This window comes from Lynx canadensis, chromosome B1, assembly GCF_007474595.2.
Source record: "Lynx canadensis isolate LIC74 chromosome B1, mLynCan4.pri.v2, whole genome shotgun sequence".
In the NCBI taxonomy this organism is placed as follows: domain Eukaryota; kingdom Metazoa; phylum Chordata; class Mammalia; order Carnivora; family Felidae; genus Lynx; species Lynx canadensis.
The window spans coordinates 82,817,268-82,889,356 of NC_044306.2; positions in this window are offsets into that span (position 1 = coordinate 82,817,268).

The window sequence follows — 72,089 nt, forward strand, 5'->3', positions numbered from 1 at the left end:
CTGGTTCTATCTACGCACATTCTAAGTCAGTAAGTTGGGGGGAAGCCAGACTTTGAGAATTTATGTTTTTAATGGCTGCCAAGGAAAATTTAATAGTATTTTGGTTTGGGAACCCTGAGTTAGTTGATCTCTGATGTTCTTTACTTTAAAAACCGTATGCTTCTGTAATAAACTCTACAAGAGCGATATTAACCTCCCCTTCTGAAAGCAAATATCACAGCTTCTATTGAGATTCACAGAAAAGTATTTCCAGGAAACATTAATTTGTGCTTGGATAACAAAGGATAGTACAGAGAAATGTTGAATACCAAATCCTCTTCTTAGATATTAACAACATTTTAGAAGGTTTGATGCTGAGAAGGCCTGTGGTAAAAAGAAACCCACTTCATAACCATTGAACTAACTTTTTAGCAAAAGTGACAACTTTATCTCAAGAAGCCTATTAGTTCTCCTTCAAGGCGGTTTCCCTTAGCAGGGTTAGGAGGCTCCAAGTCTGCAAAATATTCTGCATATAGTGAATTCTCAATAAATGCTACTGATTGACAAATGACCAGTAGAAGAAAGGCAGAAGCTGAAACTTAGATTCATCAATTTTGTTAATTGTTAGCAGCCTGAGTAAAAGTTTTGATAAAGAGGTCAGAACTAATGGTTCCAATGAGGCTTTGGTATTAACTAAGGTCTCATTCATCTCAGCTGCCAACACATTTGATTAATGTACACTAGGACCTCCTCCCAACCAAAGAGAATTATAATTTTGTTTCTATACCATATGGTGGTGGAACACGAACAAGGCTTAAAAATGTGGATTACAAGCTATTCATCATCATCTTAAACCTCATTTACATTTCAGAGTTTCAATTACAGTTAAATTTATATCTATTAATTAAATATACTGCCTACCCAGTGCCTGAACGTATATGTTATCCAATATGTGTTTATAAATGAATCAGATAATTTTTGCATTTTTGCTCCCTGGATTTTCTTTTTCAGCCACACCTAGAGCAGATACTGCAAACGACTAGGTAAGTTTGCATTATTGATGTAAGGGAGAGGGAACCAATGTTTGCCAGAAGTTGATCTTTGTCTCGGGTGGATTAATCACAGCTGAGGTCAAGATGAATAAATCTATGTTCCAGAATGTCCCGGTTACAGTTCAAGACTAAAAGAAAACAAAGGAAGTTAGGGGCTAGAAAGAGGAAGGAAGTGAAAGACTCTCCAAAAGAAAATACAGATGTTCTAAGAGGCTCATTATTGTTATAATTTGACTTTGTAAAAAGTCCAACTGGACTTAGTGATATTTAGTCTTAATCAACAACATGCTCTACTGTGTCAATTCCATCACAGGACAAGGAAAAAGAAATATTTTGGGACCAATCTTACTAAAATTTTATTTGAATACAAAAGAGGAATCTGTACTTTTAATTCTTTTTAACTAAAAGCAATATATATGTGTGTGTGTGTGTGTGTGTCTGTGTGTCTGTGTGTTGTGTGTATATATACACACAACACACAGACACACACACAGAATCACTGCAACACTTGCTTTCTCTTACAAGAAAAATAGCTAAATATTTTGCTTTGAAATTTCCATGCTATTACTCTTCAAAATAAACTAGGACTGTGAATAGCCATATTTTTACAAAAGTCACTGATTTAGATAAAAGCAGTTTAAATAGCTAGATGCCTGCAAATGCACTCAGAATATGTTTATAATATAGAAGATTCATTTCCAGTGGTATTTCACTGAAGCAGTTGCTTACATTATTGGAAATGGGGAAATTGTTGCCACTTGGGTCAGTCCATTTTCATCTCTGACTACCCAGAAGCATGTGTGCATATTAACCCTTCGAAAGCCTGCCCAGACTCCCTGTCCATTGATTTCAATTGAATGGAGGTGGAAAATGTTCTTGTTGTAAAGCTGCTAGTCTGGGTGTCTAGATAGCATGGTGATAAGCATCATATAAACACTGAAAGGGATGGAATTCAGGTTACCTTTATCTATGCCTCCTTTCATATACAGTATGTGTCATAGACAGACACCAGTGTCACATTACATGACCACCCACAGAACATTACCAAATGTGACATTCTTCAGGGGAAATTAACATAACTGTTTTACCACATCAGTCTCTTCCAAGAACACTGATTCAATAATAGTACTTAAAAAGTGACCAGATGCCCATGGAAGCTTCCTTCTACTGCTTTGGCTGGGCGGCATAATAAATACCTCAAATTCTAAAACTATTCAAGGCAGAATGATACAGAAGGAAACACATTTACACACATATATATGGATTCCAACTTGTCATCTAGTTGGTATTTCTACTTCTCAGTATTTTATCACTACAGGCATGTAGCCATCCTTGCTATTAGTCTCCAAATTTTCCTACTAGTTGTACAAAATTATAGTAAACATATAGAGAACAGTTATATTTTCCTTTAAAGTCATTTTTAAAAAGTCAAAAGGTTTACTGCACTTCAAGGAATAAATGATAATTACAAATGAAGTTCCATCATAGCAATATTCGAGGATATATTCAGTATTAGAAATCTTAGAAACCTAAATATTTATTAACTAATAGTTCTATAAGAGTCATATATGAAAAATATTTTATGTGCACTTCATAATAGTTTTTGAAATGAAGAGAACCTGACATAGATTTTTATGCATATTGCTTTTCCAGGTAAGCAGAACTTGATTTGAGGGTTGACATAATAATTGGAATGTCCATGGCAGAAGTGAAAGACCACCATCAATCTCATTTTGTTTTTCTATAGATAGTATCTTTTTTTATATGTGAGCTGAGAAGAAAACTATATGACTTTTTTTTAATATCAGACATAGAATTTGGTCATTAGGGTGGATTAAAGAAGAATAAAGGATAGGTAATGACAAAGTCCTGTTAGGGCCCTGGTGTAAAGGAGGAATTTAGAGGAAGAAGATATACAGAACCATCACTATTGAACATGTACATGAATTAGGTAGAGACTAGGAGTAGTGTGTGTGACTGTGATGGATGGTAAAAATTACAACACTTCATGTTTTCCAGTTTCATGAAATATTCAGCTATTGCAATTTGTAAGACTTGATAAAGCAAGCAAAACTACTTAATACCATACTGAATTCAATTAAGAACTTCAAAAGCCCTGTTGGATAAAGAGTTAAAGGGCAATCTCTTCTCCAAATAAGCCTATAATTATAGTTTCAACTTTGGGGCTATCACTTGTGTGCTGTCCATTAGTTTTTCACTTAAAATGAAATGGAAGAGAAAATAGGAGCTATAAAGGCAATTTTTATTTTCTTTTTAGTTTGGTGTTATCAGTTGGCCTAAAAATAATCCATAATCCCAAGGAATCTAGTATGTAATTATTTCTAATTCTTCAAAATTTAAAATTCCTCAAGGTTTTTGATTTTGGGAGGTTTTGAGGGAGCTTAAAACTAACCACTTTGGGGGTAAGAGTATGCTATAAAGAAACTATTTTGGCTGTTTGTTCAGAGGAGTTTTCTACATGTAAGTTAAGTAATCTTTAGAAGAACAGGAGGTGCTGATAGAATAATTGTGTTTACTCTTCCCACTTCATGATTTGTCTCTTATAAACATTGTTTTGCATTATTGGGCTCCACGTTCCTTTTTCTCATCTGTTGTTTTACAAATATTTTTCTAATTGCCTGAGACAGTGTGGTCCAATAAAGTTAAATTGACTTTGGGTTGAACTTGTTTGTCTGATCCCTTGCCAGAGGTTATAGTCACACACTTGAACTGATTTTCACTCTGTTTCTTGGTATCTCTCTCTCTCTTTCTCTCTCTCTCCCTCTCTCATTTTTTTTTCTGTCTCACTTTTATGTCCTTTTGTACTCATTATCCACAACCTCCCTTCCCCTTCCTAATGTACAACTGCAGAATTACTTCTTAAGACTTCTGTAGACCAATTATTTAAAAAATGAGTTCATCCATATCTATCTTCTATCATCTGTCCTGTCTGTCCATCCATCCACCCATCTCCATCTATCTATGTTAGCCACCTAAATCAACAGATAAGAGTTTCAATCCAAGTCACTGGATGAGGTGCACTAAATGCTTAGAAAACAAGAGTGCTTGGAATAACCCATTCTTTTGACGTCTGGAAACACTTTACAAACAAGCTCCAGGAAAATAACAAAGCAAATAGTGCTGGTCTACCGCAATGGAACTGATACGGTGTGTGATCAGTTAGCTGCAACCCACAAATAAACACAGACAGGCAATACAGCAAGCAAAAACAGAAACCACATTATTGTCCATCACAGACTGAAGAGTTTAGAATAAACTTAAAGCCTCATATGTGTGACTTCTAGACTCTGAAAAGAAGGTTAAAAGCTTCAAGGACTCTCCCTGGTTTTGTATAGTAAGCTCCCGAGTTTCCCTTTAACACCAAAGATCAACATTTATTTTAACCTCTACCCACTTTGACCAAAGCCTAAGTCTTGGGAGTCCTCATTCCTGTTGCTCTGATTGCTTTAAGAGAATAGAACCACGTGGCATTGCAGACCTTGACCCCCCATGACACAGTGATAGTTCCTTTGTCATGGATCAAGCTAAACACAGGACTGACTGGTCCACCAAAATGACACCATGAGAGGTGAGCCTTGTCCATGCATTTGGGCTACAGTTCTACATTTGCCAAAATTAATAGACATTCTTTGCTTATTTGGAAATCTCAAATTTTTTCTTTCTTTAAGTTATGCTTATTAGATCTGTCTTAACTTTCTTTCACTTAGTCTTCAAGGACAGATGACCATCTTCATCTCCATATTATATTCCAAGTAGAAAGGGGAATTGTTCACTTTTTTGCTATCCTTAATTACAGACTTTCATCTGAACTTATTTGCAAAGTGGAATTGATCATAATTTAGGAACAAAGATGAAATTATCTTGTTTCTTCTGAGTCTAAGGCAATAATATGCTTGCTCTTCCAATGTTTCATTTTCCCTGTTTGAAACTTTAGTCTTTTTGATTTTTCCTCAACAGTCTACTTGGTTACTATTCTTCTGTTCCCTTTTTTAAGACCTAGGTTAGTACCACCTTATAGATCAGATTTACAGAAATTAAATTAAGAGGCTAGATCTTCATTATTCAAACCACTACAAAGAAATGATAGTTATGTGACATGATAGACGTGCTATTATTGCGACCATGGCAATTATAATATACAAATATGTCAAATCAACATACTGTATACCTTTAATTTATGCAATGTTATGTTTCAAATATATTTCAACAAAAATATTGCATTAGGCACTAAACAGTGATTCAAGGAAATGAGAAGATATTTTGTCTAATATATTGAGGTGAAATGAGGCCTGTGATTAGAGATTGGGAAGAGAAAAAATAACGAACTCATTTGTCCAGTTGACAGTAGATGCAGAAATTAGGTGGGGCATGAGCTTTTACTTCTCTTAATATTTCTCTTGCAGAAAGATGCAAAATAAACAAGATTCCACAGGCTTAAAGACCAATGGGCAATGGTTGTCTGGGCAGGAAAGGCTCTAGGCAAATTACCCTCTGACCTTCTTTATTGGTGTTCTGATAAGAAAACAACAGCACCCCATTACTTCTATACCTACAAATTTACCAGAATGTATCCGAAGAATTCAGTCAGAACCATCATCATGCCCTGATAAACAAAGAAAGAAGATGTTAAAAGTCATGGTAGTTCTTGGTTAATGCCAGTGGTCTCCAGAAAGAGAAGCAAATAATCTGATATTCTTTAGTCCAATTATGAGAAATTATGAAGTCTATTGGGAAGGGCCAGAGTTCTGCAAAAATGAGGAATATTGTTTCTTCAAAATGTTTCTGGCTAAGGTGATAAATAATGTTTATATTTAAAAGATATGATTATAAATAGGCTTCAAGAAGAATCCATGACATTTTACATGGGTGGGCAGATTGAAGAAGAAATGGGAGTACCATATTTATTTTTCCTCATGAACTGGAGCCAATCTTTCTCCACCATTATTCTTCTCTCATATACAACTTTAAAGTGGAAAACAGGTCAACATTAGTCCTTATCCAGGTAAGGACTACTTGCTTGCTACTATGCTTTAAAAGGCTTTCAGCAAGGAGTGAGAGAACCTTTTTGAAAGGGGAAGTGTTCAAGATGTTGATGCAGTTGTAAAGTAAGAGACTAGAAGGAAATGCTTGTGAGCTGGAGCTCAACCTGAGGGCAGGAAAGGAGAAGTGACATCCAAAGGGACATCCTCCCTCAGAAAGTCTGTATCATAAAATGACTATTAATTTTTAAAATGACATTTATTTATTTCTTTATTTTATTAATCATTTCTTCATTCTAAACACTAGAGAAATACTATGTGCCAACCACTATTCAAAGTGCTTCCAGGGGCACCAGGGTGGCTCAGTCAGTTAAGTGTCCAACTCTTGATTTTTCTCAAGTCATGATCTCACAGTTCGTGGGATCAAGCCCTGCATCAGGCTCCACACTGACAGCATGGAGCCTGCCTGAGACTCTCTCTCTCTCTCTCTCTCTCTCTCTCTCTCAATGTCCCTCCCCTACTTTCTTTCACTGTGTGTGTCTTTCTCAAAATAAATAAATAAATTTAAAATGAAACAAAAACAGAAAACCCCAAAGTGCTTCTATGAACAATGTTCCTGTACTCATCAGCAAGTTTCTTTCACAATACAGGGAAGAGAAAATGAAAAATTTACACATACACATGCATGTGTGATTTTAAATTGTGACACATTTCATGGAGTAATTATCAGAGAGCATTAGGAGGTAGCAGGAGTGTGGTGAGGGAGAATGGCAGATTTGGTAGATTGGCTCACTTGACATCAATTCCAACCTCTTTTCAGTGTGCCTTCTAGCTGCAGGGATCAAAAATTAAAAATTTTATTTTTAGACCCCCTTGAAGTTAGAGTTTTGGATGTGATACAGTTTCTACGAATCATATGTATTTATGAAAGACTTGAACTCAGACATAAGCTAAGTCAGAGACAATGGTCATGAGGCACCTATTTTTCTAGCAAGGATCTAGCAGGTGCAGAGTGGGTCCTGAGCCAACAGTTATGCCAGGTATTTTCCTACAGGTGATGATTGCAGCCCTCATTTTCTAGTACCTAGATGTTGCAGTAAGATGATAGCATTTTGCAGCTATCAGTTATGATAGTGCTTCCTGATCTCCCAGTTCACAAAATGTGCAAAAACAATGGTTCTGTTGGTATATGTTGTGTTTATAATCAGATGGGGACATAACATAGAACTTCTTACTCTGGCCATCCCAATAATTTAGTAAGTATTAAATGGCTTTCATTCTAATACAGCAAAAGTACATTTTGATGCTCACAATTGAATGCTAACTGTGATGAGGGACCCCTTGAGCTGTGTGTCAAGGATGCTCTTTGAGGATAGTTTCGGCTGAGACCTTGAGAATTAGAAAGAACCAGCCTGAGAAGAGCCAAGAGCATTCTGGGTCAGAGGGCTAATAAGTGCAAACACCCTATGGCTAAAATTGCTTGCATGTTGTATGATGGGGAACCAAAAGGAGACTTTTAGTACAAGATGAGATTAGAGAGATTGGTAGGGGCCAACTTATGACAAAGGATTTGGATACTAGAATATGTGTGACAGAAAGCCATCAGATGATATGAAGCAGGGAAGTGCCATGATCTGATTAATGTTTTCAAAAGATAATACTGGTTAATGTATGGAGAACAAATTGGACAGGGAGAAACAGGGACATGTTCAGAGAGGTTACTTTAGGAATTCACATAAGGGTTGATGATGTTTTAGGCTAGGATCATAGTAGTCAAAAAAAAATCATGGTGGTAAAAAGCACACATTAAAGACATATGTTGGAGGGAAAACTGATAAAAATTGCTGATGGATTGTATGGGAGTATAAAAAAAGGGAAGGCAATAAGGATTACACCAAGGGCTTTAGCTTGATCACCTAGGTAGCATTAAGAAGAGAATACACAATGAAGATCAGATATTAGAGTTCAATTTTGTACATGTTAGGTTTAATGTGCCTATAGACTCTGTATAAGTTATTTTTTATTGTATAAGAAGTCTCTCCAAAACATACTGGCCTAAAACAACAGCAATTTATCATTTCTCACAATTCTGAGGGCTGGTGACTGGCTGGCTCTCTGGCTGGTCTCATTTGAGCTAACTCATGTGGTTGCACTCAGGTGGATAATTTTATGGTCTAGAGGTTTGGGGGGTGACTAAAGATTTCATTCACATAGCTCAAAGTTGGTACTTGCTGCTGCCTGGGAAACCTGTTTTCCTCTTGGTCTCTCATCCTCCAGTAGGATAGAGAGGCTTCCTTACATGGCAATCTCTCAGGCTAGGTGTCTAAGAAAATGAAAGTGGAGGCTGGAAGGCCTCTTGGCACTCATGCCTGGGCCTTGCACTTTTACCACATTCTGTGGGTCAAAGCAAGTCAAAGACCAGCCCAGATTCAAAAGAAGAAGAAATAGACTCCAGCTGTTGTTGAGAAGAGCACTGCAGTCACAAGGCAAAGAATCAGGGGAGAAATTGTTGCTGCCATCTTTGAAAGCAGTCTACAGCCTATTGGAGATATGCAGAAAATTAGCTATGAGTCTGAAACTAAAAAGAGAGTCTCAGTTTGCCTACATGTCTTTATTACTGAGTAGTTATCCAAGAACTGAATACAAATTCAGTTCTTGATCTCTCAGACTATTTGAGGACTATTTTTTTTCTTCCAGTAACACTGCTGATTTTTCAGCATTTCATGGGAAAGTGAGATAATATAAATATTATATTAACTATTATTTTATTACAAATTATAAATTACAACTTACAAGTTATAAGATAAACATTTATTATCTCACAGTTTTAAAGAGTCAGTAATTTGTGTGGTTCCTTCTCACAGACCCTCATGAGACTGCAGTAAAGTTGTTACCCAGGCCCTCAGTCACTTGAAGGCTTGACAGAAGCTGAAGGACACATTTTAAAATGGCTTATTCACATCGCTGATGGTAGAAATTCTTACTTCATTTCAACATGGACCTCTCCAGAGGGCTGGTTGAATATTTTTACACGTCAGCTACTTTCCTGGAGCAAGTGATTCAAGAGACAAGGTAAAAAGGGGGCTATAATGCTTGTTATGACCAAGTCCAAAGTAACACACTGTAACTTCCACCATATTGTTTATTAGAAGCAATTTCCAGCACACATTGAAGGAGTCAAGAATTAAGGTTTTCCTTTTAAAGAGAAGAAACACAAAGTTTTTGGAGAAATTTCATAACCACTGAAAGTATAGTCGAAGGTGAACAGATTTGGTTGGGAGAAAGTAAAGAAGTTTCTTTCTGATTGCTGATTTGCCAGACTTCCTGGTACAATGCAAGAGAAAATCCAAATTAGCTAGATATTTTCTCTTATATTTCAACCTCTTTCTGAGACTTTACCTGCCATCGGGTGCAAATGTTTGTGTTTGTCAGCTCAGAATGTTATGCTGGTAAAAGTAGAAAGGACTGAGAGGCAAGAGCAGTGGGTGGTATAAAAAATTAGCAGGAGGTGTTTTAACCCCATCTCCTTATTATCTCCAAAAGCTCCTATAAGCCTCTCCAAATAAACACACGATAAAAATGTTGTTCCTACCCTGCAAATGTTACTTCCGGACACATTCGCTACATCCCGTCCTTGTTCCCATTCCCTTTATCAGATTTCTACTTCTAACCTCCCTCAGTACAACATTCTGGAGCTGCCTGTGGGTTAGGGGGGAAGGGGATCTGCTCCACGCTCTTCTGGGCTCCAGCAGAGAAAGGGGCTTTGGCTCCTCAAGAGGGCCTGACGAGTCACAGGCAGTGATTAGTCTCAGCGGAGACACCTTCTTGTAGACATCCAAATATAAGAGAGAGCCAATAAGACCAACTTTCTGATTGTCTTCTAAGTTATCAAAAACACCCTACATTTACATCCCAGCTTTAGGCTGGGTGCTGAAGATATAAAACTTCTGCCCTCAAAGAGCTTATAGTATAACCTGAGGAGCCAAAATACATAAACAAGTAAATGCATGAAATGGTATAAGCACTAACATATGGTAGATACCACTGCAGTGAAAAAAAGTAAGGTGGGTGCCCAAAATATTTCTTAAAGGAGATTTATATTTGAGTTACTCTTGAACAAGAGAGAAGGGCCTTCAGGCAGGAGGAGCAGCATAATGAAACATAAAAGGAATTGACACAACTTCAAATGGTATAGTGGGCATCAGAAACCTTGGAATCAGATAGCACTGGCCTCCAAAAACTGCAACTTTCAGGATTCAGCTGAGGGGAAGGAGGGGAAGGAGGGACACTCATTACATGGTTATTTATTTAGGGAAGGATTACTCTCACTTATTCTAATGGTTCCTTTTAAGGCAAATCCATTTAGATCAAAGGAGTACTTATCCAAGTGATTGCCTTTGAGATGAATATTCAGGACTTTTTTTTTTTTTTAAAGAGAAGAAAGGGAATGGATAATATGTGAAACCCCTTTCTTGAACCCTTAGACACTTTTACATTTTAGGACATATGTGCCTGATTTAGGTAAACTAAATATACTCACCAAATTTCCTCTTATTACTAATAATTAGAAACAGTGACACTTAAGTACAATGGATTTAGGAATAAATTTACTACTATTTACAACAATAATGCTATTTACTAATTACAGTAGATATACCATGAATCAAACATGTGAGAACATGATGCATTAAGGAAATATGGGGGGTAGAGTTTAAAGTATGTAAAGAATGTTCCCAATTTAATCTCTCTGGTTATTTTCCAAGCCATCATCATTCCCATAAAAAAAATTAAATATTGTCAGAGAACTTAAACCTTCTTAAACATTTTTTTATTTTAATGAAAGAGTAGGATAGCAGATTTACTGTAATATCTTTATTTAAAAAATAAAATTATGTTTAATATTGAATTAGAATACTTTATTATTATTAGAATAATTGATTTAAAATATCTTTAGGCTAGGAGTGCTTGGGTGGCTCCATTGGCTGAGAGTCTGACTTCGGCTCAGGTCATGATTTCATGGTCCATGGGTTCAAACCATGCATCAGGCTCTGTGTTGACAGCTCAGAGCCTGGAGCCTGCTTCAGATTCTGTGTCTCCCCCTCTCTCTGCCCCTCCCCTGCTCATGCTCTGTCTCTATCTCTAGAAAAAATAAACATTAAAAAAGTAAAATAAAATAAAATATCTTTAAAGATGAAAAATTAAAGTAGGTTTCCTACTTTTCTTATAATCATCTTTCTTCTGCTTGGTGTTATAGTTTATATTTTGCTTTATAAACAGGCATGTCCCTTAAATCAGGGGTGAGTAAACTGTGGCTTGTGGGCCAATTCCAACCCATTGCCTGTTTTGTGGCCCATGAACTGAGAATGGTTTTTCTATTTTTAAAATGGCTGAGGAAAGAAAAAAGAATAATATTTTATGACATATGAAAATCATATGAAATTCAAATTTTAGAGTTCACAAATCAGGCATGGGCACAGGTGCATTGATTTATTTACATGTTGTCTATGACTGTTTTCATCTACGAGAGCAGAGCTGAGCAGTTGCAAAGAGCCTGTATGGTCCACAAAGCCAGGTATTTACCATCTGGGCTTTTGCAGAACGTTTGCTGACCTTACCTTATATAAAAGGTTGAAATGAGCATGTATAATATTATGTTGTGTAGCCCTTACACTTAGAACTTTTAGCTAATTAAGTGTTTAAAGTGTTACCCTTCTTCCTAGTTTTGGTGTAAGGAGAACTGGACATGAGGTGTTTGGATCAAGATTTTGAATTTATGTTTTAGTATCTGATGGGACATTATCACTGGGGTTGAATCAGAAAGTTTTGATCTCAGCCTACAGAGAGAGTTTTTGATGATTTTAACAGAAGTGTTGAAAGTATGTGCCTACATAGAATGCCATGAGGCCGCTCCTAAGACCACTTGAAGGATAAATATAGAGGGTTACAGTGTTTTGCACACTTTTGTTGTCTGAAATCCTATAGGGCAGTAGATGAAGTATAATATGAATTGTTTTGGCATCACCGGCTTCCTTGAAAGCCTCCATGCGTTTACACATCTGTGCCTGCAACATGAAGGGATAATTGTTCTGCTCTGCTATTGCTGTTTATGACTCAGAAGAACAAAAAGGCAACAGGATAAACAAAATGTCATGTTCATACAAATCTTGATTAGGGTAAAATCATCTGGCTGGCATTACTTGTGTACAACATCGCCAACAGGACTGCCAGCTAGTGAGAGGAGCCTCACAGTTCCCCGGTCTTGGGTCTTCAAAACTTGGAACAGCTTGTTTGAGGGCTTCACAAAAGCTAGATCTACCCAAAATAGTCAAGATACAGTCTCTGAGTCTTTACTGTAATTAATCAATTTGTCTTTAAGAATTCCTGAAGTCCTAGGATATTTCAGAATAATCGGGTGCTTGCAAAATTATGCTCAGTTAATATCTTAGAGCATTTCTCAACCTTAGCACTACTGCCATTAGGGGCCAGATAATTTCTTTGTGATTCCTGTGCACTGTAAGATGTTTAGCAGCATCCCTGACCTCTTCCAACTAGATGCCAATAGCACTCTCCCAGTTGAGACAACATAAAATGTCTCCAGACATCTGCCAAAGATACCTGGGGTGGGGGTGGGGAAATTATCTCAGATTAAGAACCACTGTTTCAGAAGATGATTCCATAATGTAGTCCAAGGAGCTCTGAGGAGCATTAGACCCTTAGAACAGAATTACAGGCACACCTCAGAACACTGTAGGTTTGGTTCCAGGCCACCAAAATAAAGTGAATATTGCAATAAAGTGAGTCAAATGATTTTTTTTTTTGGTTTCCCAGTGCATGTAAGAGTTAAGTTTACAGTATACTGTAGTCTATTAAGGGTGCAATAGCATTACTTCTAAAAAAAAAAAAAGAAGGAGGTACATACCTTAATTTTAAAATATTACTAAAAACTGCTAACCATTATCTGAGCTTTCAATGAGTCATAATATTTTTGCTGGTGGAGAGTCTTGCCTCGATGCTTATGGCTGCTGACTGATCAGGGTAGCAGTTGCTGAAGGTCAGGGTGGCTGTGCAATTTTTTAAAAGAAGACAACAATGACGTGTGCTGCATTGATTGACTCTTCCTTCCATGAATGATTCCACTGTAGTACATGATGCTGTTGGGTAGCATTTTACTCACAGTAGAAGTTCTCTCAATCCTCTCAAATTTTGCTGTTGCTATATCAGCTATGTTTATGTAATATTCTCAATCTTTTGTCATGATTTCAACAATATTCACAGCATTTTCACCAAGAGTAGGTTTCATCTCAAGAAACCATTTTCTTTGTTCATCCACCAGAAGCAACTCCTCATCCATTCAAGTTTTGTCATGAGATTGTAGCATTCAGTCCCACCTTCAGGTTCCATTTCTAATTCTACTTCTCTTGGTATTTCTGCCACATCTGCAGTTACTTCCTCCTCTGAAGTCTGGAGCTCCCAAAGTCATACATGAGGTTGGAATCATTTTCTTCTAAACTCCTGTTAAAGTTGATATTTTGATCTCTTCCCATGAATCACAAATGTTCTTAATGGTATCTAGAATGGTGATTCCTTTTTAGAAGGTTACAATTTACTTGGCCCAGATCCAGAGAAATAACTATGTATTGTAGGTATAGCCTTATGAAATGTATTTCTTAAATAATAAGACTTGAAAGTCAAAATGACTCCTTGATCCATGGTTGCAGAATGGATGCTGTGTTAGCAGGCATGAAAATAACATTCATCTTGCTGTCCATCTCCATCAGGGCTCTTGAGTGACCAGGTACATTGTCCACGAGCCATCATATTTTGAAAGGACTCTTTTTTTCAGAGCAGTAAGTCTCAACAGTGGGCTTAAAATATTCAGTGAACCATGTTATAAATAGATGGGATGTCATCTAGGCTTTGTTGTTCCATTGATAGAGCACATGCAGCATTGAGTTAGCATAATTTTTAAGGGTCCTAGGGTTTTCAGAATGGTAAGTGAACATTGGCTTCACTTGAAAGTCACCAGCTAGTTAGCCCCTAACAAGAGAGTCAGCCTGTCTTTGAAGCTCTGAAGCCATGGAAGCTTCCTCTCTAGCTATGGAAGTCCTAGATGGCATCTTCTTCCCGTACAAGGCTGCTTCATTTATGATGAAAATCTGTTAGCTTGTGTAGCCACCTTCATGAATGGTCTCAGCTGGACCTTCTGGAGAACTTGCTGCAGCTTCTCCATCAGCACTTGCTGCCTCACCTTGCCCTTTGATGTCACTGAGATGGCTTCTTTCCTCAAACCTCATGAACCAACCTCTGCTAGCTTCACACTTTACTTCTGCAGCTTCCCCACCTCTCTCAGCCCTCACAGAATTGAGGAGAGTTAGGGCCTTGCTCTGGATTAGGCTTTGCTTAAGAGAATGTTTGTGGCCAACTTGATCTTCTATCCAGACCACTCAGACTTTCTCCATATCAGCAATGAGGCTGTTTCATTTTCTCATCATTCACGTATTCACTGAAGTAGCACTTTTTATTTCTTTCAAGAATGTTTCCTTTGCACTCAAAACTTGGCTGTTTGGCACAAGAGGCCTAACTTCGGCCTATCTTGACTTTTGACATGCCTTTGTCACTACGCTTAATCGTTTCTAGGTTTGATTTGAAGTGAGGAATGTGCAACTAGTCTTCTCACTTGAACACTTAGAGGCCATCGTAACATTATTAATTGGCCTAACTTCAACATTCTTGTGTCTCAGAAAATAGGAAGGCCTGAGGAGAGGGAGAGGTATGGGGGCAATGGCTGGTCACTGGAGCAGTCAGAACACACACATTTATTGATTAAGTTCACTGTCTCATATGAGCATGAGTCATGGCACCCCAAAACAATGACAATAGCAACATCAAAGATCACTGATTGCCGATCACCCTAACAAATATAATGATAATGAAAATGTTTAAAATATTTTGAGAATTACCGAAATGTGACACAAAGACATGAGTAAGCAAATGCCATTGGAAAAGAGGCGCTGATTGGGTCCTCAACATAGGATTGCCACAAACCTTTAATTTGTAAAATATGCAATATATACAAAGCACAATAAAATAACATAAGCCTGTAGATCAAAAAGACTCAGAATCTGCATTTAAGGACCTAAAACAATTATCTAAAAAGTGAAATATCTATTTATGTATCAGATTTCCAAAGTAGTCATAGGTTTGTTTATAATGAGCATAAAAACAGAATACTTGGTGGTTCTTTCACCTGTTCTGCTTCATGTGCTTTGTGGATGCAAGGGCTGCATCTTCAAACCAGTGTCCTGGTCTCCACCATCCTCCATCCATTCATCCATCCAACAGATGACTGAAGACCTCCTGAGGGCTTGAACCGACGCTCTGCTAGGCAGTGAGGCCAGAGCTCACAGAGTTACCTTTTGGTTACACAGCCCCAGTCTCTGGCCAGAAACCTCTCATGGCTTCCCTCAGCCTAGGAAATAAGGTAAAAACTAAAACTAAAATGAGGCATTTATAGCGTTCTTTGTCATTTCCTTCTCAATATCTATTCCATCTCTATCCATCTGAGTTAGCATTTCTCAATTCTGGCTGTGCATTAGAATATTTTAGGGAGATTTTGAAAAATACCAAGGCCAAAGCCAGACCAATTAATTGTTTCTCTGTTGTTGAGCATCGGCTTTTTACAAAAACTTTCTGGGAGGGCTCCACATGGAAACAGGATAGAGACCTTGTTATCTAAGGTGCATACAATGACCTCATTTCTTTTTGCCAATGATTGTTTAGACATGGGTGCATGGCAGAGCATCCTGATGGGATATGAGAAGTCTATACATGTGAGAATAGGATTCTAAAAAAAAATTCCTCACTTTGAAATACTGGTCATGGAGGAAATGACCTTATTTTCCCGCTAGATGCTATTAGATCTAGATTTTACCTGCCACTGCTAGAGCCCTCTTGTTTCAAGCCTGAGGGTGAGCAAAGGGACAAGAGACTTCATTACACAAAGACTCAGTAAGCCTGATTCTTCAGAGTTCCTTGATTTTTTAGATGATGAACTGCCTTTTTAAAAAAATCCAATTTCAGTCCTCTGTCACTTGCAACCAAAGCATCCTAATTTATATAGCATTTCAGGATCTGCTCAATCCTCCCTGACCCATCCTCTAAAACCAGTCATTTTGTCCACACAGGCCCACACTGATGCTATAGCTGCTCCTGACTATTTGCCGTCCCTGGTTATATCTCCATAATTTTACTAATATTTTCTTTCTCAGTGAAATAGCACATTTTTTTTACTCTGGTATGGTAGTATAATCATACCTATTAGGGTAGACTAAGGTTCTGTATTATATAGACTCAAAATATATAATTTCTTAAACTTCTTGGAGGTTTACTTTTTATGCACTTAATGGTCCAAATATGTAATAAATCAAGAAACCAGACTTCTTCCATGGTAAGAATCCACCATTCCTAGAGTCTTGGCATTTCCACTTGTTGCAGCCTACAGAAAGATAAAGAGGGAGCTCATAGACAGAAAACACCCACTTCTGAAAAGCTGTGGCTCAGAAATAGCACATATAACTTTGCTCATATTACACTGAGAAAAAAAATGGTCTTTTGGTCACATACAACAGTAAAGGAAACTGGGAATGTGGCCCTGTTATGTGCAAAAGAAGAAGGGAAACAGGATTTTGTGAATAGCTAGGTATTTCAGCCACAAAAAGCCCATGTCAAAACTCACCTTTCCAAACACCCAGACAGACAGGATCTCTCTATCTATGGTTCTGTGCAGACTGGTAGTTAGCATTTAGCTGTGCTGGAATTATGAATGACCTTTCCACCCAGCTGGCATTTTTCTCCAACCAGATTGTAAGTTCTTTGAGAACAGCAGTTATTTTTAATGCTCTTGCCTGTCTATAACACCTAGTTTGGAAGCTTTACTCTGGAATGACAGTCCTCAAACTTTAGGTGCATCAGAATCACCTGGGGTGTTTGTTGCAACAAGGTTTCCTAAGCCCTACTTGCTAGAGTTTCTGTTTCAATTCATCTAGGATAAGGGCTACAAATCTATGTTTCTAACAAGTTCCTGGGTGATTCTGGCCATGTTGGAAAACTGTTGACCTAGACTATACTGATTATTAATTGTTTTACAGTTAACAAACAGTAAGGGGCATACTTCTGGATTTGTAGTAGTAGGAAGGAGGCCCAGAATTTAGACTTAATGCCACCTTTTTAATCTGTACCAACTTCTCTCTCTCCTTCATGTCTTCTTTTTTTGCATTTGTCTCTGAACCATCTTATTGGAGCAAGGAAACTTGAGTAGAATAACATTTTGCCTTGTTTCTTTTTTAAAAAGCATAGATGGATTTTAAAAAACAGAAGAAAATTTAAAATCCATCTTGAAAAAGTGACTTCAGTTAAAAAGCGTTAATTTAATTTTAAAAATCCTCAAATTTGTCTCAGGGAAAGGAAGAGAAAAATACTACCAAATTTATGATAAAAAGAATTCTTTGGATCATTGTTATTTGTCATGATAACTGTAAGACTTCCAATAAGGAAAACAATATGTCCTTTGAAGTGACAGAGAATTTTGGTTATATTTTAAAAATTAATGTTTTTAAGTATAAATGCATTACAGTTTTATTCCATACAACAATAAATTCCCTTTTGAAAACTAATTGTATCACTGGATGCATAATTTTCTCTTAAAATAATAAAGACATTTTTATTTTGATGAGACTTTTCTGAAATTCTAACCAATTAACTGCCTTACTTAGATTTTCTGGAAGACACTGAGCAAAATAATAAAAGCAACTCATATGAGTTGCTATGTCACAAGAAATTGTGATAGAAACTTGTTCATTTGAGTCACTTAAAATTGAACCAAACTCTGGCAGAAAGGAGTATAATAAACATCAATGGGAAAGAGGCACAAACACAAATGAGACATGCTGATCTGATTTGTCTTTCTAGAAATGGGGTAACACTTCATTCTAAGCTGAATTTACCAGGACTCAACCTAATATTTGTTAAGGGTATTTATAAGATAATGGAAAGCCTAAAACAAAAGGAGCTCCAAGGAAGGGATGATATTGGAAGAGAGAAAAAGTAGCTGTCTTCCCTAAAAGTGAACAACGGTTCATGAAGCTTTAGTAATAGGTGCAGAAAACCCAGAATTGCTGAAAATTGGAGACAAGTTCAAAGCGGCTTTCATGTTAAAGCAGGTTAAGGCAGCCACTAAAACCTAGTGTAAATAGAAGGGCCAACTTGGGGTTTTTTTAAAATTCTGTGTATCTAAGAAGTTCCATTTAAAGTTATACCTGTGTTCCCTGTGAGGGGTGAAATTTTAAGTCAAGCAGAGCATGGAATAGAAGTGCTGGCAGCAGAGAGTAAGGCCTGAAGGTCTGATAAAGAGTGTGAGGTAGGCCAACGTTCCTCGCAAGTGAAACCATAGTTTAGGCCCCAAATAACATAACCACAACGATCCTAAGAAGGTAGAGGCCAAGAGACCCCTGAAAGGTAGGATGGTGAGATGTGCCATTTAACAAGCAACACTTTCGAGACTGAAAGAGGGTGCTATTTCAATCTCACCAGGAAAATAGACACACACTGGGAATATCTCTGCAAAATGCGGGGTTATGTTTCCTTGACTGACAGGCAAAGGAGGATGTTGGGTGTAGCGTGGGAGATTAGGATAGTTGAAAGAAAATTAGGCAAACCATAGTTCACCAGGTGGGTCAGAAGTCCAGTGATCGTACCTCCTGAATTCTCTGGACTAGTTTTGACTCTTGATGTTTTAGATTTTCAATCAACGTTAGTATTTCTCCCATCTTGTTAAAACCCTCAGAAACCTCTTGATCAAACATGCGGGAGACCATACCGTGTGAGGGTCAGCATGGTCTCAGTACTCAGACAGACCTCAGTAAGAAGAATGGATCTAGTCTTTTTCTAGCTTTGTGATCTATCACAACCTTTTTCCCTGTCTGTAAAACAGAGACAAGAATAAGTAGTTTTTCAGCTGTTGTAACGATTGAATTAGATGATGTATGCAAGTGGGTGGCATGGTGCTTGACATGCACTCAATAACTCTTCCTAATAGCTCCCATGCTGCAGAATCTTTTTTTTTTTTTTATTGGAGTACGGTTGACACATAACGTTACATTAGTTTCAGGTGTACAACATAGTGACTCAATGGCTGTAGAGTATACCTTATGCTCTTATGCTATGCTTACCACAAGGGTAGCGACCATCTGCCATCACAGAACACTGTTACGATACCTTTGGCCACATTCTCCACGCTGCATCTTTTATTCCTGTGCGGAATCTTTTAAACTAAGATGGGACACAAAAATATTTTATCGGTTCCTTTGTCTTAATGCATTCATTGATTCAACAGATATTTATTAAGCTCCTGGTACATGATAGATACTCTGCCAGGCACCAACCTTAAAAAAAACCCAAAAACCATCTTGGCCTCAAGCTCACAGAGATTCCACAGTAGTAATAAGAAAAGAACAGGGAGGAAACAGAATATCAAAGAAGGAAATATTCGTATGTAAAATTTCGACTGGGATTTCCATTACCTGTCCTGTACCTGTAAGTATAGGAGGGTCTTAGAGAATGACACAGATTTCCCAGTTCCTGAGAAAATTTCTGTGTTGAAAAGACATTCTGATTGAAGTCTCAGTACAGAATGTGAGGGTATTGTCAGCGCGGCTTTGAGTCTTCCATTTAACAGCGTGTCACATTTGCTTAGCAAAGAGATGATTCTGTTTTTTCCTCCAGAAAATAAGGTGATCACACCACCAAATGTATAACCTACTCATGAGATAGCAACATGTGTGAGGTTCACTGGATTAAAGAAGCAGATTTATGTCTTCCATATTTACTTGTTAGACAGCTGCTCAAATAGATCTTACCATGTACATTCACATTTTAAGCAAATTTTATACTTAGAATAGTATTACTTTATAATCATGTGCTATTTGTTCAAAGGTAAAGATTGTAACAGCAGAGGAAAAAAATTAGGCATAGGAGTTTCAAAACAATATTTTAGTCAATAAATATATTGCCTTGCTGTATGCAGAGTACATGAACATTACATAGGTCAGGTTTTCAGAAAATCTTCATGTCTCACATTGGTCTTTAGAACAAGTTATCGTGAAATCGTCTTGAACGTAGGTTCTCCTTAGCAGCTCTCTCTCGTAAACTCTCAGTGATTTTATAACTTTGACAATGGTTTAATCTACCTCCATATTCAGAAATGGGGGGCAAGGGATTGTTTTCTTCAACCTCATTTACACTTAACCTCCTAACCTTTTTGAAATTTTGTTAAAGTTCGTTTATTTTGAGAGAGAGAGTGCAAGTGGGAAAGGGGCAGAGAGGGAGAGAGAGAGAATCCCAAGCAGGCTCCATGCTGTCAGGGCAGAGCCCAGCTTGGGGCTCAATCTGACAAACTGTGGGATTATGACCTGAGCCAAAATCCAGAGTCAGATGCTTACCCAACTGAGCCACCCAGGTGCCCCTCTTCATATTTAAACACATGGGGGTGACTGGGTGGTTCAGTCGGTTAAGTGTCCGACTTTGGCTCACGTCATGATCTCACGGTCCATGGAACTGTGTCAGGCTCTATGCTGACAGCTTGGAGCCTGGAGCCTATTTCAGATTCTGTGTCTCCTTCTCTCTCTGCCCCTTCTCTGGGCTCTCTCTCTCTCTCTCTCTCTCTGAGCTCTCTCTCTCTCTCTCTCTCTGAAAAATAAATAAGTATTTTAAAAAATTAAAATAAACTTTTAAACACATGAATGAAGACACTTTGCAGGCAGTGTTGAGACTTTGTGCAGTGTGGAGATCTGAGGCAGACCCAGCAGCTAGGGAAGAGGACAGGGCAGAGCCCATGACAGTGACTAACAGGAACACACGTGAGAGTGTGGCATCCATTACATGTGTTCTGCTAAGCATCTTTTTTATACACTGCCCATCAGCAAAATATTCAAAACAGAAATGGACCCAAAGCAGTCAATGTTTTATCAGATACTTCAGAAAGGAAAATGTGTGCCATGGTGCTATGTATCTCTTTCCAGTCTGCCTACTGTTGGATCCTGATAGTCAGGATGAAATTCTGAAAATGATAGTCAGAAAATGAAATTCTGTGAAACCTTTTTTTTCCCCTTGCACATCTTAGTCATGCTCAGTTGTAATAAGATGCTGGATACCATGTGACTTGAAAGTCTTGCAAATTATGCTCCTTATTTTAAAGACCATTATAGTCTATAGTTTTTATCTTATTTTGTTAAATGTTTATTTATTTATTTAGAGAGAAAGAGAGCGAGCAGGCTCGTGAGCAGAGGAGGGGCAGAGAGAGAAGGAGAGAATCCCAAGCAGGCTCCGTGTTCAGCGCACCTGGGGATCGATCTCATAACAGTGATATGACCTGAACCGAAATCAGGAGTCAGTTGCCTAACCGACTGAGCCACTGAGGTGCTCCTATAGCCTATGGTTTTTAAACATCAGAGTGAAGCTGACCTGGGTTTGAACTCTTCACTCACTAACTGACCCTGGGCAAAATACGTAACCCTTTAACCTTCCATCTGTCTCTCAAGCAGCTGAAAGTGAAGAAAGACACCTATCTCATAAGGTTGTTGGAAGAATTAAATGAGGTAATATAAGGAAGAGTCTTTGCAATAAGGTGCGGTATAAATTAATAATAACAGAAATAATAAATTGGACCTTAATAATTCAAGTGTTAGATAACAGTATTTATCACTAAAAATTGCCACAGTGTAACTGTGATCCAGAAAATAGCCACTAATTGACTTCATTTGAGGAGCTAGACTATAAGCTCCATTTCTACGTTGTTCACCATTGAATCCCAAGTGACTAATACAATGTTCAGAACATATTACACACTTAATAAATTGTTGTGGAAGAATTAACAAATGAATTGCCCAAGCTGAAAGAAACCTTCTTGTTTTATAACTAAGCAGCATCAGTCCATGTAACAAACTACTGATCGGCAATCAGAGCAAGAGAATTAGAAAGCTATTCTAGCAGTCAAAGGCTATAACATTTCCTCCAAGGACATGTCATAATATTTAGTTTAGTAGCTATTTAGTTTAGACATGGATAGGATGATCAATAATTTATAGCTGTAAGCCAGTTTTCTAATATGTATCATTTATTTAGTAGCTTTAATAGGAATACAATTCCTCTGATTTCTTTCTATATCCAGGTCAAATATTTAGTGATATTATACTCTTAAGAGAAACAAAAAAGTCTATTTCTCATATTTGGATCATTGTACTGTCCTACAGCAGCCGGTTGTGTTTGTAGTATATTGCCCTTCAAGCATCTCCTGTGTGCAGAGCTCTCTGTAGGGTGATTAGAATGTGTCTGGTCCTACAATGGAAGGTATCCCAAGTTCTGTGGTGAACTCCACTTTGTTCTTTGTACCTTGTTCCCACATCAACGTGGAAGGCAATGAACTTCAAACACCATTCTATGTGTAGAAAAACTCTGATGAAGTGGAACAAAATCTTAGTCTACAGTTGAGGTTTGTAGGAATTATTAATGAGAAGAGATCATGATTATTATTATGTTTAAAAGGCTGGGGGAGAAAGTTGGTACCTCGCTCTAGTCATACACATATTTGTTTATTATCGGTCACAGACAAATTCACCCAAGATATTCGAGGACAAATAAACACAACTCAGTAAGGTATCTTTTAGATTTATGTATGATGAAAAACACCACATGTTTGATAACCATTCTTTAATTAGGGCAATAGTTTGTAATTTTCCCTTTGTTTCACATTTAAAACACATTTGTTTTCCATTATGAAATAGTTTGTAAAAAGCACTGAACCAGAAATTTAACTATAAACAAAATATACTTTCACCTTAGTCCAGCACTGTTTGATAAAGCATGTTTCACGGGCAATTGTACCTGTTATTTCCAGGGAGATGGAGAAGTGTCATCTCCCCGCTAATTTCGCCTCAGCAATGCCTGCCTTCTGTGGAGGAATTATAGAGTGTAACAGAAGACCTGCAAGAACCTGTGATAAACTGAGAATGTTGATATCACCAAACAGATCTGTGGAATAGAAAATAATGGTAAGGAAAACATACATATTGGACACACTCGTTGGCCCCATAATTATGTATATGTGGTTTATCATTTTATGATCAATACTATAAAAGAAAGAACCAAACAGGAGAACTTATACCCCAGTTAACAGAGAATCCAGAATTGGACTTTAAATAAATATAATTAATATTTTTCAAGAGGAAAGAGAAGATACTACTTTGACCTAAGAAGAAAGAATTAACAATTACAAAAAATGAAAATAAAATTGTTAAATTTGTGGTTTAAAAACATGATAGATCAGATGAATAGCATCATGGACGTAACTGAATAACAAATTGCCAACTAGAATATCAAGTGGAGGAAGAAAAATCAAGAGGCAATGAGAATCAAATAAATTATTTAAACTAAGTGTTGTCTAAATAAAAATTAATAGCATAAAAAGGGAAAATGAATGGGGTTTGAAGAAGGGAGTAGAAAATAAAGGAAAAGATAAGCATTCTAAGAATATTTAAACAGAAATTTATTGTCTCACAGTTCTAGAGGCCAGAAGTCTATAATCAAAGTGCTTGCATGCTTCCCTTGAAATCTGCAGGAGAGAATCTTTTCTTGCCTCTTCCTAACTTATGGTAGTTTGCCAACAATCGTTGGCATTCTTTGACTTGCAAATGTAGCACTTTAATTTTTGCCTGTCATCACACAGAGCCTCATGTATCTGTTTCCCCTTTCTTACAAGGACACCAGTTATATCTTGGATTAAAGTTTTTCTCCACTCCAATGTGATCTCATCTTAAGTGATAACACCTGCAAGGACCCTATTTCCGAACAAGGTTATATTCTAAGGTACTGGAGTTAGAACTCTAACATATCTTACTGGGGACACAGTTGACTCCATAGCATACACTATGTTCATGGAATGGAAGAGTCAATATTGTTAAGATCAATTCTCCCCAAATTGATCTATAGATCTAATGCAATCCCAATCAAAATCTAAGTAGCTTTTTTTTAAAGAAAGTGACAATTCGAATCTAATTATAGAAATGCAAAGGAATTAGAATTTACAAACAAAATTGAAAAAGAACAGTCAGAAGACCTATACTGCATGGTTTCTAGACCTAGGATAAAGCTGCAGTAATCAAGACAGTGTTGTATTGAAAGGACAGATAAGTAGACCAATAGAACAGAATAAAGAACACAGAAGAGTATCCAATACATATTGGGTGAAATTATTTTTGACAAAGTTACCAAAGCAATTCAAAGAAAAAAGGTTAATTTTCAACAAATGGTACAGGAACACCGGAATAGTTACATGGAAAAGTAACTTTATCCTTTCCTCACACCATACACAAAATTAATCAAAAAATGGATCATAAACTTACATGAAAGAGCTAGGATTATAATGGAAATTAGCAGCTTGAAAAAGACTGACAATACTAAATTTTAGTGAATATGCAGACCATCTGGAACTCTTCTATATTGCTAGTTTGGGGGTAAAATGTTAAAACTGCTTTGCAAAACTGTTTGCCAGTTTCTTGAGCAGTGAAATATACATCTATCTTATGACCCAGCATTCTACTCCTAGTTGTTTATCAAGAAAAATGAAAACATATGTCTATAGAGAGCCTTCTAAATAAATTCTCATACCAGCTTTATTCATAACTGTGAAAAACTGTATGCCCAGGTGTCTATCAACAGGAGAATTAATAAACTGTGGAATGTTCGTATTATGGAGTATTCCTTAGCAACAAAAGGAATGGACTACTGAGTATTCCATAAATATTAAATCTCAAACACGAATACTGAGTAAAAGAAGCCAGGCACAAAAAAAATATATGTGGTATATGATTCTGTTTATATCAAGTTCTAAAACAGGTAATAAAGACCAATCAATGATGATAAAGAACAGAACCGTGGTTACTTCTGCAAGGGAGATTGACTGAGAGGGGCACAATGGAACTTTCTGAAATGATAACCGTTCTATATCTTGATAGGATGTAAGTTACCCTTGTATGTGTCAAATTTGATCCAACCATTTGCTTAAGTTCTGCAGATTTCACTGTAGGTAAATTATACCTTAGTTTAAAAAATCATAAAGTAGGGCTGGAAAAAATAACAGAAAGCGATTCTGATATTATGAAAGATCATTGGTGACCTTAGGCAGAATAGTTTCTGGAACACATTAACAAAGCATTCTTTACTAGACTGTGGCTTTAGTGAAAGCTGAGAATACAAAGAACTTTGAGATAACAGGATGGATATTGTTAAAATGCTGATATGCAGAAGAGAAGATACGGAGATTCTTTGGCATGAGATCTTGCCAAATTTGTCAAACAGCAGCATGGAATAGAAATGGAAGAGAGTGAAGTCCCTCCCTGGTTAACCACCTGATGAACAGTTTTGGTCTGGAGGAGAATTTATCAGCAGGAGAAGTTTCCTGACAGACACCAACACCAGTATAGCAGTTCTTATAATCTTGGGGTCAGAAACATTGATCTTACGTGTGTTGAGTAAGTCTGGGTTTTTCAAAGCCTAGCTTCCAAGAACAGGATTTCTCTGGACTAATGGGATCATAACTCCAACTGAGGATTTCAGGGACAACTCACCCTGACACCCGTCCCACAGCATGGTCTGGCACTCTTGGTAAGCAGGTAAGTTAAGAATTTAGGTACTTCAAGTCTCGGGACGTTCATTTGTTTGTTCTCTTACTCAACAAACATTCATGTGCCAGGAACTCTGTTTGGTGTTCAGGATATAGCAAGAAATGACTACCTAGGACATGTCATTTAGAAGGAGGACAAGGTAGCTGGTTTACACACCATGAGCATAGGACTGGTCATCTCTGTAGGCCTAGAGAAGAATAGAGGTTGGGTCTGAAGGGAATGAGAGAAAATACATACATTGAAAGGAAGTCCAGGAGATTATGAAAAAACATAGCTTTTCTTTCTATTTGATTTCCTTTCTGGCCCCATTGATTCCCAAGTCCTATCACCACTCCAAGTCAGCATTATCCACCACTGCCCATTCCCCTGACAACTAATGTTACATTGTGGGAAGACTCAGGCTTGGAGCTCTGACGGAAGCAGTAGGGTGAAGATGCAGGTTAGCTATTCTTACGAGGAGCCCCTTACTGATAAGGGGCAGGAGCCACACATTGGGAAAGGGGGTAAGGAGAAGAAATTATGATAACAACAGGTAATAGCTTGACATTTTTCCTTTCCTCCATTCTTTTTTTCTACTGTTATTTCCCATACGATTCCAAGCTCTCTGGGGTAAGGCATAGCAGGAGCAGGAACTGGAAAAAAAGGAGCATGGGTGTGAGCCCAGGACAGAAACCTGAGAGCAGTATTAGTGTGGCCAACCTTGGCCATGTGCTTATTTGAGGGGCAGAGCTGGTAGTGAACCACAGGGTTGGTAATGGGATTGATTGGCCAAGAGAAAGGCACAAGGTGAAGGAGTGGCAGAAAGAAAGGAGGTGTCACGAAAGCCACCACTAGGATAGTATCAGAAAAGTGAGCCCTTAGCTGGGGTGTGTACATGACGGTACATATATGTGCATGCAACGTATGTACATGGTGATTCTAACATAGCGTTCATTAGGTGGGGTATTCTTGTACAGGCAGGCAGCAATAAACGTTCTGATTATTTTCATTTTTCTCTTTTTACATATAAAAGAAGAACTCTCAGAAACTGATTGGCATTAGGTCACACAGCTTGGACATGGCTTGACATCTTTTAAAATAAGTCTATTTCCTTTGAGCTTAAGACTAACCCAATTTTAATGGTTGAGGTTTCCTATTCAACAGAGTTTTACCTAAAATTATTTGCAAATAATTTTTTTTTCAACGTTTTTTTTTTGTTTTTTTTTTTGGGGGGGGACAGAGAGAGACAGAGCATGAACCGGGGGATGGGCAGAGAGAGAGGGAGACACAGAATCGGAAACAGGCTCCAGGCTCTGAGCCATCAGCCCAGAGCCTGACGCGGGGCTCGAACTCACGGACCGCGAGATCGTGACCTGGCTGAAGTCGGACGCTTAACCGACTGCGCCACCCAGGCGCCCCAATAATTTTTTTAATGTAATGAAAATATACTTTCCACGTGCTTTTTAACTTAGGCAAGGTCTCTCTCTCCCTCTTTTTTCTTCCTCTCTCTCTTTCCCTTTCTATCTCACCTTCCTCTCATAACACTTTCTTTCATTATCATCTATAAATAACAAAAAATACACATATGTGTAATGGACAGCAGAAAGAAGGGTCATTGTTTTTTAACCCTATGGGAAAAATCTTACAATTATTTAGTCATCTTTTCAGAATTTTGGTCTTCATTTACATTGATTACATGTACATAGCTGTGTGCTATCATGATCAGCATTTAGACCTACCACCATGTTGTGAGTTTCCTGAGGGTAGGAACTCTGCCTTCATCCCTTAATTCATCCCTCCACGTCCAACACCTCACTCACTCTTGAGTGGTGTTCTTGAAACAGAAAAGGCAAGATTTGCAATGAAAGATATATTCAAAAGAAGGAAAGAATGATACCTTCAGGCACTAGGGAAATTAAAATGACAGTGAGATACCACTAATATACCCCTAGCTACAGAGATTAGATCACTAGGTAGATTAGATACTTCTAATATACCTATTAGAGGTGCTAATGTGAAGAATTCTGCTGGTATCTAGAGCTGACGAGGCAAGTATGGGACTCTCAGAGATGCTGCTGGGAACACATAATGTAGAGCTATCTGGAAAACCATTGGCAGTTTCTTATAAATTTAAACATATACCCTATCACCCAGCAATCCTACACCTACATATTTACTTAAAAGAAATGAAAATTTGTGTTCAAACAAAAACCTGTATATGAATGTTTATGGCAGCTCTATTCATAGTAGTTAAAATGTAGAAATGACTCAAACATCCTTCATAAGTGGTACGTCCATACAATGGAGTACGATTCAGCAGTAAAAAAGCAAATCACTGAGACTTGCAGAAAGCCGGATCAATCTCCAGGCATGTTGTTAGTGAAAGAGCCAATATCAAAAGAGTACACACTACATCTTCCATTTGTGTGACATTCTCAAAAAGACAAAATTGTATGACAGAGAACGGATCAGTGACGGCCAGGGGTTAGGTGAGGAGGAGGGTGTGATTACGAAAGGGCAGCGTGAGGTGACTTGGGGGGTAATGGAACTGCTCTGAATCCTGTTGTGTTGACAGTTACAGAAATATATACGTGTGTTAAAATTCATAGGACTTTAAACAAAAACTAAAGGTCAATTTTACTGTATGTTAATGTAAAAATAATATTAGAGTAAAAATTATAAAATCTAAAACACTAAAGAAATGTAAAGAATTTGTAACTAGAACTAGAAATATTAACTAAACACCTCCAACAAAAATTCAACCCCCAAGGGGACTGCTCTCCACAGGAAGATCACAAATTGCATCTCTTTTGCTCACGGCAAACCGAGAAATGTGCCCTGATGTAAGTTTCCATTGTATCTGTATATTAGTCTCTCTGAGTAGATGGCTCAGTAATGAGTGCCAAGTCTTACATACTTCTTTTTTTTAATGTTTTATTTTATTTTATTTTTTAGAGAGAGACAAAACATGAGCAGGGGAGGGGCAGAGAGAGGGGGAGACACAGAATCTGAAGCAGGCTCCAGGCTCTGAGCTGTCAGCACAGAGCCCGATGCAGGGCTCAAACTCAGGAACCGTGAGATCATGACCTGAGCCAAAGTCAGACGCTTAACTGACTGAGCCAACCAGGTGTCCCTCTTACACACTTCTAATGCCCCTGATCAAATCAGATCAAAGACAGGACTGGCATTACCTGACTGGCAATACCCATATTTTATTTTCACTGTGGATGGCCATCTTATGCAGGTCATGTGGGTTACAGGGATTGTTTTTTCTTTCTTCCGATGGTTCTAGGGTCTAGATTGCAATGTCTATATGAATTAATGTGCTTATCTTTGTGAACTGTGTGTACATGAGCCTGTGTGGTGTCTGTGGTGTGTATGCATGTTCAAAATAACTAGACAAATCCATCATTCTGCACCTATAACTGCTTTGGGACATTTTTAAGGAACCAAGACCCGAAGTGTCATTATCTTGCTGTAGGAAGCCACTATTCTTACTCATCCACCCCTTGCCAATGAGGCTAAACTGCTGTACTCCAATTTCAGAAACTAAGAATGTTCTTCTGGGGACACTGTGTCTTTGAGAGCGCTAGATAAAGGGAGAGAAATGAGTCAACAGACAACAATATCTTCGTGGGAGAGGTGTGGATATTCCCTTAAGAAGCGTCCAGGGACATTTGGAGGGAAGTCTGAAGAAGGACTGGCACTAGGGACCAGGGTCTGTCTACAAGGGAACACTTGAGAGAGGGTTAATTTTGATGTGTGTTCTCTCCTCTTGGAAAAGAGCTATTGGGCATCTTACAAACCATATAACTTTGTGTTTATACCCCGTGTATTTGTTTCTCTTAGTGGACCCCAGCCCGTCACTGAAGTCTGAGACGCCCTCCTACATTAGCATTGTGTGGCAAGGAAAAACAGACACAAGAGTGGGCAGTGAGAGAATGTGTGTGCAGCTCCACACGCCCCCTTGCACCTACGTCAAGAAGAGAAGGGATGCAGGATGGCAGGGGGCCCATGGTCATCAAGTAAGTGGCGGCCTTCAGCAGAGCCAGAAGTGTGGTCAGCTGTCAGTGGCTACATCCAGGAGTAGACTTGAGACATAACCCTTTCATTGTTCAAAACTGCAGAGCAGCGTTTCTCAAGGGACATCTACAGACCTGGGGACTTATATTGTAAGATAAGTGCAGATTCCTAGGCCTTACTTCAGACATGCTGTAGCAGAATATCTGCAGGTGCAACGGAGAAATCTGCATTTTAAAATGTAGTTCCCAGGCAATTTTCATGCAGCATATATTCTGAGATTTTTGTCCGCAGGGTGAAAGTAAGGGCCACCTTTTTCCCCTTCTCTTCTTCCTTATTTTTTCTCCTCTTCCTTTTCCTCCTTCTCTTCCCCTCCTTCTTTTTTCTCCTCCACCTCATTTTTATTAAATTATTATTCCTATCGTTATCTTTACCAGAGCAACGAGACGGTAGGGATTTTTCTACAACAGACTAATTTACTTATGAGCCAAAGATTTAAAAAGAACTATGAAAAGTGGCATTGCCTACCTAGACCCTCCCGTTACACTAATTAGGGATGAAAAGTTGCTGTATTGCATGTTCCCAGAAGAGAATACCATTTCTATAATTAGGGATGCTGCCTCCGGTGACCAGCCATGGTAGAAGAATCATTTTATACAAAGTCTTATAGAAAATTTCTCCCTTGATGAAGAAGGTCCACATTAGTTATGTGAACCCAATAAATGTATCTGTCAGCAAAAAGAGCAGTCATAATTCTGTTTACATGTGTTTTTATGTGCAGTCATTTTCGAAAATTAAGTTTCATGCCCTAAGTAGATTGTTGTAATACATGAATATTTCATAATCTGGAACATTTCCCAAATATTTTGGATTGGTAACACCACTTTTTTTTTTAAACATTGTAAAACCCATTTTCGCTCTTCTCTGAGTGACTCAGGTTATAAATTTCAAAAATATTTAAGGTAGTTGTACTATATCTTTAAATTTAATGTTTTATACTTTTTAATGGTTAAAATGTACCTTGGTCTTGACAGGGAAAAAGTAACAAAAAAATGAAACAGTTGAACTCAGAGGGAAGAAAAGTGTATCTCTTCTGAATGTGCAGGAGTTTTCTAAGTCCAGTTCGAAATTGCCCTTTGTTATATGCTCCATCCACAAGAATGTGATTCATCCATTGTGCTCAGTTCTCTTAGAAACCAAGTGTATTAGAGAAAAGTTTACAAAATCACTTTGGGAGAAATTCCTTTTGATTTACACTAATAGCTAGGATTAAAACCTATCGGATTAGAGAATATTAGTTTAGAGACATTTGTTTTATTTTAAAATTATACCCTGACATCTTATAACTTTGACATATTTATTGACTATCTCCATGTGTTCCACACAAAGCATTTCAGTGAGTGGATGATATTTTTTAGATAATTAAAAACACCTGCATATATTGAATGCCAGGCACTTGAAATAAAACAACTCTTTATCAGTACATCCTAACATTCTATTTATTCCCATTTTACAGACAGAAATACTGATAGTCAAAGAAGTTACAACCTGCCCAAGATCCCATAACCACAGAGTAAAGCAGCTGGATGTCAGGCTCAGGTCTGCAGACCCCAACGTCTTTGTTTTTGCCAATGTGCCAGTGACTTCTCAGCTGCAGGTAAAACAATGCTGAAGTCCAGGCACCTGGGTGTTTAGCTGGTTGAGTATTGGACTCTTGATTTCGGTTCAGGTTATGTCTCATGGTTCGTGAGATTGATCCCCGCATCATGCCTCGTGCTGAGCGTAGAACCTGCTGGGGATTCTCTTTCTCTCTCTCTCTATCTCTGCCCCTCCTCCACTCGCACTTGTTCTCTCAAAATAAATGAGTAAACATTAAAAAAACATAATGCTAAAACCAGTAGGCCTGCTCCATTTCAAATTTGTTTAAATGCATCCTTACGAAACAGATTTCAAAAGTTTTAAGATAAATAAACATTATTTTATCACTATAAATGAATAAATGATGAAAATATCATTTACTGTATCTTATGAATATCACTCTGAAGAAAAAGCAAAGAATACAAATGGATGAGTGGTCTCTTCCTTAGGCTCCCATAAGGCCCTTTTAAGAAATAGCCTCCAACTACAATACTATTTTATATTTTCTGAACTCTAAGAATATAATTTAAGGCACACCTGGGTGGCTCAGTCAGTTGAGCATTTGACTCTTGATTTTGTCTCAGGTCATGATCCCAGGGTCGTGGGATTGAACTGCTCATCAGGCTCCGTGCTGAGCATGGAGTCTGCTTAAGACTCTCTCTCTCTCCCTCTGCCCTTCTCCCCTATTTGCATTCTGTTTCTCTAAAATAAAAGAGTCAATAAAAAGGAATATAATTTAATAATGTTTTTTTAATTTAAGAATTTCACCATTAAAATCATAACTCAGAGGAGAAGAACTGATTTGTAAGAGTATGACCAGTCTGACAGGTTGTTGACATTCACCCTAACTCTGCATTTTTGACCTTTTGAAATGGGTTTATTAGTAATTATTGCAGTCTTATTTCTACTAACAACAAATGAAGAATCCGGGAACAGTTTTGTTTTAACATGTTTTTATCACAATTTTTATTATGTTTTTAACATTATTTTCAGGTGATAAAGCATATACAATGTAGCTTTCACAGTGCATCCTCTCTTCTGTAAGGGACTCTGGTGATTAACTTCCGGGAAGGAGGAACCCACATGGCTATAACTCTTGGGTCTCAGCCTTGGAGACTATGGGGTTCTATCTTTACTTAATTGCTTACCTCCTCAGACACCTACTCTGTGAGGATAAGGCATCACAGTGATGAATATATAACTTGAGGCTTAAGGGGGCACCTGGGTGGCTCGGTCAGTTAAGCATCCAACTTAGCTCAGGTAATGATTTCACAGTTTGTGGGTTCAAGTCAGGCTCTGTGCTGACAGCTCAGAGCCTGAAGCCTGCTTCTGATTCTGTGTCTCCCTCACTTTCTGCCCCTCCCTGACTTGTGCTCTGTCTCTCTGCCTCTCAAAAGTGGATAACTTAACATTTTTTTTTAAAAGAGTACCTATCCACTGCCCAAAGTCTTTTCTATTTTTAAAAAGATCCTTAATGTTTTAATTTTATTTATGAATTTTAATCATGTTTATATTTCTTTTTCACTACAAACTAGTAAGGTTAAATAATTAGACTATGGCCACATAACAAGCTAGTGGTAAAGTTGGGATTTTAACCTGAGTTCATCCAACTGCAAAGCCTGTGCATTTTAGGGTTTGTCCACTTTTGTGATTACTCCCAGCTCTTGTATGCTATGATTTTACTAAGCCCAGGGCATATTTTGAATTTGTGTCCTTTTTTCTAAGAAATTCCTGACATCAGTTTGTTGTTTTTGACTTGCCTCTTTCTCTGAAATACCAAGTAATGAAAAATAATCAGTTAATTAATGGTTCCAGACTCAATCAACTTTTTAAGCATACTAAATAATAAAATAATTCACACGGGTTGGGGGTACGAGTAGAGAAGAGCAGAAACAACTAAAATTTGTTTAAAGCACCAATAGCTTTTTTTTCAACCCAGTAATGTTGGATTTTAAACCACAGTGTAGTTCTTTTGTCCATTTAGGCTTTTGTTGTTGTTGTTTTTTCCAAAACTTTTATTCTGTTGGGTTTTGTTTGTTTGTTTGTTTGTTTTACAAAAAAATAGGATTGATTAGTTCTTCTAGAGATAGGCTTTTGCCATAGGACTCTCTGAACATAATTTACTCATTGTTATTTTTTATTGGTTTTATGTCTGTTCAGTCCTTTATTTTTTTTATTTTTTTTCAACGTTTATTTATTTTGGGGACAGAGAGAGACAGAGCATGAACGGGGGAGGGGCAGAGAGAGAGGGAGACACAGAATCGGAAACAGGCTCCAGGCTCTGAGCCATCAGCCCAGAGCCTGACGCGGGGCTCGAACTCCCGGACCGCGAGATCGTGACCTGGCTGAAGTCGGACGCTTAACCGACTGCGCCACCCAGGCGCCCCCTGTTCAGTCCTTTAAATTGTAAGATTTAGGAGATCTAAAAAAATTTTTATTTTTGTATGAAGGATAAATTCTTGCAATAGGAAAAAGACTGTATCCCATTGAGATATGGGATATAGGGAAGGTAGAAGTTATGGGGAAAACTTAGACTAAGTCAGTACACTACTCCAAGATGGTAAACAACTGCAAAATGGTGTCAGTAAACCAGGTTGTTCCTGGCTGAGGCTGTTTAAATTTTTTTTTTTAACTATAAAAGTCTACTAATCCCAAACAATATGTCTCAATAGATCTATGAATGTCAACCAGTTTCATAACTGAAAAAAAAAAACAAAAAACAAAAAAACAACAATGTGTTCTGGGGCTCATTTCTTTTTTACTATCTGTGTTTATGTCTCATTAGGCCATACAGGAAATCTGCTACTTGTTTATATTGCCGTGCCTTGGGAAAAGACAAAGAGACAACATTTTTTCTAAAGCTATTTCACATTTTTCCGCCTCTTATTATAACTCCCCCAAAATTATCTTTGCAAAGATTTTTCAAAAGTTCTGTCACTTCAAAAGAGTAGTTTGAATCTCTTGTTAAAAATTGAATTGAAGGAACCAGAGCCATATTGGAGAGTTTCATTTAATTTTGTAATAATTTTGGAAAATATTTTCCCTCTACACTTTATTCAGGAGAAAACTGCAGCTGGATTTCAGCAGAAATAAAGGAAAAGCAAGAACAAATAACTTTTGTGATTAATTAGATGCTTATTAAGCATCTTTCATCTAAGACATTGCCCTACTCTTTCTGTAGTGCAGACTTCATTTTTTTTTCTTGCTCCTTGAAAACTATCACTTCCTGTCACCTCCCTAGTTTGCCTCTACTTGGCTGTAGTCATTTTAACCTTTCACCAAACTTCATAAACAGCCATATTCGGCACATGTATTCATGTATTCATGTTTTCATGTGCTTATGCATCTGCACCTTCAATTTTTCTTTACTTACTTTTGCATATGACCCCCTTTTAAATGTTTATTTATTTATTTTGAGAGAGACAGAGAAAGTACAAATGGGAGAGGGGCAAAGAGAGAAAGAGAGAGAGAATCTGAAGCAGACTCTGTACTGTCAATGTGGAGCCTGATGTGGGCTCAATCCCATGAACCTTGAGATCATCACCTGAGCCTATATCAAGAGTTGGACACTTAACCAACTGAGCCATCCAGGTGCTCCTGCATATGACCCCTTTTAATGTATTTTAAACTCTGTGAAGAGAGAAATTTTGTCTTTCCTTGACCTTAAAAACTTATCTATATATGGTATTCTCTTCATCCATTACTGATTGATTAAAAAAGAAAAAAAATACTCCATATTCGTCAGTCAACAGAAGTCAAGCAAGGAAAAGAATACCCACCTTATCACAAAAGACTTTTTTGTCACTTTTAATCACTTGATCAAGTCCTTATTTTTATCATGTTAGGTAAATGTTAGAGTAGTCTTCCAAGCGATAAGTTATATTAACTATTACAGGCCCATGTCATTTAAAGCAAATATAAAATTAAAATATAGAATTACATTAGAAATCCATAAGAATTCTAATTTCACACACACAACACACACACACACACACACACACACACACACACACAAAATGTGTAGTCAGTCATGGGAGCTTATGTAATATAAATCCTGCTAAAACTTAGCTAGTTTGTTCACTTAAAGATGGATAATGTGTTAGCAATATAATAGAGGGATTTTGTGCCACGTAAACCAAGAATTCAGAATGCAAACCATTGCACCCACAAGATAGGTTTGTTTTATCTGAGCTTGGAAGAAAAGGACCTATGAAAACAAACCAATTTGCTTCCAATCCAAATTATCAACTGGAGATATTCTTCAACAAATACCAGAAACAGATGTGAATGCCTTTTCTCCATGACTGCAAGCCAGTAAATGATTTCTTGCCATTTTATCCCTTTATGATAAAACCTCAAGCTCCCATCCACACCAGGAGAGAGGAAAACCCCAGAAGAAATATAATACTATTTGGCTCAAAATTTTTTTTCATCTTCCCTGTAGATACTGGATGCGTTACCAGGTCTCTCAACTGTGGATTTTATACTGACAATGTTTTTAGGATATTGCCTCATTAGAACATATTTTCCCCAGTCTGCAAAAGCATCTTGCTTCCCAAGTTTTGGAGAGTTGACACATTAAGCATCTTTCCACTTTTAAAAGGGAGCGGGCTCATGTAGGAATTATTTGATGTTTCAAAATGACTGAATTTTGTTTTGAGAATGATTTATTATTCTGGAGCTGGTATTTTCCAAAAGAAGCTAGTGTGCTAGCTTTTGAACCTTTGGAACCATGAGTTCAAATTTGGCCCACAGTAAGCTACAGGCAACAACGTTTGGCCTGGTCTCAAACTATTCTCCGGGTTTCTACATCATCATACCCCACGCACAACTCAACACCATTAACACAACTGAAAACATCTGTAGGACAAAGATCCCAGATTTGGGAAGAAAGGATAGCCAAATACTCTCAATACCTCACTATTAGAAAACCAAAACTTACCACTGATGTTTAAAAGCAAAGTCAGGAAAACTATTTGAGATTCACATCGATTATAGGACCCTGGCCAAGGGGCTCTAGAATTCTTTTTTACAAATCTGGATTTTTTTTTTTTTTTTTTTTTTTTTTTTTACGGTACCATTCACCTATGCTTACAACTATTTGCCCACTTGGGTGGGCCCTCTCTAAAGCTAAATTTGTGAAGCCGTATCTCCTCAAAAAGCACATAGGTTGTAGGTTTCAAATTGGTGCAAAATGCCTTTGGTCCTTATAAATGTGAACACAACCACAGATGTTCTGAAATGTGGAAAAGGGTTGTATTTGAAAACACCAGAGAATAGAATGATTATAGTTTAAAACTACATGAAATCATTTTCAACAAATTGCTTGTCTTGATTTTAGAACCCATTTTCCCCCATATTCCCCATCCTTTAAAAAAAGAGAGAAAAAAATAAAATTTGGGGGTAACAGATGGAGGGCATTTAAATTAAATATTAAACTTAAAATCATTTCCTGAGAGAGTATATGTTTGAAGTTTGACATTTCCCTTAAGTATGCAGTCCATTATCTTATGGCAGCCTATGAAGGCACCTCAACTCCCAGCTAAGCTGCTCATAATTATACACATTTTATATAATTAAATTGATTAAAAAAGAAAAAAATACTCCATATCCCTCAGTTAACAGAAGTCAAGCAAGGAAAAGAATACCCCTCTTATCACAAAAGACTTTATTGTCACCTTTAGTCACTTGGTCAAATCTTTATTTTTTTCATGTTAGGTAGATGTTAGAGTAGTCTTCCAAGTGATAAGTGATATTAACTATTACAGGCCCATGTCATTTAAAGCAAATATAAAATTAAAATATAGAATTACATTAGAAATCCATAAGAATTCTAATTTCACACACATACAAATTCACTTTATATTGTCTTAAAATCCTATAACAGATATATATTCTAGCTTATGAGATTAAAAACATTCAAAAGAAAAAAATGGTCATATTTCTGAAGAAAATGTTCTTACATGAATGCATAAGAACAAGTATACATGGATGTGTGTTTAGGACCATGGGTAAAGTAGAAAAGAAGAGAGTTCAAACTTGTCAAGAAGTTTCACCCAAAGGAATATACCAAAAATCCATCTTTATTAGGACGTCAAAGTGATGGGCTGTTGTGTTTGAGGGACAAGGTCTGAGCAGAGGTGCAGAGGTCATAGTGGGAAATGGTAGAAAGATGCCCTCATACCACACCTGTGTTCCAAGTTCCTCCTGATTAGGTTAACTGCAGAGTCTGACAGCCACACCTTTTTTAGACACAGTTCAGTTTAGAATCTGACTGGGAGACAGAGCAAAAGTCATGCTGTATCAACATCTGTCCATTGGTGCAAACAAAGTGGGGAAAACAGAGATACAGAGTAACTGCAGCAATTTAGTCCATCAAAGGGCCTCCCAACAAATTCCCACAGCTCCCCAGCAACCCCATGGATGACACGGAGCCAGGCCCAAAATTGTTGCTGAGGCCTGGGATACAAAAGGAAGGGCAAAACAGGCTGGTGATTAGAGCCTAAAATTAAATAGTGGGCCATCCTGGCATCCTGGCAAAACTCTAATCATAAAATCCAAGGAATTTTAGAACCAAGGGAATAGAAATTACCTACTCTTATCTTCTAACTTTTTTAACTTGAAGATACACAGTGGAGAAGGGCAGAGCCAGTTGCAGAATCTGGTCCTTAACTCTCAGTTTAGTGTTATTTCCCCTGTCTTGTGCTTCGTGATTTAGCGGATACTGAATGAGTCAAGCCAATGGCAGGCCTGGCAAAGCCAATAACAGTACTGATGAAGCCAATGGTGGGACTAGAGAAACCTCTGGCTAGTACAGTGTTGGCTAGCACGTGGCTCTGTGCCTTGAGGCTTCAAGTAAATGAAGGACCCATGGCCCTACATGTCTCATCTGATTATTTAGGTTTCCTTTGTGTGGTATTGGAATGTGCCTGATTTCCATAGCTTCAGGAAGCTGAAAAAAAAAAACTGTCGTTTTAAAAGAAAAATGTATAGTGAATGCTGGGTAAAGGAAAAGCCATTTTACAAAAAATGGTTCCTCAGAAATTAATTTGCTGATTATGAGTTTTCTAAATAATCTTTAAATACTTTATATTAGGTCTGAGTCAGCCTCAGACATTTTTCCGCTCTTTGTTTCAACATTTCTCTGAGTACTCTATAATAATTCCTATTTATTCCACATGGATGGTCAGGGCAACAACCAGTAGATGTGTACCCCCAAAATGTAAGGGGAAAAAAAGAGGCTTACATTTTCTGTTTCCTTGATGAGATATATCACAGAATGATAACTGTGGAAGAATTTTAAAACTTTTTACTAATCTATAATGACCTTTTCACTAGAATGGCGCAAAGTAACAAGTGCAGTGAGTTTTTGCAAAAAGTGAATTTTCCCTGATTTCAAGCATCTTATTCCCAGACAGAAAAATGTCACTTAATCTAAGAAATATAGAAAATAGGAGACAATAGGCTTGTTTTTAATGTTCTACTTGGCAAAATTAAGTACTAACATTTCCGTTTATTAGTAATTTCACTTACCTGATCTTCCATTTCCTTGTTAATAAGTGAAATAATAATAATTTCCCTATCCATCTCATAGAGGTGTTGTGAAGATCAATTAAAATAATAAATATAAGAATAATGTAAATGGGGTGCCTGGCTGGCTCAGTTGATTAAGCGTCTGACTCTTGATTTCGGCTCAGGTCATGATCTCATGGCTCACAGGTTGGAGCCCCAGGTGGGGCTCCATGCTGACAACGCAAAGCCTGCTTGGGATTCTCTTTCTCCCTCTCTCTCTCTCTAACCCTCCCCGACTTGTGCATGTGCATTCTCTCTCTCTCTCTCTGAAATAAATAAACATTAAAAAAGAATAATGTAAATGGATTTAAGTTTTTAATATATAGTTGTCAATTATCATTATGGCAACCAATTAACTGTGTGTTGTTAGGGGACGGAGGAACATTGGACACCTTCTAGTTGAGATGAATAGAAATATATTCTATGCAGTAAAGTAAATTTAACTCTATTGGTAAGATAAATGCAGTTGGAATTTTTAAGGGGGGTGGTGCATTTTAGTTAAAGTTCATTTGGGAAAGCTTCACGGAAGCCATGCAATCTGGGAATGTTTTGGCTTTGTCCATAGAGGTAGGAGGGGGTGTGCTTCTCCACTGAGCAGAAACTCAAGTGTAACAACAAAGAGATAGAAATAAGCTAACTTACTACGAAGGATGTTGAAGGACTGCCCAGCTGAAGGATGAAATTCAATATTGGGAGAAGTGGGAGGTAAACTTCAATACATTAGGTGAAACCAACTGATAACGGTCAATGAAAGCCAAACTCCGGCATTGTCACTTGCCCTGAAAAACATGAGAGTCATCAACAATTCCTCTCTCGGATGGGAAGGAGTGGCAGGGGGAAGTAATGCTTATGGACATAATTATCACATAGGATATAGGGTCTCCTACAATATGAGTGTAAATGAAGAAACCATGGAGGTCTCATGGGATCTCACCTTTAGGAAATTGGATGAAAAACGTATAGACCAGAAGTATGAGAGGGCAGATCTAAGAATTAACAGCCTTGGGAACAGAAAGGGAGGAGAGAATTTCAGAAAGAGCTTAGATTATTGTATGAAGACTTTTTAAAAGGTCACTAGAAAGTCCACAGCTTTTTCAAGATATGAATTCTATGCCCAGTCCTCAGACACAAGCCAAATTAACGAACTCTTGATATTCCACGTCTTCTGTGTAGTTTTGTGATAAACATATTCTCCAAAATACCTTATATTTACTCAAGTGGACAAATATACAAACATCTCTAGTATCTTTCTCACCAGAAGAGTATTTAGAAAACATGTATAAACCAAAGACTAAATTATAATTATCCTGAATCTTTTCATCTCATTTAATCCTTTTTCTTTCAAGTAATAAGAAATAGCAGGTACATCCGCAAAAGCATGAAGTTGGAAAGCAGAATACTTGAGTTTCTGCCCTAGTTCTGCCACTAATTAGCTAAGAGGGAAAATCATTTAGTCTTTCCATGTTAGTTTCCTCCTTTTTAAAATTATGAGGTTAAAATATGTTAATCTCTAAGGTTTATTTTTAAATTATGGGGTTAAACAAGTTAACCTCCAAGATTTTTTCTCAGCCTTAACATTTCCCAACTGTAATTTCTTAGTCCTGTGACACTGTAGTGAGTTTTTGACTACCTGGTCTAGCTAGTCATAGATAAAAGTGTTTGGGAAAGAAGGAAATGAAGCTGTGTATAAAACTTTGTAAAACAGGGTCTGTTTGGTTTTTTTTTTTTTTTAGTTTTGCATAAAGCTATTTTTACAGATCAGTTTCAACATTATTGAGGAGATGAAACCCATGGAATTCACTATTCTAAATAAAATAAATTACTAAATCTCATTTGAATCTATGGAGACATATGATAAAGGAAAAGAAGACTATTTAAAATAAAACAAAGAGCAATCTGTAAAACCTACCTGTGTGAAAGCCATAGCATTCTTGTTTCCACAAATTCTGTTTACAGAATATTTTTCCATTAAGGATATATGCATATAAGCATGTTTGTACACATGTATAGACACACAGATGTGCAGAAACTGAACACAAAGTCAAAATGTGTGTTTGTGTGTGTGTCAGAGAGTGTGATATGCATGTATCATGGAAAACAAAGTTAGGCAGAGTACCCTCCATCTATGGAGATGTGGAGCCTATCAGACTACTGGAAAGAGAATTATGTTCACTACTCAGAAAAACAGTCAATTGTTTGTATATTGAAAGTATTAGAGTTTTGGGGTTAAATAGCAGACAGATGGTTTACCTTGTTTTTAAACAGAACCTAATATATTTCCCAAATTTAGACTCTTAAGAATATATCTTATTAGCCCTTGGGAAATTGTTCTAGGAGTATGGCCTAATCAAAAGATAGGAGATTATAGTTGATAACAAACAGAATTAGAACATGTTTGTCTGTTGTGATTTGGTTAATTGTTGTGGTTTGCTGTTTAAAGAAAGGCAGATGACATTAAAATGCTTAACATGGAGCCATAGTTTGTAGGTGCTAAAAGCCAAAGATCTAAATAAATTTATTACATTTCTTTCATGCCATTGGATGTAGTTCTGGGCTGTGCAATTTAAACCGATATAGGTGACTTAGATTGGATCAGGAAATAGCTGCAAGCATCTGTGAGAAATCTAGAAAACAGATTCGTTAGTCAGAGCCTCTCACTCTTCAGGTATGGTGAACTCAGTGTCACGGGTTATAGATTTTCCAGGGCATTGATGACCCCAGTGTTCCCGGCTGTGGATCCTTCAGTAGGTTGGACCCAGCCTCAGACAAACGTATCCACCTATCCCAATGTGCTGTACAAATCGTATCATTTTCTAAGTGTTCTATCACAGGGGATTGGGAAGACTGGTTTAGTCTCTACTTGAGAAATACACAAGACAGCCTACAAACCCATATTCAGAAGATAAGCAAAAAAGTTAGTCAAATAAACATTTGTCTACCTTTTTCCTAACACCTGAATGTCTCAAACATCTATTGACATGAGGCAAATGTACATTTGGATTAGTTCCAAGGCACCCACAGACACTAAGCATCACATAGTAAAGAGTGGGACCAGCTGCTTTCATCATTTCACAGTACAGAAACAATAAACCCATCTCCCAAATGCTTTTTTACAAATCTACACAAAGCCATCAAATTAAGCAAGATCTTGTAGAATCTACCATAAAGTATCCTATGAAATAGATGTTGCTGAAATGTGCATGGAATCTTGCCTTGTGTGCCACACTTGCTCCAGAAAGGCTTTGACTCAGAATCCATCCACAACTGCTTGCTCTTTGGGAGGGCTGCATGCCTCATCAGCTTATACCTGGAACTCTGATAGGAACCTGTTGGAGTGGCAGTTACAAGGGTGAAGATCTGAGTTGTTTTCTAGTTACAAACTAGTATCCTGAGAATGCAGAACACTTATTAATAATGATTACATTACAAGAGCACATTTTCCATTTCTAAATCAGAAAGATTTATGAAGCTGTGTGGTCATGCCTTGTAGCTGATGTTTCCAATACAGAATAATCTAATTTCCTAGTGCAAATCACACTGATGTGACCTAGAGACATTTCTGTTGTGTCACAACAGCATTTAATTTGAACTGAAATTAGCCAGAATTACACCATGTTCCTGGCAAACAGTATGATCCAAAAATATCACCATAGTAACATGTGTATTCTATCAACAAGTCCCCTTCCATAATTTTTAAGGTCTCATTGTATCAATAATTCTGAAATGCATGAAAAAAACATCCTTTTGGAACACCAACCTGTTGCTCTAAGGTATTTGTAACTCAATTTAAATGACATATAGGGTTCTTTAAAAATATATTTCCCTTTACTTAAAGAAACATTTATGTGCTCATTAGGCCAGATCAACTTTGCAGATGTAGTGAGAGCTTCCAGAGATGTTTTATATGACCAAGTGCTGAAATTCATTTTCTTTTTACTGTTTCTTTCATCACCTTCTAAGAAATTATATGTTCATTCCAAGGAGTTAGGTCTCAACTGACCATGGAAAGGTAATTTTTAAAAGTGTGCTTCTTTAAGCTAGGAGAAATCATAGAGGAAAGACTGAAAGTTCATATTCTCAAAGAGACTTCAGTTCTCACTTCAGCAATTGAAAGAGTAATCCCTTTTGATTATATATCTATGAAACTGTTAGAATTGGCCCTTCATAGGTTTAAAGCAGTTCATTTCCGCCCTTCATCAGCTAGGTTTGTTAAATGTTTATAGAAGTAACAATTTGTACAGGGACAAATTTGGAAAATGGTAATTAAATTTATTACAGTGTCCCTGGTTGGTGTATGGGTGGCTAGAAAGGGAAAGAAGAAAAGTGAAGAGAAGAGGGAGAGGGAGAAGATAGAAAAAGAGAGAAAGGACAACATTTCAATGCCATTGATTATTACCAATGGGTGTTGCATAATGACAACTGAATTTTAAAGAAAAGAAATACTGATTTTCCTGAAATAGGAGTAAGATTTCTATAATGCTGAACACAAGTGTTTGCATGTGAGAGACAAATGATGATGGAGGATGGGAAAGAATTTAAAAAAAAATTTTTTTTCAAGAAGCTAGGAAAGGAAGGGTTTCAAAAAACCTGGTAATGATGTGAAAAGCTCTCATCTGCAGTAGTGGACTATCATGTGTAGATCATGTGTGAACACTGCAGTTTTTCTGTGTATAATAAGCTTCAGCTTGATACCATTAAGAATGAAAAAAGGATTGTTTTGTATAAAAAGATTGCATTTGATTAATCATGCTCAGGGTGCAGCATAGGAACAGTGAACTTTTCAAAGATGTTAGCTTTATCTTTATGTTTTGTCACTGTTGGGAGATTAATGATCTAGAAAGCAAAGTATTACATGTAAAGTCATTTATTTTTCAGTTTGACTCAAACCCCTTGACTGTATTGCAACTCTCTGTTGGCATTTTTCACTTATAACAACATACTTTGTGAGCTCAATGGCCTCATTTGAAATAACTTTTTGTTTGTTTCTCTCTGTGTTTGTTATCTTTCTGGTTGCTTGTATCTCATTCCATTAAGTTTATAGCAATGAGGACAGTGACCCATATTTTATTTCCTTTAGTAGAATTCTTCTTTATTCTTTGATAAACAGTTGTTCATAACTTGTGGGAAATTTTGACATAGAGATACAGGATGGCTTTTTGTTTAAACTATGACAACAGGAAGACTTTCTTGGGTATGGTATTTAATTAATAGCTATGTTCTGCTGAGTACTGTGCACGTCAGTGGATAGACATGTGTGAGCAAAATAGACATGGTCCCTGCCCGTCGAGACAGATACCAAACAAACGCACAGCAACATTCCTAACGATAAATATCAGCAAGTGTCATAAACAGGGAGTGGGGCTCAAGAATAAAAGGATGGTACATAAACGGGGAGCTGGGAAAGGTTCCCCTAAAGCTTAATCTGATAATTGAAGATTAGTCAAAGGTATCAAGGAAAGAAAGTGGGTGCAACGGTAACTGGTGAAGAGAGTGTGTGGGGAGAGGGAGATAGGAATTTGTACTGTGAAGAATTAGGGGAGAGCAGTGACAGATGAAGTCAAAGAGATGGGCAGGAGTCAGAACCAGAAGGGCCCTAGAGGCATTGATAAGAAGTTTGAATTATATTCTAAGAGGGCCATGGCATTATGGGAGAATAGCAAGAATGACATAATGTGATGTATTTTCAAAAAATTACTGTGGCTACTTCGAAAGACAGATTAGAAAGAAGCATAAGTAAAGGTAAGAAAACCCAGCTAGAAGACTTCAGTCCAAGCAAGATATTATGGTGGACTCGATTGGAGACAAGGAGGTGATGATAAAGTGAAGTACACAGATTTGAAATATATTTTGGGGTAAATCAACAGTACTTGGTGAGACAATGAATCTTGGAAGGAAAAAGTTCAAAGATTACTCTCAGGAGTGCCTGGGCCGCTCAGCTGTTTGAGGGTCGACTCTTGATTTCAGCTCAGTCATGATCCCAGGGTCGTGAGATCAAGCCCTGCATCAGTCTCCACACTGAGCAGAGAGCCTGCTTGGGGTTCTTTCTCTTCCTCCCTCTGCTTCTCTTCCCCACTCACACACTCTCTCTTAAAAAAAAAAAAAATTACTCCCAGATTTCTTGCACTGGTAGATGGCCTCCATGATGATGGCCCACAATTTTCCCTACCTCCTGGTATTCGCACTCTTGTGTGATTCTCTCCTACACTATAAGTGTTGGACTGTGTGCTGAGTAGAATAAGGCAGAAGTGATGGCATGTGACTTCTAAGGCAAGGTCATAAAAGACATCGTAGCTCCTGCTTTCTCTTGGACCACTTGATCTGGTGGAAGCAACCCCGTGAAGGAAATGTGGCAGGAAACTGAGGCTCCCTGCCAATAGCCATCAAGGAATTAAGGCTTCTTGCAAAAATCCACATGAGAGGAACAGCTCAGAAGTGAGTCTTCCAGGTCTAGTAGAATCTTCAAATGACTAGAGCCCCAGCCAACATCTTGACTGTAATTTCATGACAGATCCAAAGCCAGAACCACCCAGCTGAGCTGCGTCTGCACTCCTTACCCACAGAAACTATGAGATAACAAATTGTTTTTCTAAACCACTAAATTTTGTGATAATTTGTTACACAGTAAAAGATAAATAGTGCATTTGCTTAAACGATGTGTTCTACTATTTACTGAGCTGCTAAAGACTAGGGAAGGAATAGATTTGTAGGGAAAGATTAACAGTTAGTTTTACACATGTAGAACTGGGTATGCCTTGAAATATTCTAGAATTTATGCTATGTAGAGAACAGAATAAATGAATATGGAATTCAGAAATATGATCTGAGCTAATAGAAATTTGGGAATAATAAGATTATTGATGATCATTTCAATTGTAAGAATAAATGTGATCACCTAGGCAGAGTAAGAGTGATTAACAGAAAAAAGAATCCAGGAACCCCCAATATTTAGATGTCTGTATCTGTGCCTCTTTTGTGCCACTTTAGTCCCTTTGGCCTCCCTCTTGTACTGGCTACTGTCATGGTGGCTTTTTGCATTCTTCTACAATCCTTTCATGGGTGCAAACTGACAAGGCTTCTTATCAATCCACACTGAAACTTCTCTGCTGTGCTGCCTGGGACATTCTCAGGAACCATTCAGTACTCATGCAAGTGTGCTCTGGAAGTCAACAGCAGTTTATCTCCCATGAAATCATCAATGGGAGATCAAGAGGTAATAAACGAATGCTTGTCCTTTTCATCCCCAGGTAGACAGTTCTGAGATACATTTCATAAGATTCTCAAAAGTTCCTGTAGGATTTCAGACTAATTTTGCCAAAGTGGTAACCACCTCTTATTTGCATTGGTTTTCCTTCCCTTTTCTATTACACAACCCTGTCTCTCAAACTTGCTTCCTGGGATTGCTGCCCAAATAAACGATCTCCCTGCAAGATTTTATCTCCTTTCTGGGAAACCCAGTCTGGTCTGGTAGAAAAGGACCAACTGAGCCAATTCAGTAGATGTTATAGAAGAAACCCAAATGGTAAAGGAAAACCAGAATATGAGTGCCACAAATGCCAAGAGAAAGGGAGGGGTCAGCTATATTGAATGGTACTTAAAGGACTAGTCAAAGGAAGCAAGTTGGACAACACTTTACTTTTCATCAAATTTTCACATCATCTGACCTTTGAGGCAGTCTCATGAGGTAGGTAAGATACATGTTACTTTTCTCAAGGTCCAAGTAAAATGAACACATACAGAAGAGTTAAGTGATATATCCAAGCTCCTAAGTTAAGGGTCCACATGTTCTGACTCTACTTCATTTACTTCACAAACCATTGCTTATACCATGGTTGCTGGAAACCAACTTCACTGAGTATTGAGTAAACTCCATCATTTATAAGAATTTAATTGCAGACACATGTTGGCAATCTATAAATAGTTTAAATTCTAGAAGTTCTTTGAGAAATTTTATATTGTAGAAAGTTGGATTTTTTAAGGACTTAATTCTGACAAAATAATCATGAGGTGTATAAACTGCAACTATTTTACAGCTACTAAAAAGTCACCTATAAAAATTGTAGGAAAGCAAAAGGAAACACTTTCAGATTCTTACTGAAGACTGACACCACGTCAACCTGAGATTTATTTGAACACTCCATTATTTGATAAAATCGTTAGGCTAAGTAAATCAGTGGGATAATTTGAAAATTTGGATTATAGTTGTTCACATAATTGTTGGGATTTAAGGATGCACCATAAATGATACCCTCTTTCCCTTCCTGACTTCAGAACAATTTCCTGAATTCTGAATATTTGAATGAGGAATCAGTCAGTTGGAGATGAAAACACCAACTTTACGCAATAGCTAGATTAGAGGACATGGCTTAGATATGCAACCCTGGTTTTTTTGCCATTCAAAATTCCTACCACCCAGAATATAAGTCTTGTGAAAATAGTGAAATTATGTATCCACAATATCTAGTATTGCTGCATTGGACTGGTTAGGTAAGGAAAGAAAAGAGAGGAAATCCACTGTATGTACAGGCTTTTAATAGATCTGCCTTCCCGATTAATAAATGTTGGCTAATATAGGACATACACCAATCAGAAAGAGGAATGGCCAAGAAGCGTATAAGAGGTGAGTCTAGGAACCAGGCGTGCTACTCTGTTGAATAGCATTCCTTTCCATACTAACCTAATGAAATCTAAGTATCCCAGGCTAGTCCTGGTCACCTGGAACTCCATCCTGCAGTGAGATGATTGGTTTAGAAGGGAACATGTAGCAGCACAGAGATAAGGTGGCGTATAAAATACTCTCTAGCCGCTAAAGGAAGTACAGTTTGGATGTACACAACTGCAGACACAAAAACACATCCAAGATGATCTGGGAGCCTCCCGGGGAGTACATATTTCATCTCCTAGCAGCTGCCTAACCAGCAAGCCGAGTGTCCCAAGCTTTGCTTCCTTCATGTTAATAAATATTGCCTGAATGTGCTTATATCCTATGCTTTTCAATACCACAAAACACATCAGCTTTAAAAAACTTTGTTTGTAAAACTCTTTTTGCAGGTAATCATTTTTGATATTCCAAAACAGACATTGATTTAATCTGTGCTTAAGCTTTGATTTTCAGAACGAGAGTGTTTTTGTTTGTTTTTGAAAAGAAGTTGTTTACCTGATTCTAGAAACTACACATTTTTACTTGCAACAAATGCAATGTAAAATTACCGTAAAAAGGGGCTGGGGAGAGATACAAATATCTGGGAAATATTAGGACAAATAATTGAAATAAAGAAAATCATGAGAAAAAATCCACTCCATCACTTTTTATAATAACAGTAAAGCCTATGATGATTGAAGACAGTGTTACTTTATCCATGCAATGAAACACAAACCAGGCAAAATATTTTTCCGATGTAATTTACGGGGTTGTTCCTTAAATATCACAAGCAAAATTGAAACGTAATAGTGACTGTTATCCTTGAGGCTAACAATATATTCAAGCTCCCCAAATTACTAGTAACAACATTTAGTATATGCATAATAGTTTTACCTTTTCTTTGTCTGGCTACATTCCAAGGCAATCTATGTAGACTGTGAGGATGATTTTAGTTAAAAGACTAGAAGAAAATACACACTTGGATGCCTAAAGATGAAGAAAAATGTCAGGATAAATCTCTGAACAGTAAAAATTGTGATTATTGTTGAGAATCTGTTCCTGGGATTTTTCCTGCCTTCTGAACTTCGATACTCAAAAATAAAATCCATGCATCTCAAGTCTGCCATCGCCCATTGATGAAAGAAAAGATTTCATAAATCTGTGTTTATTAACTACATTGTATTTAAACAAAAAAACTTTCCATACACATAAACACCCAAAGAATTGTTTTTAAACTAGTGGTGGTTGATGTGTGCTGCTCTCACTGTCCCTTTTTATTCCTTTTTACCACCGCCCCACCCTTTTTGTTTATCAGGGGTACACCCTGATAGTTGTTTTCTAGTAAGTATCTGACAGAGAAAAGCTATGCCTGTTGGGGTCTTACAGTTGCTAGATAGTCTAATTAATAATTAGAAGTCAATGATGATGAGCAAGAATGTTTTACTGAAACCAGTTTGAAGAATACTTTGTGTATAAATTAAGCAATTCTTTCTGAATGCTTTATCTCACAGCTTGCATGCAATTTCAGTGCAGGGTCCTGAAGAGTGTTTAGTGATTGAGGACTAGCTGAAGACTTATCTCTGTCCTTTGTGGTTGGCATGCCCTGAGATCATGACATAATGTAGGTAACAGTGCCCTGCATCGTGTGGGCTCACAATTCCTGCCTTCCAAAAACTGACTTATTCTTTATTTTCTCTGCATGCATGTACAGGATTTCAATTTCAGCCCTAGTAATAGGATATTACTGTCTACCTTGCTCTGGTTTCAAGTCAATCAAGAATTATATTAATTCTCATTAGTACCCTACCTCTGGCTTAGTTCTGAAGGAGATTGGAAAACCCTTTCAAACAAAGCCCCTGACTTTAAAAAAAATCTGCAATCCAGTTTTGGGGAAAAGACTCTTATATGTAAATAGAGTCATTATACTTTTGTATATATTTCTTGATATTAATATTAATTGCTTAAAGTTATTAACAGGTTTTATGGACTCTGTGCTAATTGCTTTACATACTGTGCCTTATTTAATCTTCATACCAACCTCTGAGATAGGTTTTATTATTATCCCCATTTTACAGGTGAGCAACAGAGACATGTAAGAACAATTCTTCTTGAAACTATTCTGCTAATAAACACAAAGCAAACACAAAGCCAACTCCTCTGCCCATACCCTCAGCTACTGGGGGGATGGAGACCATCAGGAGCAAGGCAGAAGGTGCTAAAAGAAAAAAGAGATTTCAAGTCCAATACTCAAGGTCAAAACCCATCATTTGGCTAGAAGTGGCAAAGTCAGGGCTAGGCCAATCTGAAGTGAGGCACAGTTATGAGCCATTTGGTTTAAAAAGACTTAACTCCCAAGGAGACAATACTGAGCCAGTCAGAGGGATCAGTTGGCCCTTGAATGTGTGGCAGTAGGGAGAGAGAAGCCAGGAGCAGGCAGGGTCTGACACACCAGGCCTATCTTCTCAGGATCCCTGGGGTGTGGAAATCACAGGCCAGTATCCTGCTATCCTGGTTTAGTATCTCATGAGAACCTAGTAGACTGAGTGGTCACTCAAAGACTGAAATAGAGGGTTGTCATAATCCTAGATGATGACCATTTAAGATCATGGCTACATCTCTCTCAACTTTGCAGATTTTTCGGGACAGAAGATAGGCTTTTGCAGTCCCCGGTAAAGTGGACCAATTTCATAAACTGTTCTGGAAGAAACTGCAATAATCATAGAGTTGTGAGCCAGTTTCTTCTTTCTTTATCATCACTGACTTGAATGCATCAAATGCTTGCTTACTCTTTCTTTTTTTTTTTTTTTATATATGAAATTTATTGACAAATTGGTTTCCATTCAACACCCAGTGCTCATCCCAAAAGGTGCCCTACTCAATACCCATCACCCACCCTCCCCTCCCTCCCACCCCCCATCAACCCTCAGTTTGTTCTCAGTTTTTAACAGTCTCTTATGCTTTGGCTCTCTCCCACTCTAACCTCCTTTTTTTTTTTTTTTTTCCTTCCCCTCCCCCATGGGTTCCTCTTTCTTACGCTGCATTAGAGGCATTCCAATAGGTTTAAATGCCTTTTATGTTGCCGTCTCCTCTCTTATCTCTAAACTTTCCTTTAGAAAGCCATAGCTGGCTTTGCAAAGGAACATTCCCATCACTCTGAGGTTTTCACTTATTATATAATGCAAAATTAGTGAGATCACTTAGACTAATGCATTTAATCCACTAATCCAAGTGATGTTCCTCTGAGCATGTTCAGAGTTTGAAAAGATATTTGTTCATTGCAAGGGATTATTCCTTATGTCCTGTGCTTGTTTGTAGACTGCTTCAGAGATGCCAAGGCAGGTGGGGTTCATAGGGTAAGCCTGCCTGAATGCTAAAGATACTTGGTGGGAACTCCAAAGTCAAAGGTGCTTATAGTGTGGGTGGCACTAACAGTGGGAGCCCTTTCATTAGATACAACCAGATTTACTGCCAAATTCTGAAAAGCACTAGAGGAGAGAGTCCCAGCTAAGGAGTCATGGGGCACACAGGCCATTCCTAGCCTACTGACTCAGTATTTGACTGGGGACAAGTGGCTTAACTGTACTCAGACTCCTCAACCTTAAAGTCAGATGAAAATAGCAATTAACATGTTTTAGTGCCTTAGGCATCCCATCTAATATGCTAGTCTCTTTCTGACCTAGAAAAGTGAAGTGACTTGTCCAAGGTCAAGAGTTCCTTAATGCCCAGTCATGGAGGGGTTCGTGGGATTCATGTCTTTCAGGTCAGTTCCCTGTTTGCTGTACTCTCACTGTGGCACCACTGCCAGCCCTGGTTGGGGAAGAAGTTTTAATTCTCAGTTTAAATTTGATTTTGCTGAGTGTTCAACTCACCATTTTACAGAGTTATAGACCAATGTTTCTTTTTAAGACAAATGTTAAAAATACATAAATAAGCTTGCAAGTAAGTTTGTAAACTTGAATTTCATTCATTAGAAGTTTACTCAGGCTGGATGTTATGCAAACTCCTGTTCTAGCTCAAAAGAAAAATGGCTTCCAAATATTCGCCTCCTGACACTTGTGCTTCACAATGGCCAGAAGGTCCTGGGACTTCAAAAATCCATTTAGCTCTGAAGTAGAGAGCAGTGCCCTACATATAAGAAGCTCACATTAAGTTCTGAAAAACCATTTGTCTATAAATCTCTTTGTAAGTCAAGGTTATCTCGATAGGTTTTAGCATCTATCAGTATATTTCCACCAAATATGACTATGAATATATCTTTTGTATCTTTTTAATTTGCTTTTATTTTTGAGACACAGAGCAGGAGAGAAGGGCAGAGGAAGAGAGAGAAAGAATCCTAAGCAGGCTCAGCCCAACACGGGGGGCTCATCCCACGACCCTAGGATCATGACCTGAGCAGAAATCAAGAGTCAGATGCTCAACTGACTGAGCCACTCAGGCGCCCCTATCTTTCATATTTTTAAATCAAGTACTCTTTTCTCTTCTTTGCTGATATAGAATCTAGCAGATCATTTTCCAAGACTCTGGTATTGTCTACACTAACGTTTGATAGAAGTTCTCTCTTCCTCTTGGTAATCTCCACAAGCTGGTGGGCAACTTCTTGGCCACTTAGCTGTCCGCACTGGCTGCCTTGCCTCTGACCTGATACAGAATCCAATCAGCAGCACTCTCAATACTCTCAATCTTTCAGTTCTTGAAACAATCCCTGGCCACTTCTTGAATTAATATTCAGCTCACAGGCACTTGCCATTGATACCAATGCTTTGGCTACAGGCTTCAAATGTTCTTTTTTTCCCTCTCTCTGTAGTGAGTATGATCAGTTGCATCTACTCCTTGCTTCTTCCTTCATAAAGAATCCTAATTATCCCCTAGCATTCACCCCTACATCTTCCAGGAAGCTGATACCTTGCCTCACCCCCTGACACTCCATTTGCAACAATGGGACTGAATAATATACTCAAACTCTCCAATTGATATGACTGATTCAGAAATGGGCATAGACATAAAGCACAGAAGAAGTATGAACCAAAATAACTACATTATATAGGTCAATGGGTAGCTCAAAACATCTGCATGAACTACTGGCAACAACTGATCAATATTAACATCATCTTTCTCTGAGGAGGCTTTTGTTCCTGACTTGAAAGGTCCTAAGAAGAGACTACTACGTACAGTTTTTAGCCTGTCAGTGAGCCTTCCTGGTAAATTCAAAGGATCTTTGCCCTAGGATAACTCACTTTACTCAAGTCAATTTCTATCTCTTATCTGTGTAGTAAAGAATATGAAAAGCTAAACTTTTTTATTGTATATGATTGTATATGGTCTGAAATTAAGAGAAGGGATTGTACTATAGATTCTGATATACCTTATGGGGTAGGGGTTTTAATTTTACAATACAGGTATCTTACAATATCTGGAATACTCCCAGATATTGTGTCCGTTAAATCAAAAATACGTAAAAAAATTAACTGTAGCAAATAAAATAATAAATAAGGAGAGAAAAAGAGAAAAAACTATATACATACAGCAAAATTATTAGTAGTATTATTATCAGAGAAGAGCAATAATATTTTTGTTTATTTGTTTTGCTTTGTGGCGTGTTTGGTGGAATAGCATTTAAATGTTAAATATATGGAATAAAAAAATCAATACATAGAATAAAATTTAATAATATTAATTGGTTCACACCCTTCCCCTTGAGCCCCCAACACACACAGTATTTCCCTCATCCCTTTGGTCCTTCACCCCTTCAGGTAGTTAGGTTTATCTATAGATCTTTTTACCTCAGGGAAGACATGTGACAACAAAAGGCTGTGTTCTTTCTGCCTCTTTCTGGCTTTTGAGTTTCAAAATTCTCAGGATCTCAGTGACTGGAAAGGCCTCACACTGTGAATAAAATATTTCAGACAAGACATCATGAGTCAGAGCAAATATTCCTGATACCTTATTTCCCACCCCACCCTGGGTCTCAGACTAATGACAAACAAAATCCTCAGGTTGAAAGGGGAAATGAACATCAGAGATAAGCTCTGAGAAAAGTTGGGTAGTTTTAAAACATGGCGCCAAAATTCTTTGACACTTCTCCCATTGAGAAGTCTGAGTGCCCTTGTCTTGAATCTCCATGGGCTTTTGATTTCTACAACCAATAGAATATGGCAGAAGTAACTTGTATGACTTCTAAGGCTGGGCCATAAAAGGTAATGTAGCCTTATCTTCTAGAAGATGGGTTCTTGGTACTAGAAACTGTCATGTAAGAATCCTGGCTACCCTGAGGCCACCATGCTCTGAGGAAGCCGAGCCACAGTGAGAGTTCCAGTCAGCAGTCCTAGTTTTCAAACTGTCCCACCAAGGCTCCAGATAAGTGAGCGAATGCATCTTCAGGTGATTCCAACCCATGGCCATCAAGTCTCCCTGGCTGAGGACCAGACATCACAGAGCAGAACCAGCATACCTGTTGTGCCCTGTGTAAGTTCTCAACCTACCAAATTCCATGAGACAATAAAAAGTTATTTAAGCTGCTAAATTTTAAGCTGATTTATTACAAAGCAATAGGAACTGGAGCAGAGGAAATTGTTTCCCTGTCTCTGAGCAATTCCGGATGAAAGATAAAGCTCTCAGATGCATCTGTAGAATCTGGGAGCAAGAGAGACTTGTGTTCATCTCTACAGTACAGCTCCAGGAAGACAAAAGTCTCCAGTGAAGAAACAATGCAGTATGTCCTGGCACAAAGGGCCAGAGATAGGCTCATGGAGTTGCCCTGTTCTCTGTATCACAGGTTCCCTAGAGTGACCTCCGTATACTTCCAAATAACATGGAGGTAAGAGAGAGAACTTCCAGAACTTTCAGAGCTTGTGGATATGCCCCAGAGGGGCCTGGGTACTTTTGTACAAGGTCAGCCCTGCAAAGCCCACACAAAATTCTGAAGTAAAGAGGTATCCCTAAAGTTACTTACCAATTTTTTGTTACCCTATGGCATGGAGTTATAAGACAGAAATCATGTTGAATTATAGTAAAATTATCTGTCTTGTACACTCAAGTGTGTGTACTGAGATACATTCTCTCTCCTTGTGCTTACCCATTACCTTATTGTTCTACCAAAAGTCTTCAGGTCCATCTTCCAATGTTACCAATTATTTGACCACCAATATCATGAGTGCCCTGATAAAGTATATTCAATGATCCAATATTGTCAATTTATTCCTAATTCCTTGGCGTAAACTTTTATCACCACCTGACTCTATTTATATGTACATCCCATCTCATAATACTCTCTACTAAAACCCTAGTACCATTAAACCTTTCTGAACTCCCACACAGGCCATCTTCTTTCTGACTTCCATGCTTTTTCCTATAGTATTTCCTATACTATTACTTTCCCTTTCTAGACTGTCCTCCTCCTTTTCCAGAACCAAATCATGTACTCCTGGTACTCTTAACAAAATCTTCTCATCTATCAAGACCCAGCACCAAAATTGCCTGATTTGTGTAAGTTTTGCCATTATGCCCAGGCCAAGTAGAGTTAGCCATTCCCTTTTTAGTGCCCCCATAGCATTGTTTTCATGTTTCAGTTCTCACACTTCTCATCAGAGTATTATAATTATTTACATGCCTATTTCTTCAAATTCTGAGCTCCCTAAGAGCAATGTATTCATCAAGTGTGGTGCAGTGATTGTTAAGCAACTAGCTCCCAGGGAATCACACCTCTCTGCATCCGTCATCTCACACAGTTCTCCTACATTGACTCTAAGCTTGGCTATATGATTTGTTTGGGGCAATAAACACTGATAAATGGGATGCATGCAAAAGCTTTAAAGATGCTTAGAAAGTGGAGCTTGCCTTTCCTCTCAAAGAAGTCCAGGTTAGGATGTTGGAAACATGGCTCAGCAAACAGCCCACACCAACCACTAGACTCTGAGAGAGGCCCTTTGGCACTGGTCAGCTTCCATCCGACTTGCAAACTGACCATGAACCCACGAGTAAGCCTAGTAGTGCCTTGAGGGGAAGAGATGTGCCATCCTGGCTGACCTTGTTCAAATTGCCAACACACAGAATGCTTTTGTCCTAAGCCACTAAATTTGGAGGGTGTTCGTTGTGTAGCTAAACTGATGGTTGACTAACTGCTCTAACAAGGAGTTAGAGCATCTTAGTGGCTGAATGCAATGAAACATATTTCTTGTTTAACACAGTCCAGTGTAGACTGATGGGAATGGGAACAATCTATGTACTGTACAACCATACAGGAATCCAGGCTCCCATCTTTTTGTGATTCCTCTCTCTCCATTCTAGGACCTTTGAGTATTCTTCATTCATGTGACAGACGGAAAAAGAGAGAGGTAAGAATCTTACATGGGGTATATTTACGGGGAAGGTCTAAAAGAGGCACACAATGCTTACATTTGCATTCTATTGGCCAGAACATGGTAAAGGAGACCAGAAAATGTCTAGCTGTGTGCCCCTTCAAAAGAGGAGAACACAAATACCGGCAAGGATTAATGGTTACTGCTATAAGCAGAAATATTTTATTCTATTTTGTGCATTCCTCAGTGCCTAGCACATTACCTGGCAGGTAATGAATACTTCATAAATATTTATGGAATGAATGAATGAAATATTCAGTGATGAGGTAGTGCCTTGTTTAGGATAAGATCTGGAAATTATGCATGAAGGAACATCTATCTCATCTAGGCTCATCTCCTAAATCTTTAAAGTACTGGGGCACCTGAGTGGCTCAGTAAGTTAAGCAACCAACTCTTGGTTTCCACCCAGGTCACTATCTCATGGTTCATGAGTTGGAGCCCTGCATCAGGCACTGTGCTGGCAGCATGGAGCCTGCTTGGGATTCTCTCTCTCCCTCTCTCTCTCTCTCTTTCTCTCTGCACCTCCCCCACTAATGCTGTTTCTGTCTCTCTCAAAATAAGTAAATTATATATATACACACATATATATACATATGGCACTAATTTTATGTTTGAGCACTCACCAATTTAAAAACCAAGCCAAGGGGCGCCTGGGTGGCGCAGTCGGTTAAGCGTCCGACTTCAGCCAGGTCACGATCTCGCGTTCCGTGAGTTCGAGCCCCGCGTGGGGCTCTGGGCTGATGGCTCAGAGCCTGGAGCCTATTTCCGATTCTGTGTCTCCCTCTCTCTCTGCCCCTCCCCCGTTCATGCTCTGTCTCTCTCTGTCCCAAAAATAAATAAACGTTGAAAAAAAAATAAAAAATAAAAAAACCAAGCCAAGAAATCAAGAAATAGATGTTGATGCTTTACTATGGCTGGGTGCCTAATGCTGAGATGACTACATAATAGTTTTTTCTTGTCCTGGGGTTTACAAGAATATCAAATCTAAAAGAACACATTGAAAGTATGTTTAAAGTTGTCTCTAATTCCCCAAATCTTTGTGTGTATGTGTGTATATGACATTAGTATACTATTTTACCAAGCTACTGTTAACTTAAGCACTTGTGCATGAACTATATTATAAGTAATATAGTTAGAAAATTTATACAATATATTTTTCACTGCAACATATACCATATAAGTCCAAGGAACTGCAAACCCAAAAAGACTTGAGTTCTAGCCCTCATTCTGTTATTATGTCTAAATTTCCTATAGTTTCCCCCAAGTTACAAAATCTTAGAACTCTTTAATTCTTTATTATAAAGTATATGCTGGAAGTATCTTTCATTTTTCTCTACCCACAAGTGAAATCAAATATAGACTAAGCTCCTTCATTCAAACTCTAAGGAGTAATCTCTTTCTTGTTTTATTTTATGTGATAAATAAGAATATGAGTAAATAAACTGTAAAGGGTAATCTCTGAACCCCAAGCATTCAGGTAAAGAAGATTAAATGGGCTTCAGGCAGCTTTTAATGGATAGTCAGGGCAGCTACTCAGCCATGGGGTAAGACATGAGGGGTAACTGGTAGCCTTCCTTTACTTCCTAACATCATCTTCAATGTTTGCCAATTATGATTAATTAATGCATTTTAAGGCATGATATTTCCAAGCGTTCTGTTTTGAAATACACAAAAGATGGTTTGAGTTCATTATTATCACCTTGGCCTGATAGAGAATTTGTAAATTATCAAATGCACTAGTAAGAGCTTTAGAGAAAAGGATAGCAGATAGGAAAGGTTTAGTGAGAAAGAGTGGTGGGGGTCTGCCTGGCAAGTGTGGGCCCTGAAGGGCCACCAGAGAGCAGAAGGAAGATGCTGGACACTAGACAAAGTTGCCAGAACCCCATGTTCCTGGCTATGCCATCCTCCAGAGGAAATTAACAATAAAGACCAGTTTGGCAAGTAGAAAGACCACACAGATCACAGGCAAGCTAATTGGGCAAGTGGAAGGCAGAATAGGGAGACAATGCCCTTGGTTGGGAATAAAGCATTATGGAATAGAGACCAGAAAAGAAACAGTGTGGTCTAAGGATGAGTGGGATTGGTTAAATTTATTCATTGATTCACTTGTTCATTAGTGCATATCCCAAACTTTTTCTTCAACATTGACCTTCAACTGTTGAAAGTTATACTCTCTCAGCTTAATTTCAGCTGAGGGAAAGTAACTTGTCAATTCAGTGGAGGGAAAGTAACCCAAGTAATTCAAAGAAAAGAAAAATGTACGGCATGGATGTATAGTTTGAATAAAGTGTGTACCTTTGGCTACTTTGATGCTGTTAGGGACAGTGATAATCGACTCCTAGAAACATTTGATATTAGGAACTGTTTCAATAATTCTGGTGTCACTCTGAAATTAGAGTCCATCCCTCATTTCCTCACTACTCAATTCCCTTTCAAAAGAATGCTACAGAACGGATTAACGGTACATTGTTCTTCTATAATTCTCTGGTTACTCTCACAGAGTCAGGGTAAATTGGAAGAGAAGAAATGCAAACCAGCTTGAGGCAGCACTGCCCAATTTGATCAAAATGAAATGCAACCATCGTGGGTTCGAGTTTGGTGGTCCAAAACATTGGAATGTTTCAAAGACATCTAAAATGCAATGCCAGTGTTGTTTTATTTGGTTTGGGGTTTGCTATCCCTTTATGTTAAACAGGAGTTTGGAAAAATCACACAAAAGACTCACTGTCTATTTTCACAGATGCCTACATACTAAGTAGCCAGTGTTACTGATAAAGGAAAACATCAAATATACATAGACAAAGTCTCCACTCACCTACCCCATGAACTCAGAGGAGGCTGAGGATGAATCACATCTGATCTTTATTTAGCATGCCACCTCCCAGTAGCAATTCTCTCTGAGGAACTAGATTCTGACTCTTTGAACTGCACTTAAAACAGATATTCACCTGGATCCTCCTGTAGTGACCCATGTAACACCTGTGTTGTGTCCTTTGTACATCAAGATGGCTGTCTTTGAGACTGGACCAAGGCTTGAATTTAACACCATCCAAATCTTCTTAAGAAAGTTACAGGTACTATATGCTGTCTTTGAACCCTGGAAAAACAGTATACTATAAACCAGGTTTGGAGGAGGGGGAGTTAAGTTCAGAATCCAGAACAGCAAATTATACCTTTGTGATTCACCGAAACATATTCTTCCAATATACTAGTTTAAAATGTTTTATTTTGTTTGTTTAGCCCAGATAGCAAAATACAGTCTTGTCAGTCAAGACAGACTTCAAACTGCCTGTGCCCGTTAGAAACGTTTCATTAATAACATGTGTTTACCATTGAGAGAAGTAGACTTCGTGTGCTAAGATTTTGTTTGTCAGTCATTCATTGGAACCCCACTGTTAATAGCATACAATGGTTTGTGGTTATGCCACAATTTAACCCAGGTTTAAAAATACAAACTAGAGCCCTGGTGGTCTAGAAGGAACAGGGAATGAGTGAAGGTATTGGCTCAACCTGCTTTGTGGGCTGGTGGCTTGGAATGCTTTACAAACTAATCAAATTTATTGACTATGATCCTGAGGAAAAAAAATATCACATGCTGGGGTGTGCATCATGGTTTCACTGCAGTTTGGTGAAGTTCCGAATGTCTTAAGGGGGAAACAAGGCAACTATTTGGCATTCCTTTCCCCAAAGACAAATTAGAAACAGATATCACAAAATACGAGGTTTTTTTTTTCAACAGTCTAATAAGAAAAAGAGATTTTCCTTTATAGTTTTAATTCTACTGTATGTTGAAGATAAGTAAACAGAATTAATATTACACTAGGCTGAATGGGCAGTGAAAATTCTCTTAACTCAGTAATTTGGACAGCAAGTGTTCTGAATGCAACACATGAAAAAGATTTTGCCTGTAATATCAGTTTACCTTCCTAGGACTGACTGAAGGTTAGTTGAGGTTACACACTGCTTACTATCCACAAACTTAGAGTAGGTATATAATCGGAGAGAAAAAAATTTACATTTTGCACAGATCTGTGTGTAAAATGTTCATTTAGAATACAATAAAACATAGCTATCTACAGTCATGGATAGAAAACGTCTTCATATTTAATCAACCACCTCAGTTATGTAGAAGCGAACTGAACGATAAATAGTTCCTACATGATGTTTATGAAATCTCATAGTCCTGGAAATAACACCATGATCCTAAACATTTGTGAAATCTGATATCATATGTGCTTAAAACCAATTTTCCAGTTGCTTACAGTTTATGCTTTTAAAAATATTTGTATTTCAAAACAGGGGCGCCTGGGTGGCTCAGTCGGTTAAGCGGCCAGCTTCGGCTCAGGTCATGATCCCCCAACCTGTGGGTTCGAGCCCTATATCGGGCCCTGTGCTGACAGCTCACAGCCTGGAGCCTGCTTCGGATTCTGTGTCTCCCTCTCTCTGCCCCTCCCCTGCTCCTGCCCTGTCACTCTTTCTCAAAATTAAATAAACATTTTTAAAAAAATTTAATATTTGTATTTCAAAATAAAACAAGATCACATTTAGAGAAAATGTAACCCGTAAAAAAATTATGTTAGTCTGTCCTTAAGCTAGCTCTTTATACATTCCTAGAGGAGAGATTTGGTGCTTTAAAACTTTTTAATGGTTTGGGCTTTTTTTCCTTTGTTTTCACCGTTTTTTTAAGAGAACATATCTAGAGAGAAAAGTTTACTACTAAATGATCCATCTTCCAAGTTCTGAGTACTTAGAAAATGAAGACTAAGATACAGCATGTGTTAAACTCACACTTTACATTTTCAAAAGTTAATGTTGACATTCACTTAGTTCACAAGTATAAACTGTGCACATGCTCTATGTGTGACAGTATGCCAGGAGCGATGAAGGACATAAAGATGAGTAAAACTAGGGGTGCCTGGGTAGCTCAGTTGGTTAACCGGCTGACTTCGGCTCAGGTCACCATCTCGTGGTTTGTGAGTTTGAGCCCCGGGTGGAGCTCTGTACTGACAGCTCAGAGCCTGGAGCCTGCTTCCAATTCTGTGTTTCTCCCTCTGCCCCTCCCCTGCTCATGCTCTGTCTCTGTCTCTCAAAAATAAATAAACGTTAAAAAAATTTTTTTAATTAAAAAAAAATGAGTAAAACTGGGTCTACCTCTGAGGAGCCAGTGATTTGGCAAAGTGCACAAACACCCAGTGGTCCTTAAATCCTTCAGTATCTGAAAGAGTAGCATTTCAATCTCATTGTTACTCATATATGATTCTTGGAGGTATTTCCTGTGACGCTTTTGTTTGTTTTTATCAGGACTTTGTGTATAACAAAATTTTCCTGTAATTGACTATGATGAAACATAAAAAGGGCACATACAGTATTTAGAATAAATGGCCCTTTGTCTAGGGAATGGGGGAGGCAGTACACATAGATGATGAACCTGAGCTTGCTGAATAATCCTTGATATCCAGACAGAAGGAAACAACTCTAGAAACTATGTCCTCTGCTTAAACTCTGACCAGACCATAACACAATCAGCTTTAATTCTAACTTCTAGCTGGTCCACTATAAAATAGCATTTTGAGGATATAAAACATTTAATAATATGACAAGAATTTATTTTGTCTTATGAGGAAAATAATCATTTCACCAAATCACTTTACAGCCAATATTTTTTTAAAATATGCCTTATTTACAAGATTTCACATAGTAAATTCCATTTTTCCAGGGAATATGTCCATTAATTTACGTTATTGCATAGAGAGCTATAATTTGCTTTGTTTGTTTGTTTTTTCCAACATGAATCTTATGTTGGATTTGAACCAATTCTAGACATTAAAATAATACTATAAGACTATTTCATGTACTGAATTTCCTTAACTAAAAATATCACTGGTTACAGACTCTTACAACTCAACTCCTAAGAAGAGTCTTAGAGGTAATTCTTGGACTTAAAATAGCACCTTTCACTGCCCACTTCACTGTGCTATCAAAAACTGAAATTGGTTCTCTGATTTGTTATTTTCCAAAGACTGACACTTTGCTGAAGGAGTCATGGCTAGTATCAAGTTGACTGTGAAAACTATGCAATGCCCTTACTGTTCTAACCATCTTTGCTAAGATTTTCACATTGCTTAAAGCTTCAGATGGGAGTCCTTGAATGGTGGTATGGTAGTATAATTTCAAAAATATGTCCTTTATTCTCATGACCCCTAGGAACAGCTATTGCATAAAAATTGAAAAGAGCAAGTTGCAAAAAGATGTTAAGTGACTTTCAGGAGTTTGATACACAGCCTAATAGTCCTGTGAATCCTAACCCCTATTCTATGCATGGAATCAAACCACCTTGTTTAAGGCTTAGTATATAGTACCACTCTTTCTTTATAGTTTTGTCTAATTAAAATTAAGAACTTCTGTTCATCAAAAGATAACAGTAATAGAGTTAAGAAGGCAACTCACAGAGTGGGTAAAAATATTTCCAATATACATATCACAAGGGACTATTATCTAGAGCATATAAAGGGCTCCTACAAATCAATAAGAAAAATGCAGATAATTCAATAGAGGAATGGGCTAAAAGACTTGAAGAGGTACTTCATAAAAGAGGTTATCCAGATGGCCAATAAACATGGAAATATCCTCAAGTTCATTAGTCGTCCAGGAAAAGACGATTCAACCACAATATAATGCCATTAAACACCCACAAGAATGGCTAAAACAATAAAGACAAAAAATTCCAAGTATTGGCAAAGATATGAAACAACTCAAATCTTTATTCGCTGCTGGTAGTAGTGTGAATTGGTTTAAGCACTTTGTAAAACTGTCTAGTAGTATCAGTTAATTATTCCGGGGGGGGGGGAATATATATATATATATATATATATATATACATACATGTGTGTATGGTAAATATATATATACACACGTATGTATATATATACACATGTATATATACATATATACATATGTATGTATATATATGTACATATATATGTATGTGTGTGTGTGTGTGTATATATATATATATATATTCATTCAACAAAAATACATACTTGGATTTACCAAACGATTTAACTGGAATGTTCATAGCAGCACTATTTGTAATAGCCTCAAACCAAACTGGATATTATCCAGATGTCTATCAGCAGTAGAGTGTATAAATAAATTGTGGCATATTTGCTCAGTGGAATTTTATACAGTAGTGAGAATGAATGGTCTGCAAGTATAGGCAACAACTGGGTAACTCTTGCAAGAAAATATTCAGCAAAAGAAGTCAGATAAAAAAAGAGTACCTACTGTATGATTCCATTTGTAAAAATTACAAAAAGGTAAAAACTAGGCTGTGCTGTCAGAAGTCAGGAAAGTGATTAATCTTATGACGGGAAAGGAGCATCCGAGGGGTCCATGGTGTTGGTTCTGTCAGTTTCTTTTTGATGTGGGTTCTAATTTCATAAGTCTTATCAGTTTGTGGAAAATCCATCAAGGATACACTTAAGATAAAGGCACATTTCAATGTATGTAATTTATATCATAAGAAGTTTATTTTTAATGTTTATTTTTGAGAGAGACAGAGTGCAAGTGGGGGAGGGGCAGAGAAAGAGGGAGACACAGAATCCAAAGAAGGCTCTAGACTCTGAGCTGTCAGCACAGATCCCGATGTGGGGCTTGAACTCACAAGCTGTGAGATCATGACCTGAGCTGACATCAGATGCTTAACCGACTGAGCCACCCATAGGCCCCATATCAATAAGAAATTTTTAAAAAAGCTTTGTCTCTTCAGTTTACATTGCTTAGGAAGACAGTTGTGATATATCTTCTGTATTATCAAAGTAATAATCATGAATGATGAGCCTGATAGCTGACAAAATTAAACATATGGACCTCCAGTTCATTTATTTCTTCTTTGAACATCTTCCTTCTCCCTCCTTCCTTCCCTTCCTCCCTTCCTCCCTTCCTTCCTTCCATTTATTTACTTAGTGGAAAAGATACATTAAACAAATTTTATCTAATTCTGAGAAGGAATATTTGTAGCAATTTACCCACCTACATTAGTGTAATAATAAGTCATTCATAGACTAACTGCTGTTTCAAAGCAGGGAGGAATTGAAGATTAGTGCTTTTGGTGAGGAAATCAGACAAAGAAGCAGATATAATATTAATCTTCTGCCTGTCTCTACACCTTTATAGGAAGACAAGGAAAACACCCTTGTCCCATAAAGTGCCCTTAACACATTAACACAGGGAATCTACCAAATTTTCTTTCTCAATGGACCTGCTTAATCTGCACAAAATTGAGTAATAATTCATTTTACTGAAAGGAAATCCATGAATATCAAAAATTAATATACTTCTTTCCAAGCTTTATAGCCGAAGTAGCGGCAAAACAAATTATGTAGAACATCTATTACACTATCTTTATTTAACTTACAACTGGGTTCTGGGGGATATCCCAAACAGCTGAGTCCAGTGATCTCAACCACATTTCAGGGAAAGGCATTTGTACACCCTTAATCCCAGAAAGCACGAGACATGGTATCATAGAGACACGAGTCAGTTTGGCCTGATTAGAGATTTCCAACTACCTGTAAAAGTCTTTATCCACAAATTCTTCTCATGTGGGTCTTTTGCAGATAAATAGGGACCTGTTTGTACATCAAAAAAAGCAAAAGATGGGGCGCCTGGGTGGCGCAGTCGGTTAAGCGTCCGGCTTCAGCCAGGTCACGATCTCGCGGTCCGTGAGTTCGAGCCCCGCGTCTGGCTCTGGGCTGATGGCTCAGAGCCTGGAGCCTGTTTCCGATTCTGTGTCTCCCTCTCTCTCTGCCCCTCCCCCGTTCATGCTCTGTCTCTCTCTGTCCCAAAAATAAATAAACGTTGAAAAAAAAAATTAAAAAAAAAAAAAAAGCAAAAGATGTGTACTGATTTCTTTTACAAGATTATACTTTTAAGAGTACTATAAAAGTAGACATTGAAAATTAGAAAAGTACAAAGTAGCTCTGACATTGCCTATAGCCCAAAACATCTGCAAAACTATTTCCACCAAAATCCTCGTTGTCTAAAATTTTACTGAGCTATTTATAAATACAGTTAAAAGATATTAAAGCAAACCCCAAACTTGCAGTGGCTTTATCTAATGGAAGTTTATTTGCACTTCCTTGAAATGTTGGTGGGTGATTTAGAGACACAGACTCCTTCCATCTTTTGGGTCCCACAGCCCTAGGACCTCTATCACTATTCCTGCACTGAGGTGGGAAAAAGGAAAAAATATAGAAGGCATACTTGCCACTTTAAAAACCAACTCTGAAACAACTTCTTTTCATATTCTATCACCGAAAACTAATTGTGCGGCTGCCTCAAATGCAAGGAGGGGGTGTAGAGAGCTGTAGCAGCCGTGGCTGAACAGGTACTTCTGAGACATATGCCTCAGGGTGGAAGGAGAAATGTGGGTTCTGCTGGCCATGCAGCCATCTGTACCACAATTGCCTTCACCTACATTAGTAGTAAATTTTACAATTAGACAAGATGATGAGTAAACTGAGGCTTGATATTTCAGTTGAATATGGAAGGGGAAGTGGATTAGGGAAGGGAAAAGTTAGAACTAGAATTTTGAGGCTGATCATGATTTTTTTCCCCTTCTGCTTCTGAAATATTCATAGCAACACACTTATTGATTCATTGAGTTTACATAATGTCACAGAGAGAGAAGTGCTGTGAAGAAAAGTAGGAAGGGTAAGATGATTGCAAATAACAGAAGTCGTATATTCAAGGGTGAGGTCAAGGAAGAGATCTCTAGGGAGGTGACAGCTAAGTGAAGAACAGAATGAAGTGAAGGAGTGACTCATTAGGATACCTGGGGGAAAAGGAAGGTCCTCAGGTGAAGGCAAGATTTACCTTTCCAAAGAAAGGCAAAGCATCCTGATTCCACCTTGGCAATACTTCATGGGCCCATTCACACAACTATTGCAGGGCTTCTTAGGAAAGAAGCATTGGGGAGTGGAAAGAGAGAGGATTTTCCAGAAAACACATGGTTCAAAACTGAAGTCTGCCACTCACAGCTGGTATTAGTTTTGGCAAATCATTACCATGTTTGACCTCCGATTTTCTCATTCGCAAAATGAGGAGACCTCTCTCGTTGAATTGTTATGAGGTTTATATGAGGTAATGTGCATAAATCACTACTACTGCATCGCACATTGCAAACATTCAATAAATATTAATTACTCCTTCTTTATACCTAATCTCTTTTTCCTGTTTTCCATTCCTCCTCAAATTGTGCGATTGTCATGCCTTGTCCATCTCACTAGTTCTCACATCTTTTTCTCATCTCAGAACTGACCTTCCTTCACAATGATGATGAGGAGGAGGAGGAGGAGAGAGTGACCAGGCATTCTAAAAGGAGGTGGACATCGATAAAGTCACCATCCATCTGTATTCCCTTTCTTAATAATTCATACCATGTTTATAAATTTAAGGATTTGGTTGCGAGAAGCCAGAAGATCCTGGTTATGCGGCACAATTTGAAAGTTGAACTTCTAAGTAGGCTTCTTCCCTATGTTACTCTGCAATTTTTTTGTTCATTTAATTTAAGCTCTGGGGCAGCCTGTCATCCTTTGGGAAAGTGTTGAGGAAAGATGAGATCAGTGGTTTGGTTTGGTTTTGATCTGATTTTTCTTCTCAGACTCACCTTTATGCATTCTCCACCTGCCTTGTGACTTGACCATGGCCAAGAAATGTCTGCATTCTTTGGTATACTGATTTGGTTTGGTTTCGCACAAATGCATATTAAAAGCCCTCCTGTGCTTCCATTGTAACAGGTCTCTATTAGCCCACAAACTATAGTCTGAATTACTCTGTGTGCATTGCTTTACCTGTCATTTTGAGAGCATAGTCTCCATCCTTTCAGAATACATGTATCATCACCGTGTGTACATGTACTTCTGAATTTGTCTCTTTGACTTCAGTCATTTGATAGTAATATCATCAAAGCATTCCTCCCTCTCCAGTAAGTCTTCAGCTACCTGGGGAAACACTCAATGCTTCCCATCTTCAGAGAAGCATCTAGTCACTCTCAAGAGTGCAATACGCCTCAGGTCATTAAATATTTACTTATATGCCCTTGTAGTCACCTACACCCTACAGTCCTGGTTGTAATCCCCTTTCAGACTGGTGGTGGCTGTATCATACGAGTAGCACTTTGAGATCTGTTTACAGGGTTCTTTAAAAAAATTTTTTTTAATTTTTTATTTTAGAGAGAGAAAGTGTACACACTAGTGGGAGAGAGGAGCAGAGGAGGAGGAGGAGGAGGAGGAGGAGCAGGCTCCACACTCAGCACAGAGCCTAACACAGGGCTCGATCCCATGACCATGAGATCATGACCTGAGCCAAAATCAAGAGTAGGATACTCAACTGACTGAGCGACCCAAGAGTCCCTACAGAGTCCTTTTGACTAGAGTTTACAATCACTCATTTATTTTACTTGCTTGGAGTCCAATCAGGTCTTCCACTGTCCTTGTACCTACCTGTCCTATCTTCAGGTCTTGTATATCTCAGACACTGAGAAATTACTTAGCGATTTCATTTTTAAAAACACACACCAACTGAAACACACCAAACTGCGATCTCAGGATCTCTGTGAGACAAACAGAATATCCAATAGTATCCAAAAAAATGGGGTTATTTGGATTTCAAAAATTTGAAAGAGTGCTGGAACATTTCTGGTCTCTGTAACAGCAAGCGCTCATTCTCATAAAAAGTAAAGCTGTTTCCTAGAGAACAGGTTATGCTCTTGTAGCCTGGAAAACCCTGCCCAGCTGCCTTCCTCTCACTCGCCCTGACAGCTCCCTTCAAGTTCTGCTGCTTCTCAGCATCTTGCTTCAAGTAAATCCTGCAAAGATGCTTTCAGGAACATCTGCACTCTCTCATGCGGGAAGACAAGCAGAGCGGATATCCTGCAGAAGGAAATACCAGTAAACATTAAAACACCAGGAAAGACATTTGTTGGGGTATCCGCAGACACTTCTCAGGACTAAATTAAGTCCACAAATATGCCCCACTTCATGTAGCAAGCTACTGAAACTCTGTAAATGCTGCAGAAAACTTCTGTATTGCTTTTTATATCTTCAAATGCCACCCTCTGATGTGTTGGGGCAGGGCCTAGATTTCATGGTGTAAGTAAAAAATAAACATTTGCACCAACTTTTCTTTCCAAAAACACCTTCAAATTCCTCAAGAATCTTGGACTGTAGTACAGTTGACTAAGAAAGCACTGTGCCTTGTACTTACAAAGTATTTGATAAATATCTGCTAAAAATCAATGAATTTTAGAATTAGAAGTTGCCTTAGAGATCGTCTAGCCTAAACATATAGTACCTTTGATAAAGTGGGCAAACTGAAAAGCAAAAGCATCTTAACAGTCATCAACCAAGGAGCCTAGTTATTACACTGGAATTTCTGCAAAATACTTTAGTAACTATATGGAGCTATTCAAAAAGAAATCAAAAGTATAATCTCTTGATCTTCAGCTTAACTAATTGAACAAAAATTAGAATACTTCAGTATATTTTTTGATAAATTACTTGAGTTTTACTGGAACATATTTGAGTCAATGCAAAAATAATTAATACTAAAAGCTCAGTGTATTTTCTGCATTCTTTTGGCATTTATAAAGAATATCATATGGGGCGCCTGGGTGGCTCGGTCAGTTGAGCGTCTGACTTCAGCCCAGGTCATGATCCTGCGCTTCCTTGGTTCAAGCCCTGTGTCAGCAGGCTCTGTGCTTACAGCTTGGAGCCTGGAGCCTGCTTCGGATACTGTATCTCTCTCTCTCCCTCCCCTGCTTGCACTGTCTCTCTGTCTCCTGAAAATAAATAAATATTAAACATTTTTTAAAAAGAATACAATAAATAAAATACATGCTAATTATAAAAATTTTGTGAAATATCAAAGGCTATACAAAGGAAAATAAAACAAACCATTATAGTCCTACAGCAGAGATATACATAGTTAATATTCTGATATCATTACATTGTCTTCTTTCTCTGCATTATTGAGGTCTCGTTATAATGCTTTATTTTGCTCAGTTAATACTTTTATCATCAGCATTAGCCTACTGTGTAGTCAGTCTCCAAGATGTCTCTCAATGATCTCTACCTACTAGTATTCACACTTTTGCATAGCCCCCTCTTATATTGTACTAGGATTGGTATGTGTGATCAATAGCATATATATGACAGAAGTAACATGCTGTCACTTCTGTGATTAGGTTACATATGATTTTGGCTTTCATATTGATCACGATCGCATGTTCTTCCACAACCCCCTGTCCCTGAGTCTCTGTCTCTCTGTGTGTACTTTTTTTCCCATCCACCCCCCCCCACACACACACACACACCCTCTAGGGGGAAGCAGTCTTATGACAGCGCCCACTCAAGCCTCCAGCCAAAAGCCAGAAAGCCTCTAATAACCACGTGCATGAGCTTGGAAATGGCTTCTCCAGCTCCAGTCAAGCCTTAAGAAGACTACAGCCCTGGCCAAGAGCCCAGCTTAAATCTTATGAGGCACCCTGAGCCAGAAGCACCAGATAAGCCACTACCAGATTCCCAGTGCTGAGAAACTGGGTGAGATAATACATGTTTGTTGTTTTAAGATAATAATGTTTTGGTGTAATTTGTCATGTAGCAAAAGAAAACTAATGCATCCACATTTTTAAAGATTATTCAAGAAAACTATTTTTAGTGGTTGCCTAAGATTCTGTCTTATAGATTTATCATGATTTACTTTGCTACCTTAAAACTGGGTTTTCAGGTTGATCTTGATTTGATTGCAGTACATATCTTTTTTTTTTTTTTTTTTTTGCACATTGTCTATATCTGTGGTTAGTTTCTTAGAACAGACTCTTAGAGGTAAAATTATTAAATAAAAATATTAAATTTTCAAGGCTTTTGAAATATATATATATATATATATATATTTCAAAAGCCTTGAAAATATAGTTCTCCAAATTTATTGTACTAGTGAATTTAAATTTTGACTCACGGATGGCAAGTCTGTGCCATGAGCAAACTGTATCTGTTACAGCACTGAATGTTCTTGATGTATACTGCTCTATATTGGATTGCCTTTTATTTTAAATGCTCTTCTAAAGAATTAGACCTTAATATCCATTTGCTTATTGGTTATATCTGGTGATTCAATTACCCATTGCAAACATATTTGCTTTCCCTCCATACTTGTTCTCTCTCTCTCTCTCTTTTTTTTTTTTTTTTTTCATCCCAGGGCCTAGCTCCAGCACTCTTGCAGTCTATCAATCCAGAAACCTGAGAGTCATCTTAAGACTTTTCCATCTCACCCCATACAAGCACTCTACCTCTTATCTTTACACTCCCCTCTCCTTTCCAGCCCCAATCCTACGGCCTTAGTGCAAATCTTGTTCAATCTCCCAGACTGTTCCCCATCTCGATTTTCAATCTTCTCTTACCCATGACTCTCTGTTGCCATAATGGATTTGTTACTCTTGGAAACACTAATGATAGTTTGATTTTATTCAGCTATAACAACTTACTTTTATCTTCTATGACTGCATTAGTGAACACTGAAATGCTAATATTTTATGGACAATGACTATAACTGTTTTCATGAGACAAACAAACACCTGGACAAATTATACGTACCCATTCTGGCAAGACATGGCTTTCAATGACCATGTCAACAAACCATCCAAGAGGATTTGGGGATTGCAGATGCAAATCTTAGCATCGTCAGGACAAAATCTGCCCTGAGGGAAAAATCATTCCTTCTTCTACCTGTCTCAAAACATTCACCTTAGTTGAGATTTTGTTTGGCCTTCCTTTAGGAAATCCCCTCACCCTTCCAGGTAGATTTCACAATAGACTTGGCACAGGCTGTGGGACTGGAAGTAAACTCAGGCAGCCCCAGAATAAAGTGTAGACAATGAGGAAAAATAACAGTGAAGATGATGCATCATTTTCCCCATATCTTTCAACAGTTACCTACTCCAGAGTATTTGGTATTCAGAGGAAAAAAAGATGGTAGTTGTTCCAAATAGTAAAGTTAATTTTGCTAATTATGAAGTTTTTCTTTGGAAAAAAAATGGAAGCGCTCTTAAATGTGGCTTTGGATTATCTGGTAAATTTCCCATATTAATTTTGGGCCATCAATTTTGTTGGCTGAGGTTACCAAAAACACTAAATATCAGTCAAGTATGTGTTTAAATGTACTTTATAGATATCTATAGGAATATAGCATTTTTAGCATAGCACCTCTAGTTGATTAGTATATAATAAAATTAAAAATATATATATTTGTAAATTTAAGTCCAAGTGAGTTAACATATAGTGTAATAATGAATTCAGGAATAGAATTTAGTGATTCATCACTTACATATAACACCGTGCTCATCTTAACAAGTGTCCTCCTTAATGCCCTTCACCCATAATCAAAAATATTTTTAAATGATGCCTTATTTTAGCCAAAGTTAAAAGCAAATAGTATGTTTTCAATTCTCTGGGCACAAAGACAATTTCCACAGTTCGAGAGATGCATCTTCTAGGTTGAGGCTGTTTCTACTTAGTTTAATGTCACTATTATTTGAAGAGACATTTAAAGAACATATTAGAATATGATTCCCATTTTGTTTGGTACTTGTTATCTAAGCAGTCATTTTTCACTCTCAGTTAAAATTAGCACAGAACATTCTTCAGGACAGCCCCTGCATTCCTAACATATTTCCACAAAAGGCCCTTGGTTGAAGACCCCTATCCTCATGATGGAGTATTTTTGTATTTTATTAATACTATTATTCATAGTAATAGCTACTTATTATTTATTGGACACGATGCTAAAAGTTTTACATACACTTTCTCATTTAATCTGCAAGCCAGTGCTGCAATGTATCATCATTATCTTCATCTTCTAGATGAAGAAATTGAACCTTGTAGTTTGAGCAAGTTGACCAAAGTCACAAAGTGAGGGGCAGGAACAGGCTAGTTTAACACCAAAGTAAGTTCTCTCAGCCTTGATGCTATTTCTTCTCTTGTGACTCATTGCCTGGTAATTCCATACCAGATTGACTTATGACCTTGATTCTTCTAAGATATCTTCTAAGACTTTGAACAAGTCAC